The sequence below is a fragment of the Pecten maximus genome, unplaced genomic scaffold (assembly GCF_902652985.1).
Source record: "Pecten maximus unplaced genomic scaffold, xPecMax1.1, whole genome shotgun sequence".
In the NCBI taxonomy this organism is placed as follows: Eukaryota; Metazoa; Mollusca; class Bivalvia; order Pectinida; family Pectinidae; genus Pecten; species Pecten maximus.
In genome coordinates, this window is record NW_022979942.1 from 1 (window position 1) to 62,951 (window position 62,951).

At 36.7% G+C, this 62,951-nt stretch overlaps 1 protein-coding gene and 1 long non-coding RNA gene across 13 annotated transcripts; one reads left to right on the forward strand and one right to left on the reverse strand.

The window, feature by feature from the left end:
* Positions 1 to 5,259: 5,259 nt before the first annotated feature.
* On the reverse strand, positions 5,260 to 57,910 carry LOC117319322. Of its 12 annotated transcripts, none has more exons than XR_004530687.1 (8): positions 57,390 to 57,482; positions 50,881 to 51,012; positions 37,736 to 38,409; positions 37,201 to 37,599; positions 37,014 to 37,076; positions 35,508 to 35,541; positions 22,603 to 22,759; positions 20,837 to 22,288 (listed from the first exon to the last, which is right to left on the reverse strand). XR_004530687.1 is itself a non-coding variant. In XM_033874159.1 (6 exons), exons 3-6 carry the CDS (start codon positions 16,979 to 16,981, stop codon positions 6,330 to 6,332), a joined length of 423 nt encoding a protein of 140 aa, XP_033730050.1. In that variant the 5' UTR covers positions 16,982 to 17,019; positions 50,881 to 51,012; positions 57,226 to 57,442; the 3' UTR covers positions 5,260 to 6,329. The 12 variants fall into 12 exon arrangements, 5 of the variants coding, with proteins under 5 accessions (XP_033730050.1, XP_033730048.1, XP_033730047.1 ...); XR_004530683.1 differs by having other exon boundaries at positions 20,838 to 22,288; positions 57,226 to 57,442; XR_004530684.1 differs by lacking the exon at positions 35,508 to 35,541 and having other exon boundaries at positions 20,839 to 22,288; positions 57,226 to 57,442.
* LOC117319323 lies at positions 40,722 to 42,246 on the forward strand. The gene is made up of 2 exons (XR_004530690.1): positions 40,722 to 41,993; positions 42,179 to 42,246. It is a non-coding gene; the product is annotated as an uncharacterized LOC117319323 (long non-coding RNA).
* Positions 57,911 to 62,951: the final 5,041 nt, after the last annotated feature.

The following is a 62,951-nucleotide window of genomic DNA, read 5'->3' on the forward strand; positions in this document are numbered from 1 at the left end:
ACATTTAGTACAATGCCAAACGAAACTGTCTCTTGAAAAATGAAAATCTGACTGATCACAAATACATCTATTATGAAACCACCCATCACAAGCAGCGTCACAACTTACCATATCATCAAAAACATTAGAAATATGACATCCATCTGACTCACAATCGATAAAAATATCATAAGTTAAGGCTTGAGAAACTTTCTTTTTTCTGTATTTACTAAGTTTTTTCTTTGGAACTTTAGAGACCCTACCATTTGAAATACAATTTACTAGATGCTGTCTCATATAATCTATGTCGAATTCTAATTCTTCACTACCTTTAAACCCATTAAAACAAAACTCTACTAAATTAGCGATGGCAAAAACCCCACAGTCAACCCCATTTGTTTGCTGTTGTATGCTAGGTAAAATTGTTTTTAAGATTTTCCTATTTTCCCCATATGATGAACTTACCTACATTTCTAAGGACGCTGACAAATGATCTCTCTGCTTAGTTATATCAATCAAACTATCAAGAATATAAACTTCGTTACCTCTTACATCCTGTACTGATACTACCCAATGGTCCTCACCTCGACCTGTATGATGGATTTGTGCTGCTGATGCTGTCGTCGGTTTCATTCGTAAAGCATAATCCCACTTACCGTTTCTCAAAACTGGAGCGTAGCTATAGCCTGTATCTTGCATACCGTTTATATTAGGAAATTGTTTCTTTAAAATGTCCTGAACATAACACATAGTATTTCCGCCTAATTTTCTATCCTTTAAAATATCATCTTTTTCTTTAAAACTTATTGTACTCTTACCGTTATCCATCCAAATACGTTTTGTTTCTACTGGCTTACAAATTGACAGTCTATCATCTGAAAGATCTTCTAATATACCCCTTACCTTTGGTTTGTGTCTTTTTGGCAAAGAATATAAGACTCTTTCATGTGTGTATATGTAGGATAGGGAAATTCCACCCGAGGGGTCACAAACTGTGGTGAAACCCGAGGCTTGCAGAGATCATACCCTATTTTGGCAAACTTTGTTTGCACACAAATTTCATTCATTTTGTGGTTAAGTGATGAACGAATGAACAATTCGCCGATAAAAATTACCATAACTTGACCGACTTTTACGTGGCCGTGATTAAATTGTCAACATCCGAGAAAAAGAAGTTCTATCAACAATACTGAAAACCAACGCTGAAATGAGTTTTCCAACTTTACATATAATTTGATTTGCACCTCGACATGTTTACTCATTTCACAGAACACACTGTACTTTTAAATGTCAAGTCAAATTTTTTTTATAAAATACTACGTCACTGCATGACGTCACGACTGTCATTGGAATTCCATTCATAGTTCAAGGATATTGAGAGTGTTGTCGATCTCAATCGCCATGACGCGGCGATGTTTCGTGGCTGGTAATTTTAAATTCACTGATTTTGGCAACTTCGTGTGTGAACCAACGAACAGTGACTCTATACGAGTATTCGATCTTTTCTGTGACATAGGATTATATGTGTTTAACTGGTTGTCTTGATGGAATGATGAAGGTAAGTCAGTCGATAACGATGATCATATTGAAAGGCTAGGATGACAGTTAGTTTTCATGGTTATATCATAGTACAAAAATGGTCATTTTAATAATTAGTGATATTTCAAGTATAGGTAAATTGTAGGAATATTTCAACATGAGACTATGGAATTTATATTGTTTATATTTTATTACTAGACATTTGAATTAGCTTGGCAGTCAGTTTTATTAGAATCATATTGTATTTTAGAAGCTATGTTATGTTATGTTTTTAGGAGTCAGCCAGGTAAACTGGATTAGCCTTAATTGAGTTGACACATATCTACCTGTGAACCCTCCAGCTGACAGGTGGTCACTCAACAGGCTCAATTAAAGTAATTGTAGGATAAACACTTTGAGACACAATAGGACTTTGTATGATTTACTACTGACCATAGCTGTTAGGTAACTGGTGTCAACATATCTTAATTACTATAGGCACCATCTGATAATTAAACTCCACCTCTTACTATTTTATTAACCAATGAAATTGAATGTTATAGTTTTGACTGTTTTGTAAAGAGTATACATAAATAGTTTTTAGAGAGAGAGAGAGAGAGTGGGAGTGCAGAAGGAGAGAGCTAGATTAGGACCCAAGTGAGTGTGAGGGTGCTGGCCTTTTACAAGGACCCGTAGACTCTGACCAATTTTGAAGTAGGGGTCAGCACCAGAGTGGACAAGTTATAAAGAACTTCTGTATTGGTTGAACCTTAGTGAAATATTGATTCCAGTGAGTAAAAATAAATATCTAAGAAGAAGAGACTGTCTCCATATTGTTTCAAAGGAAATTACAGTTCACCACGAGGTTTATTTAAAAGGGGTTTCATCAGGGTGTGGCTTATTCTACCAATGCTAATTCCCCAAACCAATAACTGTGTAGCCACATCCTGACGGACACACCCCACACAAGAAACACACACACCATAATCCTCGTGGTGACAGTTACTCTACACAAATATAGACTCTGAGTTACAATTAAAATACACATTTTTATATGAACATCGAGGGGTGTCATTTTTACCGAATGTTCGTTCATTTAAGAGCCAGCTTCCAAATACACAGGTTACTGAGTAGGCCTAACAGTTACTGACAGTACAGTAGAGTAAACAAATTCCAGGCCACCCTGCTGACGCAAACGGAACCATTTCATAGGTTGTGATGTTTGACATTTACTTTTTTATATTTTTTTATGTATGGCTTTTATTTTACTTCCTGTTATTGCCAGGTGATTGTGTGTGTTTACATGTTTTTAATGACAAATGATAAATCTGTCGGGTAGGCAAGTCTGTACTGTACTGTAACTGTTACAACAGGCCTGTAGGCCTAGTCTACAGTAACAGAGTTATATGTTCGCTCAGATGAAATGTCTAATCGTTTAACCGTGTAGCCCTATTGCTTTCCTGCTGATATGATATATATTTATCTAAGAATGTATGTATTTTTATAGTTAAGGCCAACGTTTCAAAACCGACACCGACGATAAGGACTGTCGGATGTAAACACAAGCAGACGACGTTGTGAGAGTTGTCCCCCTTGATAGCAGATTACTCCGCACGCGTGAAATGCTATGTAAGATAGATTTATCTTACATAGCTATCTTACATGGGCAAACTCTATCCAACATGGCGAGATATGAGAGAAAGTCTTTTTCTATTAGATTCTACCTTAGGACTAGTGATAACAATAGGCTCGTTTATACTTACAACATCATCAGTCGGGGCAATTTCCTCTGGTTGATTTATACTCACATGATCACCACTTAGTGTATTTTCTTCTGACTGTTTAATACTCACGTCTTTTGGTTACAAAAATGTCAAAATTTGACACCAAGTCACATTAAATATATGTTGAAATTTATATGTTTGAAACCAGCTATGTTTACTTGTTGTTTGTATCTAATAATATATCTAAATAAAAGCATGTATCGGAAATAATTAGCAAAAAACATGAATAGTCACGCTTGATTGCGGGCTACACAAATTCTCCTCCTGAAAAATGAAAAATGTGTATTTTGGACGTAATCATGAAAATCCACTTACACGGATTGATTTAAAACATGAAATCAAATCTTGGTAGAAAAAATCACTTTAATCCATTCAGTAATGAAGGAGAAAAATGAAAATATCCAAAGCTCGGGCTCGGGTCAAAAGCTTGGGCTCAGTTCGGGATACACCAATTCTCTACCACCAGGTTCTTTGTAACAAAAGGATGGAATTGGTATTGGGATTCAAGTTCAACCCCTGTCACATTGATAGAGTAAGTGTTATTAATATAAGACATGTCAAATTAGTTATAAGGTCATTTTGTCTATCATCCATATTATTGTCAATGTAATTGTATTATTATCATGGTTGTATGTGGTCATATGCAAAGTTTTATTACTGTATTGTTAAATGTATCTATGATGTCTATATCTACTGTAAATTTATAGTATTTGTTTCTACTGTTTTAGGGTGTCCTATAGCTACTGGGACTATATGTGAATAAAACGTGAAAAGAAGGAACTGCACCACTGTGGTTGTCATTTAGCCTCTGCCCAAATCCCCACCCCGTTTCACAAGTACGCCACCTGTCGCGTCATATCTGGGAACAAAAGAAAATTATATGGCTATGCCGAAAAACAAACCAAACAAACAAAAACAAACAAAATGCCAGGTGTGATAATTGACGTACCCTTTCTCTAAAGCCAGAACTACGCTAGTCACATGGGGCAGGTCTAGTTTTACGTTAAAAAATTGTCAGAAATACCTATATATATTGGTATTTCTGACTATTCTTTATATAAAACTAGATCTAGACATGCCCCTGGGTGTAACTTTACAGTAAGTATGTTTAAGCTGGATGTATACTCCGTGGCTGGAGGCGTTAAAGAACTTACCTTAGATAAGTATGTGTCCTAAATTATCAAACTTATTCACGCCAGTTAATCCCGATCTACAGTAAACACTCTTAAACAACAGGCGACAAACGAAGACTGATACTAGTACTTCCGCAAAACTACTTCCGGTGAAAAGTAGTCGCTGATCGAATAGAGTATAGGCTATAAGTCGTAAGACAAAAAATCACTTTACGAATCAATATGAAAGCAAAAATATATGTCAGACTTTTCCATCCATCGATAATCACCATTTGTTAATAAAAATATATCAACATATTCAATTAACGACATACTTACGATGGGCTCACGATAGGATGGCACGCGGCTATTCAACATTCTAAAATGACATTGTGCAAGCATTTACAGAACTGCCGACATCATATTTGATTTTTATGTCTAATAATGTTTTATGTAAAAAATAAACACGATTTTTCTTTAAAAAACAAAAAAAAATAATTTGATACCCCAAAATTGGGCCCCGAGGGAAATGTACCCGTAAATACCAAATTACGGTTATACTTTTTTGTATATAATGTATTTGACTTAGGGCGACACAAAACTGTCGACTTAACTCCTTTTTTTGAATAAATGTCAGAAAAATTATTATTATTAAAAATGCGCCCAAGAAAAAAACTCTGAACATTATTTTTCTCATTAATATGCATATTTTACTTTGAAAAAGTGGTGGAATTCTGATGTCGACCTAACTCCTATGTTTACTTACTGTCCACCTAACTACCAAAATAGGATATATATATATATATATATATATATTTAATTTTCAATTCTTTATCAGATATTATGATCTTAAAGTTCAAGTTCAATAATAATGTACAATAAAATAGTGTAATATCAGAGATCAGAGATTTGTCATCAAGATATATCATCCTGTGATCATGCAGACACACAGATTTTGGTGATAAAGAGACGTTAGGTAACAGACACAGAGTTTTGTGTTTAAGAGACATTTGGTAACAGACACACAGAGATTTGTGATAATTAGACGTTTGGTAACAGTCAGACGGAGATTTGCGATAAAGAGACAGTTGGGTACAGACACACAGAGTTTTGTGTTGAGGAGACGTTTGGTAACAGTCAGAGAGAGTTTCATGATAAAGCGGCGTTTGATAACAGACACACAGAGGTTTGTGTTTAAAGAGACATTTAGTAACAGGCAGTCAGAGACGCTTGGTGAACAAAACTTTACCTCATATCTTTAACACATGTTCCTTTTTGTAATTGTTATGCTGTATAATACAAAATCATTCGGAAACAAGTTCGATTTCCATGGTTGTCGGGTCAAGGTAAAACTGTTTCTATTTTTTGAAAATCCTTGTTAGTGCTATAGCCGCTTCATTCTAGCCGCTGATATATATTGATCAAACTTCACAGAAATACAACGGACCACGATGCCCACAACAAATTTAAATTTCGGGGTTGTTGAGTCAAGATCTAGGTCATTGTTGCGTTTAGAAAATCCTTCACAGGATTCTAGAGGTTTCATTTCAAATGAAATCAAGAAAACTTCACTCAAAAACCAAGGACAAATGGGTCAAGGTCACTGTTACTATTTTTATCGGGGACCGGTAAGAGACATGTATTGCTTCAGCACTATCCAGTATAGTTGATTAATAAAGACACGTCTCAAGATCAGTTTTATTTCAAATACAGTCAGAGTCCAGTTTCTTGTATTCTGTAAGTACATCGAACAAATTTTCTATCTTAAATAAATTTACATTTTATGGTTTTATTGTAACGATTGCTGAATCTATTTCCCATTCTAAATATTCAACGATGGTATAATTGGTATGTGACATATAAGTTCAATTATAAGATGCTTGTTATATATTAAATTAATTACTTATCAGTAAAAAGAAAAAAAAAATGTGTAATATTAGTTGTTCTTCATCCATACCGAGAATGTATTTGAACTATGTGGTGGGCCTTGATGACACTCCATCCTCCTTAGGCCCACAATCATGAAAGGCGTTCCATCAGAGGGGATCCGGCAGTTGTGTTTCACTTTACAATCATCCTTGAAGCGTACAACATGTTCTTCTTTGGCATGTCCTGAGATATATAAATGCGTGTTTGGAAGACATTTTGTATACACAAAAAGATATATGAGAATTACCTATATTATATGTAACATACAATACATTTTTATATTGTAAGTGGGATTACATGCAGCTGCTTTATGCCCAAACACGTACATGGATCGACTTAATTTGAATACAGTAAACAACGTTTGATTGTTAAATATCAATAACAGTAACTATTGTTATATTTATCTTATTTTCAAACATCTAGAAAAACACTGCCACGCCCCATATCTGACTCACCGTTTCAGATATGCCTACTCGGCGAACTGCGGTAGCCTATATATATATTAGCTAGATACTATTACCAGGTCATAAGTCAGATACTTTAACTTAGAATAACACGTCTGTTCTATCTACGATATTTAATTACTTACCGAGTTTAAATTCTCCAAACTTTCTGCTGGACCTTGTTACGGTATATGAGGTACAGGTGGCATATGAGAACTCTCTTATCACGTCGATTGCATCGTCAATATCATATACCCATCTGTGAAATGGATCGCAGCAATCATCAGCAAAATATTGTCTCCATGGATATGTCTGTTCGGAACCTGACATTTTCTTTCACACTTAGATGTATTTTGGTGTGTGTTATGTAGATGAATGACATAAACACGTGTGAACTAGCTGAGGTGTTGGGATTTTCCCGAAGTTATTTTTAGATTTATCGAGGTGCGCATGCATGCGTTAGCAGAATCTGGTAGGAACCGGTGAGGTTTGCTGCCTCCCTTGACAGTTCACATCACTGTTAAAAACGCGCTTCAGTTACTGTACTGTGACCTTCGTTTCAAACGTTCAATTGATCCAGAAAGGCGCTTTCTAAATTTTGAAATCGCGAGAATTTTTTCCGGATTCATCATTTTTCGTTGACGAAAAAATAGGAGCGGTAAATTTTTTTTTAAATTTTAATTTTGATTTTGATAAAACAGGAGCGGTAAATCCGACGAACAATAAATTAAATTGGTATGGCCTAATGTATATGAAAAATATTATATCGGCAGAATTTTGTATACATGGTTAATACATACTAGCTAAAGGTCTATGCCTAATTTTTCAATTTTTGTTTTGTTTTGACAACACATGTACACATGGCACCCGTAATAAGTTTCTCGACTTGTAATCATCTAACATACATGTTGGAGTAATGTCAAAGTGGCCTCGTGTTTTTATCAGACGTCCACACTTGTAATATACTTCCGATTATCTGTTATGATAACGGGAAATTTGATAAAAAAATCAAACTTGAAGAATGACTGTGTACTACATTTTTGTACTGACGTCAGATTTAAAACATCACAGAATCAGAAGCATCATTATAAACGCATTTTCCGGTCCTAAATTAAAGTCGCATATTATCTAAGCTGTGATTTGCAATACTAGTTGTTTAAATATTAAACACAGCACAGGAAATGTATTATATAAATTACAAACCCCTCTGATAATCAAAATACTGACACAGTATCTGATAAACATTGTCACTTGACAGCCATATCCGATACACACTGTCAGTTGACAGCCATATCTGATACACACTGTCAACTGACAGTAATATCTTATACACATTGTCAACTGACACTCACATATTACACACAGTTTACTGACACAGTATCTGATACACACTCAACTGACAGCCATATCTGATACACACTGTACTGACAGCCATATCTTATACATATGGTCAACTGACAGCCATATCTGACACACACTTTACTGACAGCCATATCTAAAATACTCTTTACTGACGACCATATCTTATACACACTGTCAACTGAAAGCCATACCCGATACACATTTTCAACTGACATCCATATCTGATACACACTCAACTGACAGCAATATCTGATACACACTGTACTGACAGCCATATCTTATACACATTGTCAACTGACAGCCATATCTGATACAAACTTTACTGACAGCCATATCTAATACACTCTTTACTGACGGCCATATCTTATCCACATTGTCAACAGACAGCCATATCTGATACGAACTTTACTGACAGCCATAATACACTCTAATACACTCTTTACTGAAGGCCATATCTTATACATACTGTCAACTGACAGCCATACCTGATACACATTTTCAACTGACATCCATATCTGATATAGCCAACTGACAGCCATATCTTATACACACTGTTTCAAATTGAATTTTATTTTCCCAGCAAAAATTGAGGGATGCCAGGGTTGGGACCCCGGGTTCACCACTCTTACAACATGAAGCCTCTCACAGGGGGCCTCTTTCACATCTTTCACACATTCGTTTTTCATTTCAGCCCATTTGCTCGTTTTATAATAAAAAAGAAAAATCATTCATTCTACAAACTCTTTCATACAGTATATTTATTTATATGCGTTTATATGCATATTTTTTCAACATAGCAATGTGGGAGCTACATTTGCACACATTCATGCTAAGAGTTACATTGATTGATATATTATCTTAAAATTCAACGATAAGTATAATTTCCAGAAACTCTACAAAATAACGTATAACCATGTATGTGTGCAAATGATGTATCACCAATAGGAAACCTTAATAGAAATAGACGACACATTTACTTTACAAAGAAGAAATAATGAAAAAGAACAAACACTGAAAAGGGAAATTTGAGTATCTATACTATACTTATCTAATACTCAAATATCGCAATATATATACAGTATCCCCCATATTTAGCACACAAACTGTGTCACAAAGCTCCAAATAATTGTTTTTTGTTCACCGAATAAAGGAACTTAATTAACTAAGGTGAATACAGCATATACACTGTCACATCTACATAAAAAAAAAACAAGGAAAAAAAAAAAAAAAATCGTCACACATCACAAAGAGAAAAGAAAAGGAAAAGACAAAAAGAAAAAAGAAAAAAAAAAATAATAATAATAATAAATAAATAAATAAACAGGTATATAAACAAACAGACATGTGGCATATGTGTAATTTCAACAAGGTACATTTATGCATAAACTCTGTCTATACATGTACACCTTTTTTTACAAATGCATTCAATCAACCAAACCCATTCATTCACACGTGCACTCTTATCATATATTATTGCATGCATTAATATTTGTATATGATATATAAAATGTACAGCACAGAAACAAACATGACCCAAAAAAAGTCCACTGTGTTACCACAAGGGTCAGTTGGGACTGGCATCATTTCATATATATATATTTGACTTAATTTTGAATTACACAATCTTACACCCAAAACATATACCCACCCACTGATACACACACACACACACACACATATATATATACAAATGCACAATGATTTATCCACATAAACAAAATTTTTATATATATTACCTTCTGATAGTTTAGATAATATAAGGTGTTATAATTATATATCATGCAATTCCAAATCTCACCTATGCCACATGCACTGCAGGGTTACAAATATAACATTAAAAACACCTGTTATCAGGGAAGAAAAGGAACAATGAAATGGTAGACCTTGAAAAAAAAAAATAACCTGACAAAAACAGCAAAAAAGAAAAGAAAAATCAATTGTTTAGGGGGAACCATTTCTGGTTAAAATTATCTATAGTATTGTTCTCTGAAGCCAAGATTCTTTCTACTTGCTTTATTTTTAGAAATTGTTTCTTACTACCATCAAAAGTTGGTAGGGTCTTTCTGAATCGACAGTTATAAATATAATATTTAACTATCAGTATTAGATAGTTTGTTATTGGCGGTCCATTGTCACAAATAAATAGTATGTCTTTGATCCCCATCTGAGCTGTTATTCTAGAATTATTTAGGTTTATATTATTCAACCAATTTCTCAATTCAATCCATATTCTATCTACTTTCCTACAATAAAAAAATAAGTGTTCAATAGTTTCAGGGGCATCCCTACAGAAGGTACATAAACTATCATCAATTGCATTAATTTGATATAGAAAAGTATTTGTACTTAAGATCCTATGAAGAATTTTAAAATGTAAATTTTGAAACTTTGTTTCCATAGTAACCTTAAAGCTTATGGTATAGATTTTATTCCAATCAAGTTCCTCATTTCGATTTATATCAATTTTTCTAATCCATTTCTCTTGCTTTTCTATAGGATATTGTTTATAACTTTTCATAAGAGATTTATAGACATATTTTAGATCTTTCATTTCAATAACTTTTTTAAACAAATCTGTACTTCTTCCAGTAACATGTTCTCTTCTCACATGATTTAATTTTTCTTTTGGTATCTTTTTAACTACTGAAAAATATTGTAAAAAATTGAGATTATCACATTTTATTTTTACCATATTGAAAGGTAGAAATTCCAGGTTATTATCTAAAAAATCTTTAACTGTTTTAATTCCATTTGCTTCATACAAAAGAAACTGTCTAAAGAGAGTAAGTGGTACATAATTTAAAATATCCTCCTCGAGGACAGATGATAGGTCGTCGTCTTTATACTCTGCCCATGCTAAAATAACATCTCTCCAAAAAGGATTAGTTAAGGTATTTGCTATTTCTTTTAGTTTTAATTTACCCAAGCTCCACATCCTTTCCCCTCCAAACTTAATAAAGTTTGTCTTTGCTAAGGATTGCCAGTCACCGGCTTCATTATATAATCTTTTAATCCATTTAATTTTTAAATATTTCATAAAACTGTCAATATGTATCATCTTTAATCCACCCTCTTCATAATCAAGAATCATAGTATTTCGTTTAATTTTATCCGGTTTATATCCCCAAATGAACCTGTAGAAAACTGAGTTTATTTCATTTATCCATTTTTTATCAGGGTTTGGAAGAGAATAAAGTAAATGTGTTATAAGAGGCAGTGCAAGTGTTTTAATGACAGTAATTTTCCCCAGTAAAGTAAGATTTCTTTTTGACCACATTCCAAGAAGTTTTTTAATTTTTGACAGTTTTGAGGTCCAATTAAACTGATATTCTGGACACAAAACCTCATTAGAGTATTTTTTGTTACCTATCCATATTAATTGACACTTTTGTACATTTAAGTTTAGTCCTGATGCACCATGAAAATTATTAAAATCAGTTATTGTACTGGACAATGATCTGGGAGAACCATCTAGAAATAGAAAGGCATCGTCAGCATATTGGCCGAGTAAATATTCTCTATCATTTATCTTAACACCTTTAATATTTGTATTTTTTTTCAATTGTATAGCTAAAATCTCCATGCCTATTAAAAATAGATATGGGGATAAAGGGTCCCCCTGTCTACATCCTCGTTGTACTTCAAAAAATGATGAGAAATATCCATTATTAATTATTCTACTTTTAGCGTTATGATATAGAATATGTATCCATTTAATCAAAGATTCACCAAAATTGAAAGATTGTAAAGACCTCTGAATAAAACTCCATTCTATTGAATCGAAAGCTTTTTCGAAATCAACTAATAACAGTAGACCAGACATATTCTTTTCTTCTAATTTATGCATTACATCATATACTAATTTTATATTTTCTCCAATAAACCTATCCTTCATAAATCCTTTTTGTGTATTGCTATGATTACTGGTAAGACTCTTTTTATACGGTTTGCTATTGCTGCCGATGCTATTTTGTAATCAGTATTGAGTAAGGTGAGAGGTCTCCAGTTCTTAATTAATCTTCTGTCTTTTGATTCTTTTGGTATACAAGTTATGATTCCCTGGTTTTGAAAGTCTGATAAGGTTCCGTTATTATGTGCATAGTTAATGGATCTGCAAACAAGGTGTTTCAAATCTTTCCAAAAGAATTTATAGAATTCACTACTAAATCCATCTGACCCAGGACTTTTCCCATTTTTCATATTTTTCAAAGCATTAGTACACTCATCAACATTAATTAGACCTTCACAACTTTCTTTATCTGTATCTGGTATTTGTTTCTCATGATCGAAAAGAGGAGATGAGTTATTGCCAATATTTCTACTGGAGTAAAGTTGTTCATAAAAATTTTTTTCTTCTTCTAATATTTCAGATATCTCCGTTATAAGTTCACCATCAGAGTTAATCAACTCCTTTATAGTTTTATTAGTTTAATTTTGTTTTTCAAGATTGCAAAAAAAGTCAGAACCTTTTTCCCCCTTTTCATGCCATGTAACCTTTGATCTCATAATAATCCCTTCAATTTTTTCTTTTCTCAAATCATATAATGCTTTATTTTCTTTTTCCAAATCTTCATATAGTTTGGCAGTGAGTTGACTATTAATGGAATTTTCTAAATTCTGGATCTTTTCTGCAATCACTTTTTCTTTCTTTTTCTTTTCTTTTGAAGCTTGAATTGAATAATCTACTGTTAAGGTTCTGATTTTCATTTTTATTATTTCAAACATCATCTGATCATTTACACCCAACTCTATATGTTCTAATGTTTCCCAATTACCAGCAATATTGTATTCATTAACAGTATCTTTAATGCACTGGTTTGCCAAGTTGACCCATTTTTTATCCTTAAGTACCCTTACCTCTTATGTTATTGTCTTTTCTACAAGTCAGATGTATACAGGAATGGTCAGTTCTATAACCCGGTGAGATACTGGAATCTGTAGTTATATCAAACATATCTTGAGAAATCAAAAAGTAATCTAACCGGCTTTGTTTTAGTGGATTTTTTCTACGCCATGTATAAAGTCTTTTATCAGGATGGTGTAATCTCCAAACATCAAATAAATTTATATCTTCCATGTTTTCACTGATACATTCCCTATTCTGTCTATGACTATCTTGAATGATGTTGTACGTGTCCATATCTATATCATTTACTACATTCCAATCTCCTCCCATTATAATCTTTGTATTAGAAACTTGTCTTATTAGTCTATATATATGATCAAAAAAAGTAGGTATATCATTATTGGGCCCATATAAGTTTGTTAACGTTAATCTTGTTTCATTTAGTGAAACATCTAAAATAATATACCTACCATTAGGATCTATAACTTTACTGTGAATCTCTATATCTATTTCCTTTCCAAAAAATATAGCAACCCCAGCACTAGACGTACTGCCATGACTAAAAAAACATTTTCTCCCCCACTCATCTTCCCATTGAGCTTCAATTTCTTTACAACTGTGAGTTTCTTGTAAAAATATAACAGATTTCTGCTTCTCCTTTATCCAATTAAACAGATCAACTCTTTTCGTTTTACATGAGTATAACCCCCTAACGTTCAAAGACATCATCTCAAAATTAGCCATTGTCGAGGATAAAAAAGTTAGAGATCAAAAAATTCAGATAAACCATATCCGATACACACTGTCAGTTGACAGCCATATCTGATACACACTGTCAACTGACAGTAATATCTTATACACATTGTCAACTGACACTCACAACTTACACAGTTTACCGACACAGTATCTGATACACACTCAACTGACAGCCATATCTGATACACACTGTACTGACAGCCATATCTTATACACATTGTCAACCGACAGCCATATCTGATACACACTTTACTGACAGCCATATCTAATACATTCTTTACTGACGGCCATATCTTATACACATTGTCAACCGACAGCCATATCTGATACACAATTTACTGACAGCCATATTTAATACACTCTTTACTGACGGCCATATCTTACACACACTGTCAACTGACAGCCATACCTGATACACATTTTCAACTGACATCCATATCTGATACACACTTTACTGACAGCCATATCTAATACACTCTTTACCGACGGCCATATCTTATACAAACTGTCAACTGACAGCCATATCTGATACCCACTGTCATCTGACAGCCACATCTGATATAGCCAACTGACAGCCATATCTAATACACACTGTCAACTGAAAGCCATATCTGATACCCACTGTCAACGGACAGCCACATCTGATATAGCCAACTGACAGCCATATCTTGTACACAATTTACTAACACAGTATCTGATAAACATTGTCACTTGACAGCCATATCCGATACACACTGTCAGTTGACAGCCATATCTGATACACACTGTCAACTGACAGTAATAGCTTATACACATTGTCAACTGACACTCACATCTTACACACACTTAACTGACACAGTATCTGATACACACTCAACTGACAGCCATATCTGATACACACTTTACTGACAGCCATTTCTAATACACTCTTTACTAACGGCCATATCCGATACACATTGTCAACTGACAGCCATATCAGATACACATTGTCAACTGACAGCCATATCTGATACACACTGTAAACTGACAGCCATAACTGATACACACTGTCAAATGACAGCCATAACTGATACACACTGTCAACTGACAGCCATACCTGATACACACTGTCAACTGACAGCCATATCTGATACCCACTGTCACCTGACAGCCATATCTGATACACACTGTAAACTGACAGCCATATCTGATACACACTGTCAACTGACAGCCATAACTGATACACACTGTAAACTGACAGCCATAACTGATACACACTGTAAACTGACAGCCATATCTGATACACACTGTCAACTGACAGCCATATCTGATACACACTGTCAACTGACAGCCATATCTGATACACACTGTAAACTGACAGCCATATCTCATACACACTGTCAAATGACAGCCATATCTGATACACACTGTCAACTGACAGCCATATCTGATACACACTGTCAACTGACAGCCATATCTGATACACACTGTCAACTGACAGCCATATCTGATTCACACTGTAAACTGACAACCATATTGGATACACACAATCAATAGGCAGCAATATCTTTTATAGTCTCACTAACAGCCTGATTTGATACAAGCAAATTCTGCTTGGCTATCTTCTTATATTACAGTTCCAGATGAGGTCCTTAGTTTGTTTCCAGGTTCTGCCATGCAACACTGGTTCTTTTCGGAGGACCTCTTTACAATTACCCTTCCCTGGTAACATTTTCAGCAAAAGATATTTCTCTAGTTGCTGTTGTACCTGCAGCCTTTTCCTGAATTGTCCATGACCTTCTGACAAAGGACTTGCACTGTAGCCTTGCCCTCCATATCTAGCCTGAGAGAGAGATAAGAATTATCATTAATCTTAAAGCGATTGTAACCTGCTAACTCATTATTTCATATGAGTGTCAAAGTACATATAGGTCTCACTGATCTAATTTCAATCCAGCACACTCATTATATGACTATTCTTCTTAAAACAATTCTGCGAAAACTTGTCACCTTTCAGGAGATGAACATCAATATCAAAACAAGAATTACAGATATCAGTCACCTGACATCCAATACAAATTACATGTAGGAGTGTCATCCAGGGCCCAACTCATACTTTTTTTGTTCCGAGCGATGTCAATTTTCCCTGTGCATTTGTTTTGTCCTAACTTGTAGGGAATTGGGGTATTTTTTAATGTCTTGTTACTTAAAATAAGAAGAACTTTACCATTCTTATTCTGTAAAGCACTCAAAAGACTTCGCTTGTATTGGATGTCTGGTTACTATAAAACTTTGAAATACATTTAGAAATCAATATGAAAATGTTTTCTCGATTTTTCTTAATTCTGTAACCACACAGAAAAAAAATCAAGCACTCTTGGTAAACTCTAAGACAATAGATGAAAATCCAAGTACATTTCAAGGACTTTTGAGAGTTAATGAAAATACCTGGACTTTTCTAGCACTGATCTGAAATTTAAGCACTTTTCATGGTCTGAACATGAACATTGATATAAAGCCTTATACAAAGTTTCATCAAACTTGGTTGATTATTATAAGTTATCATGTTCACAAAGTCTAATAATAATATAATTACAAAGGGAATTAACTACAAGTTCTGTCTAATAATTCCCATTTTTGAACTCCGACGAGACCTGATTGATATTAGGCTACATACAAAGGGATGACTCACGATGACAGACAAAAGGCTACTTTATTGGTCAATAAAAGACGGATTGGAACATCCCTGATGGCTTCTAAGTAAACTATACTGGCTTTCAGATACAGATTTGATGTAATTAGATATTTACTCAACAGTGTCTTTTCCCTATATGGATATAGGTTCACTTTATGTTAGTAAACTTGTCTAAATGACTTATACTAATTTTGAAGAAGTCAACTTGGCAAATCAAACTAGAACACTGACAAGCTAGCAAGGGCATGTCTTGTGACAATCTAGTGACCTTGACCTTTAACCCAGTAACCTTCACCTAGAATCAGTTGACTTCTTGTAAAATTCCAACCAACTCTGCATATATATCTGCAGCCATTAACTTTCAGTGATGCCCCAACATTTGTAGCGTTTTGAATCTCCATGACCTAGGGATGCTACCAGTCAAATATGAGTGATATCCATTGCTTTTTAATTAGTTCCTTCGGACCAGACCAGGTGATATTGTATTTGTACTGAATGTATATAATAAAAGGTGCCTTTAATTATAACTAATTATTTTACCTTTGTCTGCATAAATTTCTTTCTGAAATCATGGAGTATCCATTTTTCTTTGAAGCCATTCTCTGGCAACTGGCAACGCATCCGCGATCTCTTCATGCTACAATTTTAAAAAGATTAATTATTACATAATCTCTTAAGACTTTTTGCTAAGTTTGTCCATGGACATAAACTTTTAATACCTCAAAATAAATCAAAGGGCCAAAGGCCCTGAGAAACGTCAAGGTCTGAGGTCATATAACAAGAAACCTAATATTGGACTTTACAGTCAGAAAGCTACATTTGTAGATGAAATGTCTTAATCTGGTTATTCCTATTCTATATATATATTCAAGAAAACATGCATTTATCTGCTGTCAACTTTCCAATAGCTGAGTATAGTTCTTTCCCTATTTCTTTAATGTTTGTGGAAGATTATTGATATACAAAATGTACTTCATAATCAGTATAGCTGCTTGTAAACTTTGAAAAAAATCAACTGAAGCACAAATTGGTCTACTTACAGTATACATGTACAAAATCCAAGATGTACACAGCCTAAGTTTTTTTTTTATTTATACTATAAGATGTTAATTAGGCCTAGCAAACATGTATTTTTTTACCCTTAGTAACATCGAAAATGCAAATATTTTACCGCCGATAGAAAACTACGGTCATGCTGTCGGTCACGCTGTCCGACGAGACATATATATGGGCATGGATCAGATAAACGGAAATAATTACGGGCATCACTCTCCCTTTTTTAATTTCAATAAAATGCTTCATTTTTTGGCTTTTGATTAAGGTGGGGGTCTTTTCTACATGTTGAAAGCAATTAAAAGATAACTGGAACACTTTGATTTGAAAAAAAGGACTTCAAAGATCAGACATGAAAATGTGATGGATGTAACATTGACAACTAAAATTATGTTTTTTTTGCCATTTTAACCAAAAAAATGTACAACATTCTTAGCATTTCAGGGAATAGAGGTCTAGCATTATTAACAAGAGATCCCAGAGGGATCTTGGCGCCCACCATTGAATGATCTTCGTAAGTTCCATGTCAGACTGATCTTTTCTCTACTTTTCCCTTCATTTTACTAATCTGTGCAAATTGAGACATCCCACCAGTACTTTTCAAACAAGGGAATCCTAGCTATATAAGAAATTTGAGATTTAACGATAATGGCTGTTTGTTTGCCAGGTTGTTTTCAGGACAGACTGGTCCAAAAATGCAATACAAGGGACCAAGGGGAACCTACTTATGAAATTTGAGAAAGATCCATTCAGTACTTTGAGAAATAGAGATAACAAACTTCAATTGTCAAAATCCAAGATGGCGGTCTGTCGGCCATATTGTTTTCCAATTGATCTCAAAATGCAATAAGCATAAAGAGGCACCAAGGGGAACCTCCATATGAAATTTGAGAAAGATCTCTTCAGTGCTTTCTCAGAAATAGCGATAACAAACTTCAATTGTCAAAATCCAAGATGGCTGCCTGTCGGCCATGTTATTTTCAGATTGGTCTCAAAATGCAATAAGCATAAAGAGGCACCAAGGGGAACCTCCATATGAAATTTGAGAAAGATCCCTTCAGTACTTTCTCAGAAATAGCGATAACAAACTTCAATTGTCAAAATCCAAGATGGCTGACTGTCGGCCATGTTATTTTCAGATTGGTCTCAAAATGCAATATGCATAACTAGGCACCAAGGGAAACTTACATATGAAATTTGAGAAAGATCCCTTCAGTACTTTCTCAGAAATAGTGATAACAAACTTCAATTGTCAAAATCCAAGATGGCTGCCTGTCGGCCATGTTGTTATCCGATTGGTCTCAAAACGCAATATGCATAACTAGGCACCAAGGGGAACCTTCATATGAAATTTGAGAAAGATCCCTTCAGTACATTCTCAGAAATAGCGATAACAAACTTCAATCGTCAAAATCCAAGATGGCTGCCTGTCGGCCATGTTGTTATCTGATTGGTCTCAAAACGCAATATGCATAACTAGGCACCAAGGGGAAACTACATATGAAATTTGAGAAAGATCCCTTCAGCACTTTCTCAGAAATAGCGATAACAAACTTCAATTGTCAAAATCCAAGATGGCTGCCTGTCGGCCATGTTGTTTTCCGATTGGTCTCAAAACGCAATATGCATAACAAGGCACCAAGGGAAACCTACATATGAAATTTGAGAAAGATCCCTTCAGTACTTTCTCAGAAATAGCGATAACAAACTTCAATTGTCAAAATCCAAGATGGCTGCCTGTCGGCCATGTTGTTATCCGATTGGTCTCAAAACGCAATATGCATAACTAGGCACCAAGGGGAACCTTCATATGAAATTTGAGAAAGATCCCTTCAGTACATTCTCAGAAATAGCGATAACAAACTTCAATCGTCAAAATCCAAGATGGCTGCCTGTCGGCCATGTTGTTATCTGATTGGTCTCAAAACGCAATATGCATAACTAGGCACCAAGGGGAACCTTCATATGAAATTTGAGAAAGATCCCTTCAGTACATTCTCAGAAATAGCGATAACAAACTTCAATCGTCAAAATCCAAGATGGCTGCCTGTCGGCCATGTTGTTTTCCGATTGGTCTCAAAACGCAATATGCATAACTAGGCACCAAGGGGAAACTACATATGAAATTTGAGAAAGATCCCTTCAGCACTTTCTCAGAAATAGCGATAACAAACTTCAATTGTCAAAATCCAAGATGGCTGCCTGTCGGCCATGTTGTTTTCCGATTGGTCTCAAAACGCAATATGCATAACAAGGCACCAAGGGAAACCTACATATGAAATTTGAGAAAGATCCCTTCAGTACTTTCTCAGAAATAGCGATAACAAACTTCAATTGTCAAAATCCAAGATGGCTGCCTGTCGGCCATGTTGTTTTCCGATTGGTCTCAAAACGCAATATGCATAACTAGGCACCAAGGGGAACCTACATATGAAATTTGAGAAAGATCCCTTCAGTACTTTCTGAGAAATAGCGATAACAAGAATTGTTTACGGACGGAGGGACGGACGGACGGAGGGACGGACGGACGGACGGACGGAGGGACGGACGGACGGAGGGACGGAGGGACGGACCACGGACCACGGACGCAGGGCGATTTGAACAGCCCACCATCTGATGATGGTGGGCTAAAAACTAGAGCTGTCACCGAGGGGGGGGGGGGGGGGGGGGGGGGGGGAAGACAAATAAACCCCCCGCTTTTTCATGATTGGTTTGGATACTTTGTGAGGATGCCTATCTATGGTACTATAACCAAATCAAACATGTTCTATGTTTAGGTAAGAACTAAGTGAATGCATAGCCAAACAAAATTTTGCTCGTTTTTAAAGAAAAAGGGGCATAACTATATTAGAACTGGTAATTCGGCAAAATCTTTGCATAGAGCTAAGCTTCATAAGGGTCCTCTAACTACATACCGAATTTTAGTAAAATCCATTGAAAACTAGAACTGTCGCCAGGATGGCTGACTAATAACCCCGCAATCTGCAGGGTGAATTGGAACTGTTAATTATAGGCTAACTAAGATAACCCAGTAAAACTTATTTATAGTGACCAGTTGCCATAGCAACCATAGTTTTGTGAAAAATAACGTGGCCTGCAATTCTACACATGGTCCTCTATATTTGTGTGAAGTTTCATTGAAATCGGCTCTTCGGTTTAGGAGGAGTTGTCCGGACAAACTTAAAGTTATGGTTCTTATCGGAAAACCTGTTTATAGTGACCAGTTGCCATAGCAACCATAATTTTGAGAAAAAAAAATGGCATGCACATCTACACATGATCATTAATATTTGTGTGAAGTTTCATCGGAATTGGCCCATCGGTTTAGGAGGAGTTGTCCGGACAAAATGCGTCTACAGACAGACGGACAGACAGATGGACGGACGGGCAGACAACCTGATTCCAGTATACCCCCCTAACTTCATTGCGGGGGTATAATTATTCTTTATTCTCGAGTAGCTGCTTTCAAAATTCCTATTGAACCCTTTTAAAAAGTGTGATGGACGTAACACTATTATGCACCAGTTTTCTATTTTTCAATGCATCACTTCACCGAATAAACAGTATATGTTGTAAACTTTCACAGAACTTTATAATCGCATGATGGAAGTAAGTATCGCAGCTTTTGTTGACGACAGATTTTCAAAACATTTAATAATTTTATCTTGATTATTTGTATGGATGTAACTTTTGACAGATTGACATGTTGAAAGGCTTGAAGCTCGCTTGAACGTAACAGTTTGACAAATCAGCAGTATAAAATTTAGAAAAGATTCATTTACTTGTTTTGTATTTTATATATAAATCAATATTACCTTTCTAGAGAATATACTGTGCTTTTAGTATTATGGGTCAGTTACCTCACAGCTTATATATTTTTCGTTGTAGCACAAAACATTGTCCAATTTTTAATTTATGTTTCATAATAACATTTGCAGTTTTTAATGAGTCACTCCAGATCTGATTGTCATGATTGGAAATTCAAATAAATAAATTTTACATTATATACTACTACAGTACATGTACCGTTAACTAAACACTGCCAAAATCTATTTAGATTACATTATGTATTCAATTCATCTGACAAATTGGTTATTAAAATGAAATAATAACAATACACAAATGTAATTACAAAAATTGTATCATGTTTTTCTTCATGTTCAAGTGTATTGACGGCCATCTTATTTTCCTTAGATCTCAGATGATGAAACAAATTAGCAGACAACATCAGATGTACTAAAGCAATGGCTATATGCCACTTGCACTTTACATCATTTGAAATACAAGAATAATGGTGACACAATTTTACCTGGTCATAATATTACACCTTATTAAGAAAACTTTGAACAGGCAAATTTTACAGACTCATAAGTGAAAAGAATGAGCTGCTCTTAGTAAATGTTAGTCTATGTGAAATAAATCTTTGCACTAATCACGGCATTAATATCTTCTTAAGTGAAAGTTGAGTGGACCATAACAAATTGAATATGCACAAAAACTTTCCACAAAATTTCAAAAATGTTGCATCAAAAGCATGTCAAAAGGAGAAAACTATTATTTTCTATTTCATTATTTTGTAAGACCTCACAAAACAGATTAATGTAAGGGCATTAATAACAAATTATCAAGCAAAATTTGAAGTATAAACCATTTTTAAACTTGCATCAAACTTGCACAATTAATTTACAGATGGATGCAGAGGATATTCCATAATGTTTCAAAATTACATGTAACATAAACTGACAGATCCCAGGGTGCTCTGTTGATGTCTGCTGAGATCTCAGTTGAGGGAGAAAAATATTTATATCTGGAGTAGAGCATGTGGACAAACTTAAGTCACATTTTCTACAGGTCTGGAAGAAAAAGAGAACAGATTAAATGAAACAATGTCTTTTGATATTGCACAACATGATTTTATTTCATAACTAAAACCCTATTTCTTATGTTATTGGTGACCTGCTGCTTTCCTATTTTGCTAGAAAACTTATATAGTATCTGAGGGACTTGTAAATGAATGGTATTGAGAGTTTACTAGCACGTTTCCTTGAGCAGGGGTATATAAATAAATGTATAATAATTCTGACTTTTACATGATATAAATGTCTCCATTTTTCCAGCATTTGCCCTTTTATTTCTTAAAACAAATAAAAAACCTTTTATTTCTTACCCTTAAATATGTAGAATGATCTTGATCCATGCATGATGATGTCTGGGGGGTTGAGCTCCCCAGCAACATCATCATGCACAACAGCATGCCTGATACGTCCCTCCTGCCACTTTCCTTTCGTGTTTGAATAAAAGAGAACAAATGGTCAGTTGTCCACCTGTGAAAATATGAAAAACACCATTCAATTATATATCTGTGTATATACTAGTCATATGGTCTTACTTAAAACATGTTGACTATAAATCTGCTAATCATTTTCAAATTGGTCAAATACATGTACAGTGAAATTGTAAGAGTACTGTGTTGTGCATGTCATGTTTTTAATAATAATATTGTAGAACATCATTGTATTTATCAATGTAATTCGTTAATATTAAATTTATAATTCTGCAATTTATGTGCAAAGAGTTTTTCTAAAATTCACATACAATACTGCAATACTTGCATAATTTACTGATGATTCACTACTGTGCATTGCAGCAGACTTTCATGTTTATCCTCATAAATTTCTGTGCTATTCTATGTTGAAAAATTTAAGAATACTACTCATTGCAGAGCATCTCTTAGAAGCAACAGTCGAAAACTCAACAACAACAACAACAAAACAAGGCCCTTAACGGTCATCTGACAATAGAATCATTATATAGAAAGCAAAATTACAGCAAATTCCCCTTTAGGTGCCACGCCACACAGGGCCCCTCCAGCTTAATTCATATAAAATATGATTGGTCTCCCCCAATGATGTTTCAGACCAAACTTTGTTGGAATCCACTCAAAGTTTGAGAAAGAGTTGAGTTTTAAAGCAAAATTTCAGCAACCACCCCACTGGCCCCAGGGATCACAAAGGCCTCATTTATAAAAAAATAAAACTGCCCTCCCCCGATCATGATTCACAACAAAATCAGATGTAATCAACCCAAGGGTTAAGATGTAGGGTTTAAAAGCAACAAGAGGCCCAGGGGCCTTAACGGTCATCTGATTCTAAATTAAAACCCTTATATTATTGTAGTATGTATTCTCTCTAGCAAGTATATAGTGGCACTGTTGGCCATGGTGGCCATCTTGGATTTCTGACCAACCCAATAAATAACAACACTTGGTAAGGACCATCTCAGGATCATTTCTGGTAAGTTAGAGCTGAATCCCACTGGTGGAATTGGAGAAGAAGTTTGAAATAGGTGTTGTTCAGGAAAACCATGATTGCACAATCATGTTACAAAATGGCCGCCATTGCTGCCATGTCAAGTTTTTACGAGGTCGAAAAAATAGCAACACTATGTTGGCTTGCCTTCTTTGACATCAACCATTTGCAGCTCAAAGGCACCAATGGAACAGGAGAAGAAGTTTAAAATGTGTTTTTCAAGATAGCGGCCGTCTTGGATTTCAGACCAATCCAAAGAGTAACAACACTTGGTCGGGATCATCTCAGGATCATTTCAGGCAAGTTTCAGCCCAACAGCACTGGTGGAACTTGAGAAGAAGTTTAAAATGTGTTTTTCAAGATGGCGGCTATGACGGCCATCTTGGATTTCGGACCGACCCGAAAAATAACAACACTTGGTCAGGATCATATCAGGATCATTTCAGGCAAGTTACAGCACAACAGCACTGGTGGAACTTGAGAAGAAGTTTAAAATGTGTTTTTCAAGATGGCGGCTATGACGGCCATCTTGGATTTCGGACCGACCCGAAAAATAACAACACTTGGTCAGGATCAATTCAGGCAAGTTTCAGCCAAAAAGCTCTGGTGGAACTTGAGAAATAGTTTAAAATGTGTTTTTCATGATGGCGGCCATCTTGGATTTCGGACCGAACGGAAAAATAACAACACTTGGTCGGGATCATATCAGGATCATTTCAGGCAAGTTTCAGCTCAATAGCACTGGTGGAATTTGAGAAGAAGTTTAAAATGTGTTTTTCAAGATGGCGGCCATTGCGGCCATCTTGGATTTCGGACCGACTGGATAAATAACAACACTTGGTCGGGATCATATCAGGATCATTTCAGGCAAGTTTCAGCTCAATAGCACTGGTGGAACTTGAGAAGAAGTTTAAAATGTGTTTTTCAAGATGGCTGCCACGGCGGCTATCTTGGATTTCGGACCGACCCAAAAAATAAGAACGCTTGGTCGGGATCATATCAGGATCATTTCAGGCAAGTTTCAGCTCAATAGCACTGGTGAAACGTGAGAAGTTTAAAATGTGTTTTCAAAAGGGCGGCTATGGCAGCCATCTTGGATTTCGGACAATAACATTTAAACAAGAGATCCCAGAGGGATCTTGGCGCCCACCATTGAATGATCTTCATAGGTTCCATGTCAGATTGATCTTTTCTCTACTTTTCCCTTCATTTTACTAATCAGTGCAAATTGAGACATCCCTTCAGTACTTTTCAAACAAGGGAATCCTAGCTATATAAGAAATTTGAGATTTAACGATAATGGCTGCTTGTTTGCCAGGTTGTTTTCAGGACAGACTGGTCCAAAAATGAAATACAAGGGACCAAGGGGAACCTACTTATGAAATTTGAGAAAGATCCATTCAGTACTTTGAGAAATAGAGATTACAAACTTCAATTGTCAAAATCCAAGATGGCTGCCTGTTGACCATATTGTTTTCCAATTGATCTCAAAATGCAATTAGCATAACGAGGCACCAAGGGGAACCTCCATATGAAATTTGAGAAAGATCCATTCAGTACTTTCTCAGAAATAGCGATAACAAACTTCAATTGTCAAAATCCAAGATGGCTGCCTGTCGGCCATGTTGTTTTCTGATTGGTCTCAAAACGCAATATGCATAACTAGGCACCAAGGGGAACCTACATATGAAATTTCAGAAAGATCCATTCAGTACTTTCAGAGAAATAGTGATAACAAACTTAAATTGTCAAAATCCAAGATGGCTGCCTGTCGGCCATGTTGTTTTCATGTTGGTCTCAAAACACAACATGCATAACTAGGCACCAAGGGAAACTTACATATGCAATTTGAGAAAGATCCATTCAGTACATTCTCAGAAATAGCGATAACAAACTTCAATTGTCAAAATCCAAGATGGCTGCCTGTCGGCCATGTTGTTTTCGGATTGGTCTCAAAACGCAATATGCATAACTAGGCACCAAGGGAAACTTACATATGCAATTTGAGAAAGATCCATTCAGTACATTCTCAGAAATAGCGATAACAAACTTCAATTGTCAAAATCCACGATGGCTGCCTGTCGGCCATGTTGTTTTCCGATTGGTCTCAAATCGCACTATGCATAACTAGGCACCAAGGGGAGCCTACATATGAAATTTGAGAAAGATCCATTCAGTACATTCTCAGAAATAGCGATAACAAACTTCAATTGTCACAAGAGATCCCAGAGGGATCTTGGCGCCCACCATTGAATGATCTTTATAGGTTCCATGTCAGATTGATCTTTTCCCTACTTTTCCCTTCCTCTAAGTCTTACTTATCTGTGTAAATTCAGAAACAGCCCTCTAGTACTTTTCAAACAAGGGGAACCTATATACAGAATTTAAGATTTAGCTATAATGGCTGTCTGTCGGCCATGTTGTTTTCGTATTGGTCCCAATATGCAAAACTAGGCACTGAGGGGAACCTACATATGACATTTGAAAAAGATCCCTTCAGTACTTTCACAGAAATAGCGATAACAAACTTCAATTGTCAAAAATCCGAAATGGCTGCCTGTCGGCCATGTTGTTTTCTGATTAGTCTCAAAATGCAATATGCATAACTAGGCACCGACGGGAACATGCATATGAAATTTTAGAAAGATCCCTTCATTACTTTCTGAGAAATAGCGATAACAAACTTCAATTGTCAAAATCCAAGATGGCTGCCTGTCAGCCATGTTGTTTTCTGATTGGTCTCAAAATGCAATATGCATAACTAGGCACTGAGGGGAACCTGCATATGAAATTTCAGAAAGATACCTTCATTACTTTCTGAGAAATAGCGATAACAAATTTTAATTGTCAAAATCCAAGATGGCTGCCTGTCAGCAATGTTGTTTTCCTATTGGTCTCAAAATGCAATATGCATAAGTAGGCATCAAGGGGAACCTACATATGAAATTTGAGAAAGATCCCTTCAGTTCTTTCACAGAAAAAGCGATAACAAATTTCAATTGTCAAAATCCAAGATGGCTGCCTGTTGGCCATGTTGTTTTCCGATTGGTCTCAAAATGCAATATTCATAACTAGGCACTGAGGGGAACCTGCATATGAAATTTCAGAAAGATCCCTTCATTACTGTCACAGAAATAGCGATAACAAACTTTAATTGTCAGAATCCAAGATGGCTGCCTGTCAGCCATGTTGTTTTCTGATTAGTCTCAAAATGCAATATGCATAACCAGGCACAAAGAGGAACCTGCATATGAAATTTGAGAAAGATCCCTTCAGCACTTTCACAGAAATAGCGATAACAAACTTCAATTGTCAAAATCCAAGATGGCTGCCTGTGGGCCATTTTGTTTTCCGATTGGTCCCAAAATGCAATATTCATAACTAGGCACCAAAGGAAACCTACATATAAAATTTGAGAAAGATCCCTTCAGTACTTCCTCAGAAATAGCGTTAACAAACTCCAATTGTCAAAATCCAAGATGGCTGCCTGTCGGCCATGTTGTTTTCCGATCGGTCCCAAAATGAAATATGCATAACTAGGCACCAAAGGGAACCTACATATGAAATTTGAGAAAGATCCCTTCAGTACTTCCTCAGAAATAGCGATAACAAACTCCAATTGTCAAAATCCAAGATGGCTGCCTGTCGGCCACGTTGTTTTCTGATCGGTCCCAAAATGCAATATGCATATCTAGGCACCAAGAGGAACCTACATATGAAATTTGAGAAAGATCCCTTCAATACTTTTTCAGAAATAGAGATAACAAACTTCAATTGTCAAAATCCAAGATGGCTGCCTGTCGGCCATGTTGTTTTCTGATCGGTCCCAAAACGCAATATGCATAACTAGGCACCAAGGGGAACCTACATATGAAATTTGAGAAAGATCCCTTCAATACTTTCTCAGAAATAGAGATAACAAACTTCAATTGTCAAAATCCAAGATGGCTGCCTGTCGGCCATGTTGTTTTCCGATCGGTCCCAAAATGCAATATGCACAACTAGGCACCAAGGGGAACCTACATATGAAATTTGAGAAAGATCCCAGCAGCACTTTCTCAGAAATAGCGATAACAAGAATTGTTTACGGACGGAGGGACGGACGGACGGACGACGGACCACGGACGCAGGGCGATTTGAAAAAGAAAAGAAAACTTACCTAATGTCAACAAAACATTTACAAATTATGAATAAATTAATCTCGGGAAAGGGAAGTTTGATTTATGTTTATTAATTAGGGCTTTTCACTTTGTGGTGAAAAGACCTATTGTTTTTGTTCTGTTTCTTCTTCTTATTATTCTTCTTCTGCATTTCATTTTGTAGAAACTGTAACGCCGAACTGGTTGAAGTTATTCAGATTTCTTTTTCAGCCTTTATTATAGAATGATTTGAAGGGGTGCAGGAAATAACAAGAGGCCCATGGGCCTTAACGGTCACCTGAGATTTGAAATATTTCAGTTTATTTAATTGACCCTTTTTGCCCCCCCCCCCCCCCCCCCCCCCCCCCCCCCATCAGCCCCTAGTGGTCAGTCAGGGCCAACATATGCATATTATCAAACTTTCATTCCATGCTGAAAATGTTAACCAGAATGAATTCCAATAGAAATAAAACAAATAAAAGTCAAAAATGTTATTTCCCTATAAAAACTTTAGTAAAGTTTAGCCCCACCCCAAGGCAAACTTGAGACCCCAGGGTCCTGAAATTCACAATTTTGGTAAAGAACCTTCAAACCCAGCCATCTATGAAGTGTATTTGATTCCAGCATATCTGAGAGTAGAGAAGAAGATTTTTGAAGTTTTAGTCAATTTGGCCCTTTTTAGCCCCACCCATCAGCCCCTGGGGGTCAGTCAGGGCCAACATGTGCATGCCATCAAACTGTCATCCCATGCTGACAATGTTTACAAAATTAGAATGAATTCCAATAGAAATAAAATAAATTAAAGTCAAAAATGTGATTTCCCTATATAAACTATAGTAAAGTTTAGCCCCTCCCCAGGGGCAAACGTAAAACCCCTGGGTCATGAAATTACAATTTTGGTAAAGCACCTTCAGACCCTTCCATCTATGAAGAGTGTTTGATTCCAGCATATTTGAGAGTAAAGAAGAAGATTTTTGAAGTTTTAGTCAATTTGGTCCTTTTTAGCCCCGCCCATCAGCCCCTGGGGGTCAGTCAGGGCCAACATGTGCATGCCATCAAACTGTCATCCCATGCTGACAATGTTTACAAAATTAGAATGAATTCCAATAGAAACAAAATAATTAAAGTCAAAAATGTGATTTCCCTATATAAACTATAATAAAGTTTAGCCCCTCCCCAGGGGCAAACGTGAAACCCCTGGGTCATGAAATTTACAATTTTGGTAAAGCACCTTAAGACCCTTCCATCTATGAAGAGTGTTTGATTCCAGCATATCTGAGAGTAGAGAAGAAGATTTTTGAAGTTTTAGTCAATTTGACCCTTTTTGGCCCCGCCCCTCAGGCCCCTGGGGGGTGGGGACCATATAATTTACAATTTTGGTTGACCTTTAGCCATAGAAGCTTCCTGCCAAATTTCATAGAATTTGGTTTGTGGGTTTTGGAGAAGAAGTTGAAAATGTGAATTGTTTACGGACGCACGACGGACGACGGACGACGCACGACGACGGACAAAAGGGGATTAGAATAGGTCACTTGAGACTTTGTCTCAGGTGACCTAAAAATGAAATAGGTCGAAAAATCCAAAATGGCCGCAATGATGTCAAAGCTTATTTTGCTTAAATAGCCACAACTCAAAAATGGTATGAGGTTAAAAATATTCAAAAATATTCAAAGGTATATTCATGGTGGATTCATCTAGGGCCAACTTTTACATAATTATGGCTTTGAGGTTAGAGGTCAAATAAAAAAGATCGCTGGAGGTCAAAGTTATGCTATTTTTAGAAATTTTTCATTTTTTACTATTTTTGAAAACTTCTTCTACAGATCAATAGAGTATGTCATTCCGATGATATTGATACCTTCGGTGTCTTAATAGCACTTCCGGTTAATGTAGTATGCCATTTTGGAAATTTCCCTATATATTCTATATTAAAAATCGTTTTACATTTTAAACTTCTTCTCAAATTCCACCAGTGCGACTCAGCACAAACTTTGACAAAATGACAAGGAGATAGTACTGACCAAGTCTTGTTATGTGGTCAGTCCTAAATCCAATATGGCCACCATGACGTCATATATTAAAAAGTTTAAAATGGCCATAACTAAAAAAAATATTCTTCTACACAGGTCATGTAATTATGTTATTTGTAGATAATTCCTGGAGCTAACTTTTTGCAACTAAAAGTTTTCAGGTCAGAGGTCAAATAAAAAAAGTTTGCTATGGTGTCAAATGTCTATTTTAAGAAAATCTTCATTTTTCAATCTTTTTCAAAAAATCTTTGAAAGTATAATGCAGTATGTCATTCTGATGATTTTGATGTCCTTAGTTCTTTGGTAACATTTGTCGTTAACGCGAGACGCCATTTTGAATATTTCTATATCTTATGTATGCCTATAACTCGCATTTTAAGTTTCTTCTCAAATTCCACCAGTGCGATTCAACACAAACTTTGACAAAATGACTATGAGATATGGTACTGACCAAGTCTTGTTATCTTGGGGTCGGTTTGAAATCCAACATGGCCGCCATGACGTCATGTATTGAAAAGTTTAAAATTGCCAAAACTCAAAAAGCATTCATTTTACTGAGGTCAGGTAATTATGTTATTTGTAGATAATGCCTGGCGCTAACTTTTACTCACCAAAAGTTTTCAGGTCAGAGGTCAAATAAAAAAGTTAGCTATGGGGTCAAAGGTCACAAAATTTTGAACTGTTTCATTTTTTGAATATTATTACATAGATCAATGCAGTATGTCATTCTGATGATTTTGCTACCTTCGGTTTTTATTTAGCACTTCCGGTTCAAGTTGTATGCCATTTTGAATTGTTTTTTGATTGCGCAATCATTGCAAGAGGCCTAGGAACTTGATACAGCTGCACGAGTTATCTCCCCTCGTCCAACTCCTTTGTTGAAACATTATATCTCAGATGCCAGATTAATTCAATACTAGAATGTGGATGACCTATCAAGTGTTCTAAAATAGTTTTTTATGTTTGGAAATACCAAGCCTTTACGTCATTTATGCTAAGAAGTGAAAAGCCCGTCAAATTGTTAACTAACAATTTCTAGTTCTAATATCATTTCTTTTAACTTCCAATGTAAAGATAACAGCAAATTAAGGAAAACATTTAACAAAACTATTTCTAATTGGTCATCTAATACTTACAACAGCAGGGAGAATTGATGTGCCATGAGCAATTCTTAAGAATTGCCCTGACTTATGATTGAAAGATTGTTGAAACATAAAGTACCAATAACTGGGAGTTATAAGGATTGATTATATACTGTGTAATAATGTTATGCACATGCATAAACAATCTTATTAGGCTCCATACAGCTTTAGTTCGAAATACTGTCAGTTATACCTAAATTAAATCCATTCGCCTTTTTCTGTCTTTAACACTATACTTCATAATTTCACAAACAATTTAAAAGCTATGTGATTTTCTGTCATTATACATTGTCACATTGAGGCAAATTAATTGCATGGAATTTTAAAAACTAACCTTGGCCTAACTTTGACAGCAGTAGGCTGTTTAATATTGGAAGTATATGCTGGTCCATCTCCTGTAGAACTGAGAGAATATGCTGGTCCATCTCCTGTGGAACTGAGGGAGTATGCTGGTCCATCTCCTGTGGAACTGAGAGAATATGCTGGTCCATCTCCTGTGGAACTGAGGGAGTATGCTGGTCCATCTCCTGTGGAACTGAGGGAGTATGCTGGTCCGTCTCCTGTGGGACTGAGAGAGTATGCTGGTCCATCTCCTGTGGAACTGAGAGAGTATGCTGGTCCATCTCCTGTAGAACTGAGAGAGTATGCTGGTCCATCTCCTGTGGAATTGAGGGAGTATGCTGGTCCAACTCCTGTGGAACTGAGGGAGTATGCTGGTCCATCTCCTGTGGGACTGAGAGAGTATGCTGGTCCATCTCCTGTGGAATTGAGGGAGTATGCTGGTCCATCTCCTGTGGAACTGAGGGAGTATGCTGGTCCATCTCCTGTGGAACTGAGGGAATATGCTGGTCCATCTCCTGTAGAACTGAGAGAGTATACTGGTCCATCTCCTGTAGAACTGAGAGAGTATGCTGGTCCATCTCCTGTGGAATTGAGGGAGTATGCTGGTCAATCTCCTGTGGAACTGAGGGAGTATGCTGGTCCATCTCCTGTAGAACTGAGTGTGTATGCTTGTCCATCTCCTTTGGGACTGAGGGAGTATGCTGGTCCATCTCCTGTGGAATTGAGGGAGTATGCTGGTCCATCTCCTGTAGAACTGAGAGAGTATGCTGGTCCATCTTCTGTGGAATTGAGGGAGTATGGTGGTCCAACTCCTGTGGAACTGAGGGAGTATGCTGGTCCATCTCCTGTGGGACTGAGAGAGTATGCTGGTCCATCTCCTGTGGAATTGAGGGAGTATGCTGGTCCATCTCCTGTAGAACTGAGAGAGTATACTGGTCCATCTCCTGTAGAACTGAGAGAGTATGCTGGTCCATCTCCTGTGGAATTGAGGGAGTATGCTGGTCCATCTCCTGTGGAACTGAGGGAGTATGCTGGTCCATCTCCTGTAGAACTGAGTGTGTATGCTGGTCCATCTCCTGAGGGACTGAGGGAGTATGCTGGTCCATCTCCTGTGGAACTGAGGGAGTATGCTGGTCCATCTCCTGTGGAACTGAGGGAGTATGCTGGTCCATCTCCTGTGGGACTGAGAGAGTATGCTGGTCCATCTCCTGTGGAATTGAGGGAGTATGCTGGTCCAACTCCTGTGGAACTGAGGGAGTATGCTGGTCCATCTCCTGTGGAACTGAGGGAGTATGCTGGTCCATCTCCTGTAGAACTGAGAGAGTATGCTGGTCCATCTCCTGTGGAACTGAGGGAGTATGCTGGTCCATCTCCTGTGGAACTGAGGGAGTATGCTGGTCCATCTCCTGTGGAACTGAGGGAGTATGCTGGTCCATCTCCTGTAGAACTGAGAGAGTATACTGGTCCATCTCCTGTAGAACTGAGAGAGTATGCTGGTCCATCTACTGTGGAATTGAGGGAGTATGCTGGTCCATCTCCTGTGGAACTGAGGGAGTATGCTGGTCCATCTCCTGTAGAACTGAGGGTGTATGCTGGTCCATCTCCTGAGGGACTGAGGGAGTATGCTGGTCCATCTCCTGTGGAATTGAGGGAGTATGCTGGTCCATCTCCTGTGGAACTGAGGGAGTATGCTGGTCCATCTCCTGTGGGACTGAGAGAGTATGCTGGTTCATCTCCTGTGGAATTGAGGGAGTATGCTGGTCCATCTCCTGTGGAACTGATGGAGTATGCTTGTCCATCTCCTGTGGAACTGAGGGAGTATGCTGGTCCATCTCCTGTAGAACTGAGAGAGTATGCTGGTCCATCTCCTGTGGAACTGAGGGAGTGTGCTGGTCCATCTCCTGTGGAACTGAGGGAGTATGCTGGTCCATCTCCTGTGGAACTGAGGGAGTATGCTGGTCCATCTCCTGTGGAACTGAGGGAGTATGCTGGTCCATCTCCTGTGGAACTGAGGGAGTATGCTGGTCCATCTCCTGTGGAACTGAGGGAGTATGCTGGTCCATCTCCTGTAGAACTGAGAGAGTATGCTGGTCCATCTCCTGTGGAACTGAGAGAGTATGCTGGTCGATCTCCTGTGGAATTGAGGGAGTATGCTGGTCCATCTCCTGTGGAACTGAGGGAGTATGCTGGTCCATCTCCTGTGGAACTGAGGGAGTATGCTGGTCCATCTCTTGTGGAACTGAGGGAGTATGCTGGTCCATCTCCTGTGGGACGGAGGGAGTATGCTGGTCCATCTCCTGTGGAATTGAGGGAGCATGCTGGTCCATCTCCTGTGGAACTGAGGGAGTATGCTGGTCCGTCTCCTGTGGGACTGAGGGAGTATGCTGGTCCATCTCCTGTGGAATTGAGGGAGTATGCTGGTCCATCTCCTGTGGAATTGAGGGAGTATGCTGGTCCATCTCCTGTGGAACTGAGGGAGTATGCTGGTCCATCTCCTGTGGAACTGAGGGAGAATGCTGGTCCATCTCCTGTGGAACTGAGGGAGTATGCTGGTCCATCTCCTGTGGGACTGAGAGAGTATGCTGGTCCATCTCCTGTGGAATTGAGGGAGTATGCTGGTCCATCTCCTGTAGAACTGAGAGAGTATGCTGGTCCATCTTCTGTGGAATTGAGGGAGTATGCTGGTCCAACTCCTGTGGAACTGAGGGAGTATGCTGGTCCATCTCCTGTGGGACTGAGAGAGTATGCTGGTCCATCTCCTGTGGAATTGAGGGAGTATGCTGGTCCATCTCCTGTAGAACTGAGAGAGTATACTGGTCCATCTCCTGTAGAACTGAGAGAGTATGCTGGTCCATCTCCTGTGGAATTGAGGGAGTATGCTGGTCCATCTCCTGTGGAACTGAGGGAGTATGCTGGTCCATCTCCTGTGGAATTGAGGGAGTATGCTGGTCCATCTCCTGTGGAACTGAGGGAGTATGCTGGTCCATCTCCTGTGGGACTGAGAGAGTATGCTGGTCCATCTCCTGTGGAATTGAGGGAGTATGCTGGTCCAACTCCTGTGGAACTGAGGGAGTATGCTGGTCCATCTCCTGTGGAACTGAGGGAGTATGCTGGTCCATCTCCTGTAGAACTGAGAGAGTATGCTGGTCCATCTCCTGTGGAACTGAGGGAGTATGCTGGTCCATCTCCTGTGGAACTGAGGGAGTATGCTGGTCCATCTCCTGTGGAACTGAGGGAGTATGCTGGTCCATCTCCTGTAGAACTGAGAGAGTATACTGGTCCATCTCCTGTAGAACTGAGAGAGTATGCTGGTCCATCTCCTGTGGAATACAGGGAGTATGCTGGTCCATCTCCTGTGGAACTGAGGGAGTATGCTGGTCCATCTCCTGTAGAACTGAGGGTGTATGCTGGTCCATCTCCTGAGGGACTGAGGGAGTATGCTGGTCCATCTCCTGTGGAATTGAGGGAGTATGCTGGTCCATCTCCTGTGGAATTGAGGGAGTATGCTGGTCCAACTCCTGTGGAATTGAGGGAGTATGCTGGTCCATCTCCTGTGGAACTGAGGGAGTATGCTGGTCTATCTCCTGTGGAACTGAGGGAGTATGCTGGTCCATCTCCTGTGGAACTGAGGGAGTATGCTGGTCCATCTCCTGTGGGACTGAGAGAGTATGCTGGTCCATCTCCTGTGGAATTGAGGGAGTATGCTGGTCCATCTCCTGTAGAACTGAGAGAGTATGCTGGTCCATCTCCTGTGGAACTGAGAGAGTATGCTGGTCCATCTCCTGTAGAACTGAGAGAGTATGCTGGTCCATCTCCTGTGGAACTGAGGGAGTATGCTGGTCCATCTCCTGTGGAATTGAGGGAGTATGCTGGTCCATCTCCTGTGGAACTGAGGGAGTATGCTGGTCCATCTCCTGTGGAACTGAGGGAGTATGCTGGACCATCTCCTGTGGAACTGAGGGAGTATGCTGGTCCATCTCCTGTGGAACTGAGGGAGTATGCTGGTCCATCTCCTGTGGAACTGAGGGAGTATGCTGGTCCATCTCTTATGGGGATAATGTAGCATATTGATCCTCAACAATTGACTGAGCAATTTGAAGGTTGGACTCACCATCATTCATAACTGTAGAATATAAATCTTCTTCCTGCAAATATTGTTTATGATTTAATTTAAGAATTTAACCATATTTTTGGTATATTCAACAGTTAGAAAAAAAATGTTAACATATTTCTCATTGATCTAACAATTATCTACATTTACAATAAGTGTCTGAAAACATTTGAATGAGTCATTGTGGATGAATAGTAAGATTCATGAAGCAAAAAGTGTTTATAAACATCCTTTTTTATGGTGTTTCAGAAACCTTTTTTTAACATATAAGTTTCATAAATCATTAAAGATTATTTAAGGAACCTAGGGAAAGTGTCCCGATCATATCCCGTACAACCTGTATAATTAATCTGTTGTAAAATAATTAATTGACGGTACTTCCAAATGCATATACAGTCAAACCTCGATGATTCGAACTTCGTTGATTCGAATTTCTCGCTGTATCGAACTTTTTGCTTGGTCCCGAATTTTCTCACTATATAACACTACTAACGAAACTATGTATGATTCGAATTTTTATAAATCGAAGTTTTCGATGTATCGAACATTTTTCATGACCCGTTAGCTATGATATTATAGGTAATTGACATCTCATGATTCGAACAAAAAATTTACCTGTACTGACCACTGGACAGGTGTTTGTCGTGACCCCTGCGGCAAGATTTCACACCTCTCCCCCAAATGCCCTGACTGACAATAGGGATAACGATAGCGTGTGTTGTCACTCCCAGTCATGGGGTTAATTAATAATCAGACCAAATTGATAGATTAAAGGTGTATTTAGAAGCCATGACATTTAATCACTCCCGTAAAACATTTCGGTAGTCGTCTCTGATAATCTCCGCCGCCATTGAAATCAGCGGTCGGTGAGTAAATTTTACGGAACTGTAAAACAACCGGACCAATTTTAAACACAATTAGCGATGGCTTCACTCATATTCAAAGTGTCACGTTTCAAACTTATACATAAATATCCAAGTAAATCGATTATTTGTCATTCAATCATGCATTCTCCAACCGATCGGCATTCCGTATTTTATATGCACATAACATAAACGCACGTGTCTTTAGCAGAAAAGCCTAACGACTTACGTAAGTGTGCATTGTACTTCTTTTGCTTTATCTGTTAAACGCGATATAAGTGTGTTGTAGACTAACCGATACATATTTTGTTTAATTAATAAAATGCTTAGGTATAATTAATGAAAATAATTTTTATTTTGTTGTGTTTGAGGTATCAATTAACTAAACTTTTCGATGTGAGCCTGACAGGCGACGATCAACACGAAGACACTGAGGACATGCAACGTTAACAGATATGGTCATTATCAAGAAAACATCGATCTATTGTCAACCATGAATAATTCGAAGTCCCGCTGTTTCGAAGTTTTTCTGTTAGTCCCTTGAACTTCGAAACATCGAAGTTTGACTGTATATGTATATACATTTTTCATCTGAAATGATGTACAATGTAATCACTACAATTCAGGGTCATTCAATATTTACCTTCATTTCGTAGTTTAAAATTAAATTGACATCTGGTATTACTGGTGACATTGCCATATCATCCTGAAAGAATAACAAATAATAGAATTACAAAGGAACGAAATGCAACTACAAAAGTTCATTATTATGCCATAGTATGACTTAATAAGTGTCACACACTAACACATACTTATATCTAATATTTTACCTGAAGACTCCATAATTCCACTATGTCCAGAGATATGCAAGGTTTCCTCTTCAGAATAACTGTTGTCGACTACATTCTCTTCTCTGTCAGGAAGATATCCTGTGTCATCAGATGAGTCATCAGAATTTGCCAAGTCATTTTCATCCATGCTAGAGTACACAGACTCTGTACTAGACTCCTCAGAATCTGTCTCCTCCGATACATGTACCGGTAATTCTAGCTCTGCCACGCCCACCTCTAGTTCTGGCGGTACCATGCCCTCCTCTGGTCAGTAATCTACCATGCCCTCCTCTGGTCCTAGCTCTGCCACGCCCACCTCTGGTTCTGGCTGTACCATGCCCTCCTCTGGTCCTCACTCTACCATGTCCTCCTCTGGTCCTACCTCCACCACAACCTCTTCTGAAAATAATGAGTTTAACTAGAGTCTAGCATACCATCAGATGGCAATATCTCTGTATAGGTTTCAAAGTGATTTGACAGGTTTGACAAATTAACGACAATTAAAAACAGTCTACAGAAAAAAATTAAACTGTACCTTCAAAAATATGACTCATTACTGACAGAAACATTGGGGTGGTTTTCTTTGAAATCTGCACACACTGAGGTTATGGGCTTGTCCAGCACTTTCCTTTCCAAATTGTCCTGTTAAACTCTCTTTGCTGACGGAAGATTTGTTGAGACATCTGGCCTTTCAAAAAAGTCTCCAATCAATTTCTGTACATCCTCACTCGTGGCATCCTTCCTTCGCTTTCTTTGAGAATCTTCTTGGATTTTGGAGCCCTTGCTAATAACTGATTCCCTGATCCCAATGTATTTTGACAATGTATTGTTGAGTCTGTACTTCTTCAAGAAAGACATTTTTCTTATAAACTTTCTTTTTAATGCCTTGACATCATGGATGATGTTTTGCAAGACAGCTGAAGACTTGTCCAGAAATTGCAGCTTTCTCTGTGTTTCTGCCCTTTTACTTTTTGGTTTACATCGTCTTGTTTCCTCGGTCATATTTGCTTTTCTTTCTTTCAATGTTCTTCGATACTCTCTATCTTTTTCCTTTACTCTCCTCCTTTTTTGGCTGGAATGTCTTGATCTTGATTCAGCCTTTTTCTGTCTCCAGTATTCTCGCTTTTTCTCTCTCTCCTTCCTGGTTAGAACCTTGCTGATTTATTCTGTTGAGGTTTACTGTCCCTTGCTTTAAGTCTTTCCCTGTACCTAACAGATAATATATCACATATTATTTTGTTTAAATAGCAGTTTTTAAATCTAAAGAAAAACAAGAGGCCCATCGGGCCTGTATCGCTCACCTGGTTGGATTAGACCAAATGTCGAAATAATGTTCATATTCAATTTGTTTTATTTGTAAAACTCTAACAATGCTATATATGGTTATAGTGTGGGAATCCGAACTGCTTTAAAGATTAATGAAGTCCAGACTCTCTAAGGTCTGAAAGACCTCAAGAATTGTTTATAGAACATGCATTCATCACTTTATGACTAGTAGCGATTTAAAGGAATTACCTCTATTTCATCTATTGGGCCCCGCCCCTTTGGCCCTTCGGGGTCAGAGTCATCATTTATGCAAAATCTGTTCCCCTGTTTCTGACCAAATTGGGTTCAAATCCATTCATAACTTGATGACTAGTAGCGATTTAAAGGAATTATCTCTATTTCCCCCACTGGGCCCCGCCCTTTTGGCCTCTCCGGGATCAGAGCCACCATTTATGCAAAATCTGTTCCCCTTCCCCCAAGGATGTTTCTGTCCAAATTGGGTTCAAATCCATTCATAACTTTATGACAAGTAGCGATTTAAAGGAATTACCTCTATTTCCCCTATTGGGCCCCGCCCCTTTGGTCCCTTTAGGGTCAGAGTCACCATTTATGCAAAATCTTTTCCCCTTCCCCCAAGGATGTTTCTGACCAAATTGGGTTCAAATCCATCCATAACTTTATGACTAGTAGCGATTTAGAGGAATTACCTCTATTTTTCATATTCGGCCCCGCCCCTTTGGCCCCTTTAGGGTCAGAGTCACCATTTATGCAAAATCTGTTCCCCTTCCCCACAGGATGTTTCTGACCAATTTGGGTTCAAATCCATTCATAACTTTATGACTAGTAGCGATTTAAAGGAATTACCTCTATTTCCCCTATTGGGCCCCGCCCCTTTAGCCCTTTTGGGGTCAGAGCTACCATTTATGCAAAATCCCTTCCCCTTCCCCCAAGGATGTTTCTGTCCAAATTGGGTTCAAATCCATTCATAACTTTATGACAAGTAGCGATTTAAAGGAATTACCTTTATTTCCCCTATTGGGCCCCGCCCCTTTGGTCCCTTTGGGGTCAGAGCCATTATTTAAGCAAAATCTCTTCCCCTTCCCCCAAGGATGTTTCTGACCAAATTGGGTTCAAATCCATTCATAACTTTACGACAAGTAGAGATTTAGAGGAATTACCTCTATTTCCCATATTTGGCCCCACCCCTTTGGCCCCTCGGGGGTCAGAACCACCATTTATGCAAAATCTGTTCCCCTTCCCCCAAGGATGTTTCTGACCACATCGGGTTCAAATCCATTCATAACTTTATGACTAGTAGTGATTTAAAGGAATTACCTCTATTTCCCCTATTGGGCCCCGCCCCTTTGGCTCCTCGGGGGTCAGAGCCACCATTTATGCAAAATCTTTTCCACTTCCCCCAAGGATGTTTCTGACCAAATTGGGTTCAAATCCATTCATAACTTTATGACTAGTAGCGATTTAGAGGAATTACCTCTATTTTTCATATTTGGCCCCGCCCCTTTGGCCCCTTTAAGGTCAGAGTCACCATTTATGCAAAATCTGTTCCCCTTTCCCCAATGATGTTTCTGACCAAATTGGGTTCAAATCCATTCATAACTTTATGACTAGTAGCGATTTAAAGGAATTACCTCTATTTCCCCTATTGGGCCCCGCCCCTTTAGCCCTTTTGGGGTCAGAGCTACCATTTATGCAAAATCCCTTCCCCTTCCCCCAAGGATGTTTCTGTCCAAATTGGGTTCAAATCCATTCATAACTTTATGACAAGCAGCGATTTAAAGGAATTACCTTTATTTCCCCTATTGGGCCCCGCCCCTTTGGTCCCTTTGGGGTCAGAGCCATTATTTAAGCAAAATCTCTTCCCCTTCCCCCAAGGATGTTTCTGACCAAATTGGGTTCAAATCCATTCATAACTTTACGACAAGTAGAGATTTAGAGGAATTACCTCTATTTCCCATATTTGGCCCCACCCCTTTGGCCCCTCGGGGGTCAGAACCACCATTTATGCAAAATCTGTTCCCCTTCCCCCAAGGATGTTTCTGACCAAATTGGGTTCAAATCCATTCATAACTTTATGACTAGTAGCGATTTAGAGGAATTACCTCTATTTTTCATATTTGGCCCCGCCCCTTTGGCCCCTTTAAGGTCAGAGTCACCATTTATGCAAAATCTGTTCCCCTTTCCCCAATGATGTTTCTGACCAAATTGGGACGGACGACGGACGGACGGACGACGGACGCCGCGCCATGGCATAAGCTCACCGGACCTTCGGTCCAGGTGAGCTAAAAATTATATTTTCTTTCAATGGTCAAAAAAGTTGTTGGGTCGTTCTCAGTTATTCAGCAAATCAGTACCATGGAACTTTGATGATAATTTGTGATGAAAATAAAATATATTTTGGCATGTATGTTGTATTTTGTTTTTAAATGTAACTTGAATAAATACTAAAGATAGTTATATGATGATATGGTAAGGAATAAAAATATTACAAAAGTTTCAAAATGAAAAACATCAGTTTTGCCCGCGACCATTTGGGGACATTTTTTCATAGGCATATTCAATAATTGTATTGGTTATTGTCGAAGGAACCATTAATGCACAAATATGGAATGTGAAAAAGCATAAACAAAAGGACAAAATACAGGTGTCTGAAAACGAAAATGTCAACAAAATGTATATTATTTTAATAATTAAAATCTGCGTACGGACGTTACCGTGTCGGTCAAAGTTTGTGTAGCACTTGCGATGTGTCTACAGATTTAGCCAATCATGGGCAATAGTATTTGCACGTAGGGGGGTTTAGGTTGTTCTTTAAATTTACTTTCAAATCAAAATGACATGTGTAGGGTTTCGCAACAAAAAGATATCGCCAAGCTTTTCCTAACATGGGAATGTCGGTCAATATGTAATGTCCAAAACGAATCCTCGTTTATCTTCAATTTTACACTCGTGCCTAAACCAACATCCCTAAATGGATCCTTGGACTCGTCCTAAGCTCACGTCATCAGTTTGTGTGTACACAACGCGCAAATCCGCTGTCGCGATTGAGGTAAGTGTTCACGGTCAAACGAAATGCGATAGTGTAACATCCACAACATGTCATAACTGTGAGATATTGTATAAACAGTGAATCTATACAGCTTGGTTATCGATGCATATAATACACATTATAATAAACTATTAATTTAGATCGATAGAAAATGACGGACATCGCTGACAGTTATACAAAAGCCATCTCGTCATACGGACGTTACACTTTGACAATATTCTTGACGTTTTGGACGTCGCTACGTAACGTCCGTACTCTTTAATGGAATTAACAGTTTTTTGTGAAGATGATTTATTAACAAAGACTTGAGATCGTAGCACTTTACGAAGTAAAATAACATAATATCCAAGTCTAGTAGATATTGTCTTCAAGTCGCATTCAAATGATGTGTCGTGTTTTGGATGTTATAGCTTGACACAAGAAGGCTTGTTGTGGATGTGACTGTGAATTGTATTTGAAGGTCAGTTTGAAGCCTATTGTTCAATCCTTTTCATTTGATATCACTAATAAAATTTGTTGTTCAATGAAATGAAGGTCAGTTCATTTCACTGACGTTATATATTCTCAGATTTGAATTAGAGCCGTGTCCAATTTGCCTCTGACAGGGTATAAAGACTGAAATATATATTCTTTATTTCTTTTCAGACTTTGATGCCTGAAGTGCCGTGCCCCAACAGAAAAAATAAACAATAAAATTTGACTGTTCAGAGCTCTCTAGATCTTCATTTTGTTATTTGAACTAAAGTTTTCCCGAGTCAGTTTGTTCTGTGATGAAAGGCTATAACTATTTACAGCAATAAAACAATTGTAAAACACTACAGAAATGTTATGGGCATGCAATTTGCTATGTTGTGGACGTTATTTTTATGTTGTGGACGTTACTCATTTGCGAAAATGTCAATTGTCAAAAAGTAACATCCATATGAATTTTGTCAAAACATGTAATCAATAATTGTTATTTATTTAATTATGTCATTGTAAATTGAAAATGAAAAATCAGAAGGAAATTGTACAAGTGCTATTTCAATTTAATTAGATCATAAATTGTTACACAGAACTTTTGTTGTATTGATTTTGAGTAACGTCCACAACAGCAAAATATAGATAATTACTTCGGTTCTAAGTAATAGTTCATTTTATTTATAGTAATCATTTTATAGATATCCACCAGTAGGTCTAATAGCAGCAAAGGATTGTATGCAAATCGCCCAATAGATGCATATAAACCATTGTCAATGAACAAGATGTAACATCCAAAACGTTGATGGTACCAATATGAAAATTCAATTTATATGATTTTCTTGGGATGAACTATCTTTTCATTACTAAAATCATAAAGATGAAAGTTATTAAAATAAACATTTTAAGACTAAAACATGTGCAATAAACTAACATTTAATTTATCTATCATCATTTCTGAAAATTTGCTGAATAACTGAGAACGACCCAGTTATGAAATATATATACTGGTTTACAAGCAGAATTACTTGATTTTCTACAACATCTTCAAATCAGAGTACTGAAAGTACTGTAGGAGGCGTTAGTGAGATGTAAAAGGAGATATTTGAAATAAAGCAAGAATACAAATTAAACTGATATCAACATGACTAAACATTTCCACTTAGTGTGTCAAACCAACCGGACATAATGGTTTTCACAGTCCTGATGAATGTAATGGTTTAGACTGTTCCGATGTACATAATGGTTTTAACCATCTTAAAGTTTCAAACAAACATTTCTTATTTCAATCAAACCTTTACTTAAGAAGTCAAACATTTTTTAAATTTTTTTTCAAATCAACTTCTACTTAGGTACATGTCATTAACATTTATACTTTAAACCAACTTTTATACTTAAGTAGTTCAAAATTTGTATTTATGTGTTTAAAACAAACTTCTATTTTATAGGCCTGGGTATTAGAAAGGTCGAAACAATATGATACGCATTTCGATAAGTTATAACAATACACGATATGTATTGAAAATACAGGGAGTGTCTGCTACTTTTTTTGTTGAAAGTGTGCAATGTCTTTCAATATCTTGTAAACAAAATTGTTTAGATCTTAGAATAATATCAAAATTAGATTGACGGCTTTTAAAAGTTATTACTTTTTTTTCAACAAAGTCCTCATTTTTAAGGACAATTATTTCAAAATTAGATATCAATTCCATCTATTTTAATAGATCCAATGTCAATATTAACAATAAACTGTGATTTGTAATTTGTTGCTTTTTAATTTACCACCAAGATGTAAATACTAGCCTAGTAGCTATAAGTACTGTATATAAATATACAACGTTTTACATGCAAAATATTGCAGAAAACTTTCATATTTGATATCAATTCAATGATTGTATTAGTCCCTTGGGGTGTGGAAAGAACCCTGGGCCTATTTTTACATCAGGATTGTGTTCATCTCTTGGTGTCCAGCAAGATTATGGAGTTGGGATCTGAAAGGTTTCACAGATAAAACAGGAGGCCCAGAGGGCCTGTATCGCTCACCTAGTTTTAAGAGATATGAAACAAGAATGATGCTTAAGTTTATTTGTCGCTGGTATTGCTATGTCAATATATCATAAGCATTTTATATGGGTACATGTACATTGGTTTATTGTTATTCTAAAAATGACCTATTTTGGTCCCATCCTTCAGCCCCCGGGAGGTTAACCCCAACATTCGTACAATTTTGAATACCCACCCCATAATAACCATGCTACCATAGAAATGTAGGTTTTATACCAAATAGTGCAATTAATCCATGAAATGAAATTGACTTTGGGTACAACCCCATAGGGATTGCTACCACACCAATGTGAGTTATATCCATAACTTAGTTTCAGAGAAACCAATTGACCCCTTTTGACCCTGCCCCCCTGGGGGGTCAACCCCACCATTTTTACAATTTTAAATCCCTACCCAAAAGGATGCTACCAGTCAAGTACGAGCTATATCGATTGCTTAGTTTCAGAGAAGAAGTTGTTTATAATATGTCAATTAAGCCAAATTGACCACTTTTGAGCCAACAATTGAATTGCAATTTATGGATAATTTTTAATTTTGGCAAGAAAACATTCTTTAAAGGGCATGTCTACATCATTTTTGATAACTTGCCCTTGAAACTTCGCACACACCTTCATAAGAGCCGGTTCTTTAAAATGTGAATGAAGGTCAAGGTCAGAGATAAACTCAATATTTGTAGCCAGTCACACATGTTACATGTATCTCTTTGGCAAATATCCAGCCTTCATGTGTATGTGGAGTTTTGGGTCATTTTTTAATTTTGGTAGGAATTTCTTTTTAAAAGTGCCATATCTGCGTCACTTTGATTATTTGACCTTGATACATTGCACACACCTTTAAAAGGGCTGATTCTTTAAAATGTGACCCAAATTAATCATTTTGAAAGAATTTTGATTTTTTTTCATCATTTGACCCCCGTGACCTTGAATGAAGGTCAAGGTCAAATATAAGTATAACATTTGTAGCCAGCCATACCTTACCGATGCGCCAAACATCAAGCCTTCATGTGTATATTGATAAAAGAGCCGAAACCTTTATTCTGCAATTTTGGATTCTTTTTTAATTTGGCTGGAGAAAATAGCTTTATGATTCTTTTCCAAGTTCCATATCTTTCTGCCATGTTTTTTATCTGATGACAATAAAATATGCACATTCTGTTTCAGTGGACTATGTTATTTCATATAAAATGAAAAAAATAATCAATTTGAGATTTTTATTTTTGACATTCTTTCGAACCCATAACAAGTCGTTGGCCTTGACATTCACTGACAATATGTCATTGAGAAAAGTTTGCCCTGATCACGTGCTAACCAATTTCCAATGAAAATGAAACAAATTATGCTAAAATATGTGTGAAGAGTTTCCTATATAAACTATAGTAAAATGTATCCTCTCCCCAGGGAGAATGCAACACATAGGGGGCCATGAAATTAACAATTTTGATAAAACAGCTTAAGAACCTTTTGTATACCACTCTGCGATATCTTGGTCTTAAGAAGAAGACCGACGCACGACGACAGATCAAATTATAATGGTGTATATTATGAGCTGAATGTCAAAGGATTGTAAACTCTGTACAAATTGTATTATATTATCAGGTAGTCAGCCTAAATGTATGTTTCATATCTACCATATTAGAAGTTTGATGTTTTGTACGATATATATATATATATATATGCTTAATTTTTACACATACATTAAAGGAGTTAGCTACTTTCATAAATTAAGATGTTTTTTCTAGAGTTCACTAGGATGGATCAATGAAATATGATCATGAGCAATCAGTATGGTCAATATGAGATTTCATAAAATGCCTCTCGTAGGTCAACCATTCATGATGACTCAACTTCTTTTATTGTAGGAGTCAATATTATATGTACGAGAATTAAACTATCGCGATGTCTGTTGCACATAAGTACAAAGAAATACATTATCACTTAAGCCGAAAAAATTCACACTTAAGTAGCAATAACACATAATAGTCAAAACCCCTAATATATGTGATCAGTGATAAGAAACAGTACTTAAAAGCATTTTTGGCAATTTATCCTGAAACAGCCTTCCATATTTGACATCCCACAGATTGTTGCTTGTATATATATATAGTTTTAAAGGTCAACATTGGAAAATACCTAAATGGTTATACATGAATTCATAATAAATAGAATTATTGACAAAAAAGTTTCATTTATGTTCACACTTTCTTGAGATTGATGATTATTTTAAGGGATTTGTTCGTGACATGAAAATCAAACATTTTTAATTATATTTCAAAAGCAAATATAGATTTATTTTGAATGTTATGAGGAATTTTGATATTTGAGAAAGTCTTATATTATATGGATTTGACATCGATTGCCAATAGATATACATGTACAGTGGTCCCCCTATTTACGACCACTCTCAAGAACGACCACTCCCTGTATGCGACCAAGTTTCGCGTTCACCGACGTTTTCCAACGATAAATTACCCCTTCTAAACGACCACCCTGCTAACCCGACCAACGACCGCTTAATCATGTCCCAAAAACGTGAAATGTACTTTGGTATCCCTCTCATGAACGACCAAGATTTTTGCAAAGTTTCATTAAGACATTCAAATTATAGAATAATCAATAATAAAAGCGTGTAACGTCCAGCTCATTGAAATTCATGGACCCAGGTAAAATTTGACACATTGGATTGACAGGTTGTTTACACTGCGATAGCCAGCTAGTGAGCTGTTTTGTCCACCGATGTTTTTATAAACAAGATAATTACTCCTACCTTTTGTAGACAAATGGTTTGTTGTGATTTTCACAAATTTAATATATTGTGGAATCTGTATACAATGTATCCATTATACAAAGCTATTATTAAATTGTACGTACAACGTAGGCCTACAGTATACGAAGCTAGACAACGTGATGAAATTCCATTAGAGTGACCTCCCCTGTTACCTGTATGCGTGCGCATCGTTGTCGGTAATGAAAACAATTTATTACAAAGATGGCTGAACATCCTCAGCAGTCAGCAAGAAACGAAAAGTTTTTACACTTAAACAAAAGATCGGTGTTTTAGAAATGATACACAATGGTGGTAATGCAAGAAAGATTGCATCGGAACCAATGTCGGTAAAACGCCGAACTCAGATCCCGAGCTTGGATTATTGTTTATTTTCTCTTAAACGGCTTACATAATCCGAGGGTTCTGAGGTTAATTAATATCGCAAGCTGCCTTGTATCTACGTAGAAAGATCATCAGAAAATTCGGACTACGGCTTACAATAACAGATTAAAGTATTTTTTCTATAACTAGTTTTGTTGGTGCTTTTCAGCTATTCGTACCTGCAAATTTTCTGTATTTTTACATTAGAGATCGACGTTTTTCAGGGATGAGGGGGGTAATTTTGTGGATCCTGCACTCAAGCGTGCCTATTTACGTTTTTTGCTTATTATTCGAGTTATAACGTTACACTTAAATTTTGTGAAATAATTTACACATGCAACAAGTAAACCAAATTCAAAACATTACTGACAGAGAACATTTAAAAACACATTTTAACTTAACACAATGAATTGTCTATGTCCATGCATTACATATGACCTGATTCATAAGAGACAAATGGAAATCTGTTGATTTTTTTTTATTATTTCGTTTGTGTGTAAAAATGTCTTCTTTCTTCTCTTTATTCTTCAAATATTGTTTTAAATGTTGATGGTAAAAGTTATGACCAAGAGTAATTCAAAAATAAAATGATATTAGCATTATTTCAATTTAAGGGTGTATTGAGAGAATCCATATACGATAATTACGTCCAATCAAAAAGTTACTATCAGATTATAGTCAACAGAGCGATATTTTCAACCAGAAGTTAGTCTGTCCGTTGTGATTGTAAGACGACTAATTGTAAGTGAAGATATTATAGAGCAAAAGAGAAAAGGTGATCAAGCATATACGAGAAAAAAATGATTAAGTAAAAGAAATTATATTATTTAATATCTGAATAAACGTCGTCCAAATAACTGCGATGTATCTTGTAAGCGGCGGTAAATTTCTACTTTCACTTTAGACTCTTTAGAAATAACGGTAAACTAAAATCAGGAAATTATAGCAAGTTAACATTTTCTTGAATTAATTATAAGAAATGGTAAACGAATTAGGGCTGATCATGATTCGCAAGTTTCTGATCAAACGTTGCTCTCGTAAACAAACGGTCCCCGCGTGTTGTAGAAATGTAATCACTTGGCTATCACATGACCCGCAGTTAATGCGGAGTCGGCATTTCAGATACGAAAGTAACACAATATAAACTAAACTTTTGCAACCATTATTCACATGAGCAGATATTTTTATGTGTCCTTTATTTATTTATGAAAAATAAACATTTTGTATAGAAATCCGTCAATCCCACAAGGAATTTGCGACATCTGCATTTACAACGAACCATTTCCGGCGTCCCGCCAAACTTCATCAAATAAAATCAACCGAAAGCTAATTTTGATCACTGGAAAATCACTGGAAAGTGATCTCATGATCATTTACTTAAAAGTTGCTTGGTTAAAACCAGAAGGATTTCGTGTTGTCATGTGAAGAAAATTTCAAAGATATATAGATCGATCGCCAATTGCACACGTGCTCATGGGATAACTTTACGACAAACGTGCGGCTCTTTTTGGTCTTGTCAAAAGTTGTTTACATAAGTAAAATAACATTTCCATCCATTATAATTACTTTGTCCATCTTCAAAAAGCCTTCGTGATTATGATTTAATTGGATTACCAACCGATCCTATCGACTCGCCACGGTTAAATGAATCTATAAAACACCAGCTCAATCCCCAGCTGACCGATCTCTGCCTCGGGCAGCGTCCATCAGTACCGTGGATAAAGGTCTACAGGTAAGGGGACTGGTGTTACAGATGGCCAATTAGTGACTGACTGACTGACTGACTGTATATTGCATGGCTTCAGCAAATCGGATCGAGAGTGTACGAGGCAAAATGAGCACCAATGACACTTAGAAAAAGGGCAGTACTACATGAAAAGGGGCGGGGCGCATTTCTAACTTTGAATTAGGGGCAGGGCGCCGCGCCCTGCTTACCCGACCTAGCTGGAACACTGTATATAATGTAATATGTACTAGCTTGTGTGATCATTGACTTCACTGACGTCACTCAGATGACAAAACTCTCAACAAAGACCACCCCCGTTATAAGACCACCTGATGCCTGTCCCATAGGTGGTCTCATAAGAGGGGGACCACTGTATTTATCATTTTACATGACAACAACAAAAAGTTATATTACATGAAAACAACAAAAAGTTGTACTAATAGGTTAAAATGCAATTGGTATACATTTTGTTAATCTACAATTACTTTGTATTGTTTAAATATTCTATGTAATACAAACATTTCACAGCTTGGTGCATACAAATGTATATATATATTACATGAAAACATTTGAAAAGGTTGAATCGTGAGCTGAATAATATATATAAATAAGACAAGCTGGTTCAATAATAATTTAGTATTTTCATATATATTCCGAGTGTGAGTAGCTACTGCAGTAAATCTTATCACAAAAATCCAGATTCTGTATATATATTGTCTCTGTCGGGGAAGGTACAGCACAAATGACCACCACAACAGATATGTGCCAGTTTTCTTAGTTTTAAAAAATAAACGATCGAATTCCATCACACCATCACGTAGGTCTACCGATTCATGGATTTGAAACACAGGGACTTCGATCAGTTATCGCAGTAATCCGAAGGGTTCTGGTGTTGATATCGCCTTAACGCTGATTAAAGTCTGCATATAGTATATAGCAAGATCGTCAGAAAATTCGGACTATAATCGCAGTAGATATTGTGATTTTGTGGTCTGGCCAGGCTTTAACAACTTATCGTAAACACTGAACAGTTTCGTCCTAAATAAACAAACACTTATTTCAGTGGGTCAACAAACAGATTTAAACTTTGTAAGCAACTTGCCTTTAATTCATGTTGATAGATATTAATTTCTAGCGACAAACATCACACTGTGATGCTTCGTGTGAAGCCCGTGTCCACGTGCCTCCATTTTGACAGCGTGCTCGCTCACGTAAACAGACGGAACACGTGATCGCTAAATATCGGACCAAATCTCATAAAATCTCGTGAAAAAACTACCAAGTTGTAAACAAAACAAATGTTGTTAGCCAAAACCTAGAGGGTATTATGAAAATCGGGAATTTGTTTGTGCTTGGTTGTTATGCCATTTATATTTCTAGTAGTTAAACAAGTGTCCTCTGTAAGCTTAAGGTAACGTCAGAATCTCGCAGTTATCTCCCTTCCAACAGTGTTTTCAATATAAATTTGCAAAAATCAATGCAGGTGCAGATATTTACAAGACGTTGTTTTTATTGTTTATTCAAAATTGTTCCTGAAATGTTCACAACATTATCAGTAGAGTTAATACATTTCTGTCCACATCCACTTTGAATGTTCTCGGAACTAAGCGAATTATTACCCCTAGTTACAGAAATTACCACCAGAGGTCTCAAATTCCGTACTTCCGCTGAAGAGAAATTTATACTGAATATACCTTTTTCATGTAATAGCACTTTATTTGTAGTCTTGATAGTTGTCATTAATGCATAATTATATAGTTCAACTACATCATATATGAACCGAAAGAAACCGCAAAATGAACTGTTTAAGGAAATATAACGAAAACGAAAGTGAGAGATTGTGACGTCACAACTCGTAGGTAATTGCAATATGGCAGGCGTAAACACATCCATAATAAAACCATGTCGGTTCCAATTACTATTGTTTTCAAAACCAACTGACAAGTTTTAATACCTCTTTTGCCGCTCCTTAGATTTTATGTTGTCAGTTTGAATCTGTTCCTCTGTTCTGTTTGCTCTGGCAGTTTTCTTTCTTTCTCTTTCTTTTTGTTCATAATTTTCATCATTTTTCTTTCGCTCTCTGTACCTGTGTAAATTGAAACAATGTGAGTTGTTATTTATTGGTCCATTATTCTATTACATATCATTCTGGTTTATTAGGTCTGAAAGCATTACTTAATACAAATGTCATGATAACTTGGATATTGCTAAAAAGTGAGAAATATTTCTGCCAATACCAGTTTGATGCAATATTTTTAGGTAACAAACTGCTTACTATAACTGGTCAATTAAACTGTGATATTTGTAAAATGTAATGATGTGGCAATGCAAATACAGTATTAAAATATTTATGTTTCAACTCGTGAGCTCTCTCCGCATCTGTTAAGGTATGCTGAACTGTAGTGGATCCGGATGTGGCATTGACAGCTTTGTGTCAAGTGCGGAAATTCTGGTGTGAAAATTTTTTATATAATCTTGCTTAGGGAATTGGGGGAAACAGAGATAGTATGATTCATCATTTACACATATACAGCAGAAATCTAAGTGCATATTTTCTTGATTATAAATAGTACCCACAATATTTGACAATGCTAGCTGCCATTTTGTCATGTCAATCATATTTCATCCATCACTTAACACTGGTCCGATTGTTATTGGCGTTCAAACAATACAAGATCTGTTTATTTCAGAAATGAAAAAGTTAAATAACACACTTTTTGTTTAAATCAATGGCGCGTATTACAACACACTTTCAGTTGATGTCACAATTTCAGAAATGTTGTTGTTTTTCCGTAATTTTTTACCTAATATTTGTAGACAATGGTGTCAAAACATAACAACATGACGTTTGCAGTGTGGTCAAAATATGACGTCCGATCACTGAAAAGTGAATTCTGATGGTGGTAGAGAATTTGTGTATCCCGAGCCGAGCCCGAGCTTTTGACCCGAGCCCGAGCTTTGGATATTTTCGTTTTTCTCCTTCATTACTGAATGAATAAAGTGATTTTTTCTACCAAGATTTGATTTTGTGTTTTAAATCAATCTGTGTAAGTGGATTTTCATGAAATGTATTTTAACGTCCTAAATCCACGATTTTCATTTTTCAGGGGGAGAATTTGTGTAGCCCGCAATCAAGCGTGACTATTCATGTTTTTTGCGAATTATTTCCGATACATGCTTTTATTTATATATATTACTAGATACAAACAACAAGTAAACATAGCTGATTTTAAAAATATAAATTTCAACATATATTGAATGTGACTTGGTGTCAAATTTTGACAGTTTTGTAACCGCGCCGACAATCAACGAACTCGCCTTGTTTACCGAGCTTTCACCGAGCCCGTGCTAAGGGCAGATAACTCTACCGATACCAAGCTTTGTAGAACTTTTAGCCATTCTGGTATAAGAATGTTTCCGGGCTCTGCGACGAGGACGCAGTTCTACAAAGAGCCCATATGATTTTATTTTAATGATTTTATATGTATTTACCTATCTTTTCATTATTTTTTATCACATTAAAATATTTTTATCACCATATGTACTTTTGTATTTTTTTACGAAGAAAATAAAATTTTCATTTGTGGTATAAACCAATTCACTGGTTTACTTTTTATCTGTTACTAAAGCTAATTCTTTTAGAAAAAAATATTTTCATCAATGCATGATTTTAATACAACTACAGTACTATTTTCTTATTGTATTCTAGTTTGAATTTTCGAACATTTAGTACAATGCCAAACGAAACTGTCTCTTGAAAAATGAAAATCTGACTGATCACAAACACATCTATTATGAAACCACCTATCACAATTAACCAGCGTCACAACTTACCATATCATCAAAAACATTAGAAATATGACATCCATCTGACTCACAATCGATAAAAATATCATAAGTTAAGGCTTGCGAAACTTTCATTTTTCTGTATTTACTAAGTTTTTTCTTTGGAAATTTAGAAAACCTACCATTTGAAATACAATTTACTAGATGCTGTCTCATATAATCTATGTCGAATTCTAATTCTTCACTACCTTTAAACCCATTAAAACAAAACTCTACTAAATTAGCGATGGCAAAAACCCCACAGTCAACCCCATTGGTTTGCTGTTGTATGCTAGGTAAAATTGTTTTTAAGATTTTCCTATTTTCCCCGTAAGATGAACTTACCTGCATTTCTAAGGACGCTGACAAATGATCTTTCTGCTTAGTTATACCTATCAAACTATCAAGAATATAAACTTCGTTACCACTTACCTCCTGTACTGATACAACCCAATGGTCCTCACCTGTATGATGGCTTTGTGCTGCTGATGCTGTCGTCGGTTTCATTCGTAAAGCATAATCCCACTTACCGTTTCTCAAAACTTGAGCGTAGCCTGTATCTTGCAAACCGTTTATATTATTAGGAAATTGTTTCTTTAAAATGTCCTGAACATAACACATAATATTTCCGCATAATTTTCTATCCTTTAAAATATCATCTTTTTCTTAAAAACTTATTGCACTAAGCTCTTACCGTTATCCATCCAAATATGTTTTGTTTCTACTGGCTTACAAATTGACGGTCTATCATCTGAAAGATCTTCTAATTAGGGCTTTTCACCCAAGTGGTGAAAAGACCTATTGTTTCTGTTATGTTTCTTATTATTATTTTTCTTCTTCTGCACTTGATTTTGTGACAGCCATTCAGCAAATATGGTATAAGTTATGTTTAAAATGATGTAGGTATGTTTAATAAAAAGGTCTGAAGATGTTCATGTAACAAAATTAAGTAGGTCAGAAAATTCAAAATGGCTGCTATGACGTCATACCTAAAATGTTTAAAATGACTATAACTCAAAAAGTATTCATTATACAGAGGTTATGTAATTATATTATTTGTAGACAATAACTGGGGCTAACTTTTATATTATTACAAGTTTAAGGTCAGAGGTCAAATAAAAAAGCTCGCTAAGGGGTCAAGTTAGTCGATTTTTAGAAAATCTTCATTTTTCAATCTTTTTCCAAAAAAAAAATTCTTAGTATGATGCAGAATGTCATTCTGATGAATTTGAAGTTTTCAGTTTTTCTGTGACACATACGGTTTCTGTTGTACACCATTTTGAATTTCCCCCTATATATTTCAATATAGAAAAGTGTGTTACATTTTAAACTTCTTATTTTTTAAGTTGGTTTGAAATCCAAGATGGCCGCCATGACGTCATGTATTAAAAAGCTTAAAATGCCCATAATTCAAAAAGTTTTCATTTTACAGGGGTCAGGTAATTATGTTATTTGTAGTTAATGGCTGGTTCTAGCTTTTACTCACCAAAAGTTTTAGGGTCAGAGGTCAAATAAAAGCGTTCGCTATGGGGTTAATTAAGTTTATTTTTAGAAAATCTTCATTTTTCAATCTTTTTCCAAAAACAAATTCTTAGTATGATGTAGAATGTCATTCTGATGAATTTGACATTTTTAGTTTTTCTTTGACACATACAGTTTCCGGTATATGCCATTTTGAATTTCCACTATATATTCTTTATTAAAAATAGTTTTACATTTTAAACTTCTTCTCGAGTTCCACCAGTGGCATTCAGCTCAATCTTAGCTGAATTAATCCTTGGATTGTCCTGGCCAAGTTATGTTATTTTTTAAGTTGATTTGAAATCCAAGATGGCCGCCATGACGTCATGTATTAAAAAGCTTAAAATGCCCATAATTAAAAAATTATTCATTTTACAGGGGTCAGGTAATTATGTTATTTGTAGTTAAAGCCTGGCTCTAGCTTTTACTCACTAAAAGTTTTAGGGTCAGAGGTCAAATAAAAGCGTTCGCTATTGGGTCAAATAAGTCTAATTTTAGAAAATCTTCATTTTTTAATCTTTTTCCAAAAAAAGAAATTTAAGTATGATTCAAAATGTTATTCTGATGATTTTCATGTTTTTTGGTGTTTCGGTAACGTTTACCATTAACGCGGAACGCCATTTTGAATTAATTTGGCATCTGATATATAACGGTATCCGAGATATAACGGTAGTTGGACGAGGGGAGATAACTCGTACAAGGCTGTACCAGTTATTTCCCTTCGTCCACTCCTTTGTTGAAATGTTATATCTCAAATGCCAGATTAATCAAAACTAGAATGTGGATGACCTATCAAGTGTTCTAAAATAGTTTTTTATGTTTGGAAATACCAAGCCTTTCGGTCATTTATGCTAAATAGTGAAAAGCCCGTCAAATTGTCCATGACAATTTCTAGTATATCACTTACCTTTGGTTTGTGTCTTTTTGGCAACGAAAGTATTTTTCTATTAGGTTTTACCTTAGGACTAGTGATAACAATAGGCTCGTTTATACTTACAACATCATCACTCGAGGCAATTTCCTCTTTTGATGATTTTTGTAATTTGATATTTGAGTTAATAACTTTAATGTACGATAAATATACATATTTTTTTTTGTCTTAACAATAACACTCAATTTGAATAAAGTTTAATCTCAAGACATTTTGATGTTTTAATCACAATCAATTCACATATATAGCTCGGCACTCCACTAAAGGCCCGGCTTTACTAATGTACAGTCACAAAGATCGGGATCGGTAGAGTTATCTGCCCTTAGCACGGGCTCGGTGAAAGCTCGGTAAACACGGCGAGTTCGTTGATCGTCGGCGCGGTTACAAAACTGTCAAAATTTGACACCAAGTCACATTAATTATATGTTGAAATTTATATGTTTGAAACCAGCTATGTTTACTTGTTGTTTGTATCTAGTAATATATCTAAATAAAAGCATGTATCGGAAATAATTAGCAAAAAACATGAATAGTCACGCTTGATTGCGGGCTACACAAATTCTCCCCCTGAAAAATGTGTATTTTGGACGTTAAAATACATTTCATGAAAATCCATTTACACCGATTGATTTAAAACATGAAATCAAATCTTGGTAGAAAAAATCACTTTAATCCATTCAGTAATGAAGGAGAAAAACGAAAATATCCAAAGCTCGGGCTCGGGTCAAAAGCTCGGGCTCGGCTCGGGATACACAAATTCTCTACCACCAATTCTGATATGCCGTGGACATATCTATTGAACTGCATTCGAATATTTAACAGTATCAAAAATTAGAAGTGAAAGTGGTGGCCGGAATGAACCCATATGGAATAAAAATGTCGATATTTACAACTGTTTTCGTTATAATAAATACCCATATCTCAAATATTACTGAACAGATTTTTGTTCGGGAACCACACAAAAACGGAGAATTTAGTACTATTTCACATGATATAAACTGTTTGAATACATGTTCGATATTACTTTCAAAAGTGGTGGCCGGAATGAATTGATGTGGTGTGAAAAAATAGCAAAATCGTCAAAGTTACATGTAAATTTCCATCTTTATTGGTCAATAACTCTTTTATTACTTAACCGATTTCTGTTCGGAACACACTCTGGACAAGATAATTTTATAGGCTTTAAGCTGATATAACTTTTATTAATATTCATTACAAATTCGGTGCAAAAGTGGTGGCCGGAATGAACCTAGTTGAAATTCACGGACGCCATTTTACGAGTATGTCCAAGCCGATACCACACTAAGTCTATACTAAAACAACATACTGTATATGGGCCTATACGGTACACCGGTCACCATGACCAGGTAACGGGCGGCTCGTTCACACCTTGATGAATATAATTAATCTTTAGATGACCGATGGCCGATGGCCGATGACTGTTAACTAGGAAGCCAATTAGATACTACTTATAAGATAATCCAATCCAAGACAGTGAATCAGTTCAAGAACCTAATGTTAGTAAAGTTAGTGAATCTAAAGAAGTAGACATATCAAACGATCTCAAAACCGACAAACAACAAATAACTGATAATATTCAAGAAGGTTTAGAAAATAAAAGTCAACCATCAAATAAAAATCTGTCTCAGGTATGTTTAGCTAGATTAGTTTTAGAAAATAATGGTGTCACTTTTGTTGAAAATCAAAAAGCGTTCGTTGTATGTGGGAACAACAATTCTAAAGAAACTTGTCAATGTCCGTCTACTGGAACTTGTTACCATATCATGGCTGCTAGAATGAAAATGGGGGATCATTTTTTTCAATGTCCGAAAATAGTAAAATATCACCGAAAAATAAAGTTCTTCATTTATTGAAAAATACTATAATGTGTTTGTGAATGCCAGTAACGATTGACTGGCATGTGTTCTTGCGGATGGTCAATGCATTACGTCCGTTTGTTTCAAAGTTGTCAAAAAGTTACAACCGACCGGCAAAGTCGGCGAATTCTGCAGTATTACTCACGCTAGTTCTGTTGTGGAGTCTTCTTGGTATTGGTTTTGATGTATTAAAAGTAAACTTGAAAACAAACCTATCTTTTATGATTGCTAAGGTTGTTATTTTCATAGACTAAACTTCTCTGACGCCTGTAACAAACAGGAATGATTGGACCGATCGAAAGTATTTACCCACACGACAGCCATCTTCCAGCGTCAGTATACTGATGACGTAGTACACATGTCTGTGAACTAATGAACGAAAACGACTGTCGCGCTACAATGAATGTACCCGTGATCACAAAAATATCGAGCATGGACGCCCGTAACGAAATTGACCGAAATTGACTTTGAACTTTAACTATGCAAAAACAATACATAACAAAATCAGATAGCATTTTAATGTTACGCTTTACTTGTTAACCTTTTGCAATTAGTTTATTTTCTTTTTGGCACACTCATTTTTGTGATGAACCTCACATTAAAATTATCACATTACGAGAACAGAACTTGTTAACCGAGGGGGTGACGTCCATCACGCCGAATTTCAATATTTGTTTTTTTATATATATTAAAACTACAATTCCTTGTAATTTGTTTGTTTATATACTTAATTGAACATTTAACTTCAATCTGCATTATTATTTTTTCTGGCTTTTTTCTTTAACACGATTATAAAGTTGACCTTTAACACAGGGTTGCTGATTTGACAAACGGACACCAAAATTTTGTTGACATTTCAAACAAATACAAACATTGAAATAGTAATTCAGCATTTTGATTGACAATTTTATTTCAGTTATGAATTGAATCACTGAATCACTGTAAGACATCGATATAAGTCTTATTTGACTTCTTTGATGTATCTTGACGTTTTCCCACAACTAATGATTGTCTTTCGCGACTTCGTTCCGGTTGCACACACACTTAATAATCACAAAATTATATGTACACTTAAAAAAAATCTATAATACATAATGTATACTCAGAGTATATTATCGAAGTTGGTCATAAAAAAACTGGGGTATGTCTTACTGAGAAAGGTAGACGTTACTACTATATACATTTATCGTTTATCTGATAGTCCAATGGTTCTACTATGGTTATAATGTATACACAGTTTGTGGGATACTTATGACGTAGTTTCCTAGTGGAGCTGGATTGGAACTCGCACATTCTACATGTACTTATTGTGTTATTACTGATCTTTGTGTTCCAGGTTAGTTGAACGAGGGTTCAAATTTCAGGGGGTGATTACGCCAGTGCTTGTTTAACCTGTCCTTAAAGCTATTTACTGACGGGGCTGAAACCACACATTCTGGTAGCGAGTTCCACTTTAACACCACTCTGTTGCTGAAGTAGTTTTGGGTTTTCTGCTTTTTACATGGTTTTTTGAATAACTTCTTCGAGTGGCCACGAGTAGCGCCATATTCGCACAGTGTGAAGAATTTATCCTTCTCCAAGTTTTCCATGTTGTTGAGAATTTTATAGACCTGCAGCATGTCCGCTCTTTCCCTTCGATATTCAAGGGTTGGTAGTCCTAGTAATCTTAGTCTTTCCTGGTATGGTTTATCTTTTAGGGATGGCACTCGTTTGGTAGATCTTCGTTGGATGTTCTCAATTGCCCTTTTGTCCTTAATGTACATAGGTGACCAGATGACAGAAGCATATTCCAGGTGGGGTCTTACCAAAGATTTATATAATTGGACGAACATGTCTTTGCTCATATAAGTAAAACTTCTAAAAATGATCCCAACTATTTGATTGGGGTTTTTTTTTCACTGTTTTTTGGACATGAACCAAAAAGTTTAGATTCTCGTCTATTACGACGCCTAGATCTTTCTCACTTGTTGTTTTTTCTATGTTGAAGGTGTTATTGAGTTGGGTGAGGGTGTAGTTTGTTGTCCTTTGCTTAGATCCTAACTCCAGGTGTTTACATTTTTCAACGTTCAGCTTCATCAACCAATTTTCTGTCCATTGACACATTTTGTCTATGCTGATTTGTAGATTGAGTTGTTCTTTCCGTGTTGAGTTTTTGGTGTATAATTTGGAGTGATCGGCAAATAGCTTGGTGGTACATTTCAGCAGGTCTGGCAGATCATTTATGTATATTAGGAAGAGGATTGGCCCTATTACACTTCCTTGGGGGACACCGCTTAGGACTGGTAGACTTTCCGATTTTATACCATTTATGACAACTAGTTGGGTTAGATCTGTAAGGTATTCAGCAATCCATTTTAGCAGTTTTCCTGTGATACCGTAGTGTTCCATTTTGTGGAGTAGAAGTCTGTGGCAAACTTTATCGAAGGCTTTACTGAAATCCATGTATATTACGTCAATGTTGTTTCCCTCGTCCAGCAGTTTGGCCCAGTCGTCCATTGTCTCAAGGAGTTGTGTTGTGCACGATTTCTTTTGTCTGAATCCATGTTGGTGTGAACTGAACAGGTTATTTGTTTCCATGTGTTGTAGGATGGAGTCTCTGATGATTCGTTGCATAATTTTGCACGGCACGGATGTAAGGCTGATTGGTCTGTAATTGCCAGGCTCATTTCTTGGTCCTTTTTTATATATTGGTGTGACATGCGCATGCCTCCAGTCAGATGGGAGAGTACTTTGGTCAAAAGACTTGTTAAATATCAAGTTAAGTGATTCTTTTAGTTCGTTTATTGTTTCTTTGATGAACCTGGGGTGTATGTTGTCTGGTCCTGCAGCTTTATTTGGTTTTAACTTGTTAACTGCCTTTACTATCTTTTCTTCTGTTATTTCCACACTGTTAAGTAAGCCATTTACCACCCTGTTTCTAAGTGCTGGTGGAGGATTGTTTGTATCTTTGACAAAGACTGTTGCAAAGAATCTGACCATGACATTAGCTGTTTCTTTATCTTCCTGGGTAAGTATTCCGTTTTGCTGAATACACGATTTTGTTTTTGTCTTTGACCTAACATGTTTCCAGAATAGTTTAGGATCAGTTTTTATTTTCTCTACTAGGTCTCTTTCAAGGTTGTATTCTGAAGTCCTTATATTCTTAGTTGTCTGGTTTCTGGCTTCCTTATAGGCATCCCAGTTGTCTTGGGTACTACAATGCAAATACTTTTGCCATTTCCTTGACTTTGTTATCATAGACTGACGTGTTTGCTGGTCTAAATTGGATCTGTGCTTAGCATTCACCTTGTGTACGGGTATGTGTTTGTCAATAAGCTTGGATATTATCTCTACAAGGCATTCCCATGCTTGATGCACATCCTATTTAGCTGCTAGCTCCTCTGCGTCTATGTTTTTTAATTCATATCGGATGGCATGGTAGTCTCCTTTGTGAAAGTTCTTGCGTTGTTAAGGCTTGTAGGAGGGTCAAAGTAACAGTTGTAGTTGAATTGTAGGGTGATGTGGTCACTGGGCCCGAGACTTTCATTATATTGTAGGTTGCTGATCATGTTCTCTTCATTGGTAAAAATAAGGTCCAGGACAGATGGTGTTTGGTTTTGTCTAAATCTTGTTGGTTCGGTGACATGCTGGTACCAGAAGTTGTGCTGTATTTTTTAAAGGAATACCGTGGCTGGGTGGTTGACTCCTACTGTTGTTGATGTTGCATTCCAGTCAATTTCCTTGACATTAAAATCTCCTAGGACTAGTTTGTGTGTACAGGATGAGTTCTGGATTTCTTCCAAGAGCTCGGATAACTCTGTGTTGTTTTGTTCAGTACTGTTTGGGCTGCGATAGATGCAACACAGGAGAAGCGTGTCATTTCCACGGAGCTTGATCTTACAGGATACATATTCCTTGAAGTCTGTGTTTAGATTGGTATTTTCGATAACTAGCCCCTTTTTATGGTATATGGCGATTCCACGACACTGGTCGGTTGTACCAAAAATGGAGTCGTAGCCTTCCAGTTGGTAGTTTTCTGGTATGAAGTCTATTGTTGAGAATTTTGGTAGAATTTCCGTAATGCAGATAATGTCGATGTTATTTCTTGTTACGGATTCGAGAAGTTCTGTTTTTTTCGTTCGGGTTAAAGTGTCCGTATTTGTGTAGAAACAGCGTATACTTTGCCTCTGGACAGATTTACTGTTAAAAACGTTAAAACAACCATCCTATAAGTTCGTTGTTTGCTGTTGACCGCTGTAGATCAGTGTTGTTTCAGAGTCATCCATTGCGTCTATTAACGTAGACTGATTGTTGCTCTCATCCATGTTGGGGGCATGATTTCTCTGGTGAGGATTTGTACTGCGAAATGTCATATTAATTGTGGGGCTCGTATCATTTGATGCTGGGCCTGGGATTTTGTCGTTTGTAGGTGCTGCTGTCTTCTGTAACGATTTTCTGATGCTGATTGAGGGACGGGAAGCGGCGGGGCTATCCCCAAACATCTTCTCGTCCCCCAGATCTGATCTGATTGGTGTGGAAAATCTCATGAGAGAAGTTACAGGGGGTCGTTCCTCCAGTGTCAGGGGCCCTCGTTGACCTTCAGATTTTTTTCTGGCGCGTATTGTAGTTGCTTTGCTACCTCTTTGTCTCCGGGTTCACTCCTCCGTTGCTAGCGTTCTTCTCTTTGGGACCTTGTCAGGTCTCTAGCTAGTACAACATCCTTAAACTTGTGATCCGACTTATTTTAGCAAAGTTGTTTTAGTGACCCAATATTTGAACACAGTAGGTTGCAAGTGAATTATTGTGGATATAATTATATTTGAGAGGTGTCAATCAACAGTTTATGCATAAATGGATTGATACTTCATCAACAAGTAAGCGTACATATATTTGTTAACATGAATTATCGTTTTAGATAGTTTATGACACTTTTTTGTCGCGCCCTAGAATCAAGGCGCTGGCAGCTTCAAGAAAAACACGCTGAGGGGATATGAGGTCGCAATATCCACCAATGTAATCAGGTGGAATAAGACCTCATATACGTGTAGGAGTGATCTGATCCATGCCCATATATAGGCCTACAGTTTTGACAAACGAGACGCCAGTACATCAGTCACGGATCATAACCGTTAGATTCTTTTCAAATAAACAAATAATAATCTTATTTAATAAAATCCTCATGAAAAACGGCAATGTAGTTTGTTAAAACTTGCCTTCAATTCCTGTTGATATTTCTTGCGTATTCTATTGACACACAAATATGAAACTGCAACCGGTCGCTGGCCATGGTTTATTTACATTAAACATGACCGCCATTTTGGCCGATTAGTGATGATCACGTGATTAGTCACGTGACAGCTGAAGTATCCTGTGGAATGCTTGGCTGCAAAGCTATCTATAGAATTGTAAACATTTGACTACGTAAACACGGTTGGCTTTATGCTGATATGAAATGTTCCTGCATACATGTATGAACTCTAGATGAACATACGAGTCTAAGACATGTTGATAGTTTCTCTATGGACGCACGATGATCAAACTGAATTTTTTACTTTCTTTTTCAAGGCAGGTTGAGACAGAACTATTGGCGGGTTCGATTTGCACTCTTCTATCTTAGAAGGAAGACTACAAAGTTCCCCGAATGTTACTTCCAAATCGAACACAGTCCTTCTGAAATAAGAATTTCAATATGGCGACCAAGGCAGTACAACTACTGACGGTCCTCACTGAAATTATTGAAGAGGAGGAAGAACAAGGTATGGATGACGAGGATCACAACAATTTCTTAATTCTCGGGATAGCTGCATTAAGTAAAACGTAAGATATGATAATAAGACTATTTAGAACGCAATTCGATGACATATCATATCGACAATGTATACGAACACAGTC

Bases quoted from the DNA above. Each gene is read 5' to 3' on its own strand.
- LOC117319322 (XM_033874155.1), bottom strand. From the start codon at position 57,595: ATGCTATCTGATTTTGTTATGTATTGTTTTTGCATAGTTAAAGTTCAA. The intron at 51,013-57,389 runs GTAAATACTTTC...CAATTTACACAG, and splicing joins GGAAGATGGCTGTCGTGTGG to GTACAGAGAGCGAAAGAAAA. The intron at 15,531-16,922 runs GTAAAATAATTA...TCTCTCTCTCAG, and splicing joins AGAAATTTATGCAGACAAAG to GCTAGATATGGAGGGCAAGG.